Genomic DNA, 59,702 nt, shown 5'->3' with positions numbered 1-59,702 from the left:
TCCGTCCTGGCAGAAATACAACAGGGAAATGAGGAGAGACCAGCACGGAGCTTGGGCACCGGCACAGCCTACCTAAGCTCTTTATAACACTTGACGAAGTGTGACCGGGGGTGGGGGAGGGGGGGCGGGCTGCCGGTGTTTCTCTAGGCTGAAAAAAACGGACCCGTGCTCTCACGGCCGCCACAGACCCTCTGGGTTGGAATCGCGGAGGAGACTCCGCCCACTCGCTGCCCCTTTCTGCGCTCAGGTGGCCCAGCCGCGCCGCCGTTGCTAAGGCGACGGAGGCGGCTCCGGACTCCTCCCCCTCGGCGGCTGCGCAGTAGACGGGACTCGGGCTGATTGGCAGCGGCGGCGCAGGTCAGGTGCTAGTATCCAGACCGATGGCGGAAACGATGCTGAACTCAGAGTTCCCGGAGCCTCCCGGCGTGGCGCGGAGCGCCGCGCTCATGCAGAGCTTCGCCGCGCGGATGGGCGCGCAGGGCCGGCGGGTGGTGCTCATCACGTCGGGCGGCACCAAGGTGCCCCTGGAGGCGCGCCCCGTGCGCTTCCTGGACAACTTCAGCAGCGGGCGGCGCGGCGCGGTCTCGGCCGAGTGCTTCCTGCGCGCCGGCTACGGGGTGCTGTTCCTGCACCGCGCGCGCTCCTCCTTCCCCTTCGCGCACCACTTCCCGCCGCAGACCTGGCTCGCGGCGCTGCGGCCCGCCCGGGGCGAGGCCGAGGGCCCCGGAGGCCGCCTGCTCTTGGAGGCCGAGGCAGCTGCGCTGCCGGGCTTCGCCGACGCCCTGCTCACCTACCAGGAGGCCGCCCAAGCCGGCACTTTCCTGGCCGTGGAGTTCACCACCCTGAACGACTACCTGCACCTGCTTCAGGCCGCAGCCCAGGCGCTCAGCCCGCTCGGTGCGTGGGCAAGATCCAGACCCGGCCATGTGCCGCCTCCGCCCGGTGACCTTGACTTCCCGCAGCCGGCGAGCGCCCCGGGAGCTGCCCCTGCCCGCCCCTTCCCTGTCCTCCGCGCCTTCCCCGCCCCTCCCATAGCAGCGTAGCTCTGCGGCTGGAAGGGACCTGGAAGGCCCAGCCGGCATTTACATAGCACTTACTATGTATGTGTTGGGCACTGTGCTAAGCTCTCCTCTATTACTATCTCACTGGATCCTCGCAGCAGCCCTGGGAAGTAGGTGCTGCTATCGTAATCGCCCTGGTCCCGGTCATATAGTAATCGGTGTCCGAAGCAGGATCTGAACTCACTCCTTGACACCGTTCCTCCCCCCAAGTCAGGCATTCTATCCACTGTGCTTTGTCACTGTTTTTCTTTGCAGGCTCCTCTGCAATGTTTTACCTCGCTGCGGCTGTGTCGGATTTCTATGTGCCTGCCTCTGAAATGCCTGAGCATAAGATCCAGTCCTCCAGAGGCCCTTTGCAGGTGTGTAAGACTTATTTTTCCCATCGAGGCTTATGGTCCCCTACGTCTGAGCATGGACCAGCTTGCTTTTTGTTTGAATTAGGCTTTTCTATAGTCAGACTGATTTATACCCCAAAGCAGTGTGGTCCAGGATGCTCATAAATCCAGAGACTGTTAGATTAGAACTGAAGGGGACCTGAGGGTATTTGGTTAGAATTGCCTAAATATAATCCATAAATTAAAAAGCCTATTGGTAAGATGCGTAATAAACTTTGCCAATGGTTCTGCAGAAATTGTGTGTGTTTAAAGAGGATAGCTTAGATATATAATCACAATGTTGGAGCTGTGGGGCACAGTGGAGTTTATCTAATCCAAGCCCTCTGTGCAGTCTTTACCCCTTTCCTTAAAGATACCACTTATGTCTTTAGTGAACCTTGGCCTCCACCTCTTTCCTTCCTTATCAGATCAATTACTTCCTTCTCCAACCCTGACCGAAAAACACCTTTTTATAAATACTTAAAGGATGCAGTGTCATCCTTGTGAGTATCTCTTACTCATACATAGATGACAACCCCTCCAAGTCCCAACCACAGTTACAGTGACTGAAAAATGAATCGCTGTTTTGTCAACCTAGTGATAAGCCTGACTGAATGAACTTAACTAGATTGGTTCTTGGATGACAGATAGATGGTTCATTGTCAGGTATGTAATGGGAATCCATTTCAGCTTGGTGGGACCTGCCTGAGCTTGTATTCCACTAACATAGCCTTTCAGAACCCAGGTTTACCTTTATGCTGTGCAGAAGTTATTTATAAAACTAATGGGCTTAACCAATTTTTAGAAGTTCAGGTCTTTGACTCAATTTTCTCTTAGCACTGATGTCCAATAGTAAGAGAAGCAGTGTTCTAGATATCTTTATTAGAGATCTAGAGCACGAACATCAATCCTATGGGCTTTCCAGAAATCTTTTGTTAATTCTGATGGGATTCCATGGGGAACAGGACTGAAGGGACAAGGTTAAGTAGTGGACCCTTGGTTTATATACTTACTCCTTATCTCCCCTGTGGCTCCTTCTCAAATCTTCCCTTAACTCCAAAATAAACTCTTTATCTAAATCAAGGCTGTCCACTATATTGGTCCATATTAAGCATATATTTCCTTCAAATCTGACTTAAATAAAATTCAAGTACCATTTATAATTAGTGGTATTTGTAATAATATGACTGTCTTTTTTTTTTTTTTGACAGCTCATTTTAGGTGTGGTTTGTGTTCAGATTAGTGTATTAACTTCTTTTGTAAAAATATACTAAGAAAATTTTATCTATTCTTTTTGTGTAGTCATATCTTCCCAAGCTTTAAATAAATTTAAATGTTAGACTGCTTCATGAATTAGAGAAGTATTCAGTCAAATAGCATTTATTAAGCACCTACTGTGTGCCAGGCATTAAAACTGACCTTTCTATCATATGAAAGTAATTTTTGCATATTACTTTCTGGGTATCAGTTTCTTCAATTGTAGAATAAAAGGACCAGGAGGGAAAGGGAATAAGCATTTATATAGCACCTACCTTGCTGTGCTCAGTACTTTTCCACTTCCACAGCTGTCATCTGTAAGACTTCTAAAGGACCCTGGCTTTATTTTATCTGCCTGCCAAATCTCACTTTTAATGACTATTGAGAATGTTGTGGCTGTTGACAATATTTTAAAGCCTGTTCTGCCTCTTTTTCTTTTTTCCTGCCTACATGCCCTTCAAGCAATGTGCCAACTATTGTGCTGGGTATTAAGGTTACTGAGCCAAAAATAAAACGTCCCACCGTTAAGAAACTTGTGTTCTGTTGGGGGAAGACAACGTGTATGATATACATACATAATACATATATAAGTACAGACAAGGTAACATTAGCAGCAAGGGGGATCTGGAAAGGCCTCATGTGACAAGTGGCATTTAAGCAGATATTTGAAGGAAATTTGGGGTCCCGAGAAACAAGTGAGTTGCTAGTGCCTTCCCTGCTTGGGGGACAGACAGCCAATTTAGCTGGACCAAGATTGCATGGCGGGGAGGAATTACGATAAGGAAGGAAAGAAAGATTGGAGTCAGGTTGTGAAAGGCTTTAAAAATTACCAAATGAATGTGTTTGTATTTGATTCTAGAGAGCTATTGGAGTTCATTGAGCAGGAGTGACATGTGGAGACCTGTGGTTAAGGAATATTTTGACAGCCATGTGGAGGATGGATTGGAAAAGAAAGAGACTTGGAACAGGGAATCCAATTAAGAGGCTATTGTGAGAGTGTGGGTGGGAAGGCTAAGGGCCTAAACTAGAACGGTGGCTGTGTGAGTGGACAAGAAAGGGTAGGAGTGAGGAAGAGCAGGGCTTTATGGGTGACTCTCAGGTTGTGAACCTGGGTGACAGTGTTGGGGGAATTTATTAGAAAAGAGGTGTAAAGTGAGAGATACTGAGTTTGAGATACCTGTTGTTGTTCAGGTGTTTCCAACTCTTCGTGACCCCATTTGTCGTTTTCTTGGCCAGGATACTGGACTGGTTAGCTGTTTCTTTCTCCAGCTTATTTTGCAGATGAGGAAACTGAGGCAACCAGAGTTAAGTGATTTGCCCAGGGTCACACACTAGTGAGTGACTGAGGCTGGATTTGAACTCATGAACATGTCTTCCTGACTCCAGGCCTGGTGCTGTGTGCACTGCGGCACCACCTAGCTCCCTACAGGATATATATTTCAAAATGATAACACATCAAGTGATGCAGGATTGGAAACTTGGTAGAAGGACTACTGCTAGATTTGTGGGTTATCTGGGAGTCATCTACATATAAATGATAATTGTACCCATGGGATCTGGTGGTTCTTTTGGTAGTGCTGAGTAGGAGATGAACACTTAGTGAGAAATAGAATAAATACCTTAGTTACTGAAAAGATGATTATTTATAGAGAGAAACATGAGCTAAATTTTGAATGCTAGCATGAGGTCTCCCATGATCTCTGTGTTTATTCTTAAGATCTGGCAGATCTACCTGGAAAAGCTCTTGGTAATTTAGTGTGGCTCTAGAACAGACACTAGGCCTATCATCCAAGGACCAGTCTGGCTAAGCTCACAAGAGTCATCACCGGGTTAGATTCCATGTGATGAATGTTTTTTCATGTGTAACTCATGAAGAGTATGTCAGGGATATTTAAATTTGTCAGTAGTAAGAGTAGTCACACCAGTGACATCCCAAATCTTTGAAGTAATAGTCTAAAGAGCAATTAAGTTTAGGGAATCATGCTAATTAATTTAGTTTTCCCCTCATTGTTCTTTAACAAGTTTAAAATTCAGGCCAATTCTCAAATATTTTGAAAGCATCTACTATTCAAGTCACAGTGTTCAGCATTAGGGATACAAAAATAAAATGAAAAGCTGTCCCTGCCTTGGAGAGTGGGGTGTATACCACATACTAGCATAAACTTAAACATAACGGGAGAGTGAGGGAAAGTGCATTCACAATCAAGGGGATTAAGAGGAGATAGCACACAGTGGGAATCTGAAACAGTTTCTTCAAACATTTAGGGGTAGGAAATAATACTGAACTCAGGAAACTGCTGTTGGGCTAGTTTAGATAAAACTTTGCTTCCCAAACCTTAACGTACTTTTAGCAGACTTAAAGGGGACCGTGGAATTAAAGAGCATGTGTTACTGTTTTATGTAGATGTTGGTAAAGAAAAAAGATTCTCTGTTAAAAATAAAAATTTAATGCACTTTAAATTCCCCAGGAAAAGTTTAATTTTGGTCAGTTGGTCATAAAAGTTGGTCAGTAATGTCCATCTTGAGGGTTGCTATAAGTGGAAATTTTGAGGTTACCTTGGACAGTAGCCACTCTTTTAATTGAAGAAATCAAGGAGTGACTATAGTAGAAGGGAGGATTAAACATTTCTGATATTCAGTTCGTTGCCCACATACTCTTAGAAAGACCTGCCAAAGACTTTGGTGTATTGATCAGTCTTCTGTAGTTAATTATAAAGCTAGATTAGAATACAGTGGTGAAAGTCTGGATAAATATAATAATGGAAGCTTTCTAACGGACTGGTGCTAGGGGTACAGGACTAAGACCTATTGAATTTGTAACCTGACCTTGTATCAGGTTCATACAGACATAGGCTTCAAAGGACATGATTGGGCCCACAGACCATCAGCATCCTCACAATGTACAGCCTCATAAGAGTTCTACTATACTTAGGCTTTTCAACTAGACATCCAAACAGCTGCATGTTGAAAGAGTGCTGTTGTTCTGATCTCCATCTAATGCGGAGATGTTCAGCAAACCTGAATGGATGTTTAGGTGCAAATTAGCCAGTTAAGCTGACAAAAACATGGACGTTATTTCTGCCAGCTCTTAAAATTATTTCCATTTCTCTTTAAAACTTACTGTAATGCTGGGGATACTCATCAGAAAACCATTTTTTCCCCTAGAAATACACAGATGAGATTGATAGGTGAGCTACCTCATTTAAATGATTGTATTCTAGAAGGATTCACACATTGGGTAAGGGTGAAGCTAGATGCCTTTGAAAGTCCCATCCAGTTCTCAGGTTCTCTAAAATTGGCAGTGCCTTTATGAGCAGGAACATGTTGAGAAACCCCATTCCAGGTTCCCTTGGTTACTGTTGACAGGGACTTCTTATGTGAACATTTTTTTTCCTGGTGTTAAACCTTTCTTTTCCATTGCAGATAACAATGAAGATGGTGCCAAAAATGCTTTCTCCTCTTGTTAAAGATTGGGCTCCCAAGGCATTTGTAATTTCCTTTAAGTTGGAGACAGACCCCTCCCTTGTAATTGATCATGCCCGGAGAGCTCTGAAGACTTATTGTCATCAGGTGGTGGTGGCCAATATCCTTGATTCTCACAGGTCCTATGTGATTATTGTAACCAAAGACTCAGAAACACAGTTGTCTCTTTCTGACGAAGAAGTGGGAAAAGGTATGGAAATAGAAAGAAAGATTGTGAGTAACCTACAGTCTCGACACATGGCTTTTATAGATGAGAAAAACTGAGGCAGAGTTTGTCTACCAAATCCGAAGCTTGAATGAGAGGGTGGTACAGGGAAATGGAAATCATCTTTTGCCTTCCCTAAAGAAAAAGAAAATCTGTAGAAAGATGAAAAGAATGTTGGAATAGAAAGGGAATATTTAATTTCAAAACAATTTGGTTTTTGTCTTTTAATGGTATTTGATCCTCATTAAAAATGAAAACGAAGGGAGACCAGTTCTGGTCTTATATAGCTAAACTTACCACTTTCAAGTGGAAGAAGGAATAAAGGGGATATAGTTCTCATTTTCTATATAAAATAATTTAATGCAGGCTAAATAATAATCTCAGCAAAATTCAAAGGATAGAAGGAATAAAAGCCCAAATAAAACCGTGAACTCCAAACTTTTTATATTTTGATTAACACATGTCTATGTACATAAACTTTAACAAAGTAAATTTTTTTGTTTTGTGTTCTCTTTTAATGTCTTCCATCTCTGTATTTAAAAGTTTTGTTGCTTTTATAATATAATCATAATAGTGATATTTATTGTATTAAAGTGAGATGAAATACCACCCTGTACCCATCAAAAATTGGCAAAAAATGGTTTAAAATTGTAAAACTATTGGCACAACTGTGGGAAAACAAGCGTGGCATTAAATTGTTGATAGAGCTGTTTGCTCTTTCCATATTTTTTTGTATTCTCTATTTGATGCTCTCTCTAGGAAAACGATAGTCTCTTACCATGATTATTCTGCCATTTTCCGTTTGGATAAAGAGGAGGTTTTCAGTTAAAGTACAGTTATCCCTTCCACATCAAGATTTTCCCCATTGAGGTTTTGATATATTGGGGGTTGGCATAAGAAATGAAATGGGGAATTTTGGGGGAGTTTTGCAGAAGCCAACAGACGACAACAGAGCCTATGATCAAATACTTAACCCAAATTTTACAATAAGATACTATAAACACCCCATAAAAGAAAAAGAAAATATTCAGACTACTTCTCTGCTATGAAGGGAGGGCCAAAAATTTTACATGGATTTTTCAGCTCATGGGGGTGCTGTGCCCTTCTTCCCCTTTCCCTCCCCCCGATGTGGAAGGGATAACTATAGTTATGAATGCTTTAAACACAAACCATAATTTTTTTTTCCTTTTAACAATGTCCTTAGAATATAGTTCTTGAAATGAAATCACTTGATCAAGGGGTGTGATCCCTTTTGAGTCACGTTGTGTATATTTTTAATATAGTATTTTATTTTTTCCAATTACATGTAAAGACCATTTTAACACTAAATTTTCCAAAAATTTGAGTTCTAAATTTCTCCCTCTTTCCGTCACCTCCTCTCTCCCTACAGTGATAAGTAATTTGATAGAAGTTATATATGGAGTCACACTGCATATTGTTCTTGCAATATTAAAACAAGATTGTACCAGTTCACCGTTCTGCCAACATTATCATAGTGTGTCTCTTTCTCAGCAGCCCTACAAACCTTGAATCTGATAATTTTTAATGATTTTTGCTAATGTGATGGGTATATGGTGGTATCCCTTCACACCTCTATTTTCAAAAATGTTTAACTGGGAATTGGACCCTCTAAAAACACACTTTAGTGTATCCAACTTACAAACAAGGAAGCATTTGATTCATGAGTGGTCACAGTTTTGTCAGTGTGTGCACAAAAGACAACCCAGTTGTAAGTGTGGCATTTGGCAAAGCTTGTTTAATAGAGCTATGATGTGAGGATTCCCTAATTATTGGGCCCTTTTATTTATTTTTATTTATTTATTTTAAGGCAATTGGGGTTAAGTGTGGACCCTTTTATTTTAAAAGTAGCTTTTTCCCTGCCTGAATCCATCGATGAGCCCAATGTCTCCAACACTGTTGATGCTTTGCATTCCATGTGTCTTGTGCCTCTGGGCTGTCTTGCACAGAAACTGTTAGCCAGCCAGGTAGGTAAAGGTCATCTGCCTTGGGCTCCTCATCAGACAGCTGTGACATCAGTGCCCTTGGTGGAATTATACTTTAAGGATCCTTTAGCTTCAGCCACTACGTGCTGGAGTGGCCAGCGATGAGGGGAGGGCCTGTTAAAATCATGAGGCTTTGGCCTGGGCCCTAGCTGGGCCTGGGGTTTAGGTTCATCGGACTTCAGAATTAAAGGGTTTGTTATGTCATCTAGCTCACAGTAGTAGTCCAAAGTGCAAGGCTCTCGGAAACCTGAAGCAATTGCCTTGGTTTATAAATTAGGGAAACGAGGCTTCCATGAGAGAGCTATTATATGTGTATTTTTTTCTATTTTTTTCTTATTCCTTAGTTAAATTATAATTGCAAAGCAAGACAATCAATTCTTAACAGTGGTTATACATTTAGCTGATGACTTCAGTGTTCATGGGCTCTGATAATCTCTCCATCCCTTCCCACCTGACCCTCTATTAAAAAGTTGGGAATGACTGAGGACCTGGAGTTGTTCTGATTGCATCTGTGTCCCATCAAAACTGCAACATGGGCTAGAAGCAGGAAAGGATAGTTAATCCATTCAGTAGATATTAATTGGAGCTGAGAGGCATTGTGTGATGGCTAGAGAGCTGGGTTCTAGTCTTGCCTCTGACACACACGCTTTGTGGTTTGGGGCAAGTTATTTCATCTCTCAATGCCCAGGGCAAGACTATTTGCAGAGAAGGTGCAGGACATTTCATCAGGTGCTCCTTCTGCCAGTGAAATCACAGATACGGGTTTTTTTTAAATTGAGCACCTACTATGGGCAAGGCTTTGTACTAGGTGCCATGTATAATACAGGGTGGTGGGAGCCTAAAGCCTAGTAGAAAAGAGAAGTCATGATGTCAGAGTGCATTGAGACACAAAATGGGTTAGTTTCAGGAGAGAGACTGATGGCTAACTGGGGACTTCATAACTAATTGACAAGTTAGTTACAGATTGCTAGGCTGCTGTTATAGGAGAGAAGAACAATCCATTTTGGACCAGCATCCTCTTCTCCGTAGACCAACTTGGGTGACTAGTGAATGCTCTTACTCCAACCACAGACCTAGTTTAAGTCTCAGTTTGCCTGTGTTGCCTCCGTTGGCACAAGAATTAGAGGACCATTTCCAGTTACTGCTTCTTCCAAAGTAGAATTTTAACCTAGATTCTTAAAAAAGTGAAGGCAGACTCAAGTTAATTTTTACATTTTAAATTTGCTTGAGGTTGCAAAAACTTTTCATAACTAAACCATGATTGCTTGGAACCTTGGAGAGGACCTTAAAGATGATCTATTTACTAGCTCTGTGACCCTGGGCAAGTCACTTAACCCCGACTGCCTCATCAAAAAGCAAAACTCCTCCCCCCAAAAGATGATCTAGCCCAAATCCCTCATTTTACAAATTAGGAAACTGAGGCCTAGGAAGGGGAAGAAACTCGGCACTGTGTTCAATGTCAGACCTCCTAATTCCCACTTCACTGCATGGTCTCTGCTGGCTGCCTCCCCTAAGCTTTTATTGAACTCTCTGAGGGGATGAATTCTGAGACTCTTAAGACCTGCAGGTATAAAACCCTCTCCCAGCAATGTACGCCTGCACTTTCTTTGCCTTTGTTCCAGCTCAGTCCAGCTTGGATGCCTTTACCTTCAGGAAGCCTTCCCTGAACCCTCTCCTGTTATAACAAGACTTCCCTCTTGGACTTTGCATAGCACTTTGCACCTCTATTAATGCACTTTTTGTGTAATGTGTGTTGTAATTAATTACCTGTCTCATCTACCTGCTAGACTCTGGTCACAGAATCTGAGTGTGAGTCTTGGCTCTGACACTTTCATTTTGTGACACTGGGCGACTACTCAACCCCTATGTGCCTGAGTTTCCTCTTTTTTTTTTTTTTAAATGGGGATAATATTTGTATTACCTACCTCACAGGGTTGTTGTGAGGAAAAGCCCTTTGTAAATCTTAAAGCATTATGTAAATTATTATTCTGATTATGCACAGTACTATATTCTCTGTGGGGCCAGCAAAGAGCCCCTTGGAGGATCCCCTGAGCATACCCGTAGATTTTCTTCCCCTGTTGGGGACTTAGTCCACTTGCAAGTATTTATTAAGCAGCTACTCTGTGCCAGGCACTACTTCAGGTCTTGGGGATACCAATATTAAAATGAATGTTTCACTCCCTGAAGGAGCCTTCCATTCTACAGGGGAAACAACATATATACATGTAAGAAAATGTAAATTATAAACAGAATGGTTGGATGGTACACCAGTTGCTGTTGCGGATCAGGGAGAATTTTGAAGGGAGCTGGGGATTCTAAGTAGGAGATGAGAGGAGACTGCATCGCAGGTGGGAGTGAGAACCTTTGCAAAGGCCAGGTCCAGACCTCACAGAGCCAATGACCCTCACTTGGGGCTTCCATAACCAAGGGGCCTTTGGTTCGTTCCATTGCTTGCTATCCCATCCCTTTTCCACCTACTCTTAGAACCATCCCATATCAACTCCTCCAACGGACCTTCATCACACCTCCTTTTACAGGCTAACATTCCTCCCATGAGGCTGTTTGCTGGTCACAGTTCTGTCTATGAAACCAACTTCTGAGCATCTCTATTCTCTCTGCCTAGTAATTACCATACGCTCCCCACCAGCTCTGACCCAACCACCTCTTGGTAATGTCCTGCCCATTCACCAAAGCAGCAAGCAAGGCCAGGAATAGGATTGGAAGGAGGCCCAGAGTTACTACCCCAACTTGATCCAGATGGATTACAGTGCCATGCCTCTCTGCCTTCTTGTCCTATGCAATTTCTTCCCATGACCTAAATCCAGTGTGCACCCAGAGCACCGGAGGCCCTCCTCTGTTAGCTTATTCCTTCTGTGGTTGGACAAGGATATCACTTGTATACAGAACCACACAGTATCGTAGTTGGAAGGGACCCTGATGACTCATACTTGAACCTGCCCCTCTAGTGGCCAGCCAGCTTTTCTTGGAGACCTCCAATGAGAGGGAACTTGCTGCCACTGTCTGAAATAGCTCATTCCACTTGGGGATAGTTCTAACTATTAAGGAAACATTTTCTGTCGTGATGCCTAAATTTGCCTTTCAGTGTCCATTTGCTGCTCCTAGTTCAGACCTCTGGAACAAGTCAAATCCCTCTTGTAGGTAACAGTGCTTAAAAACAGCCATTATGACCCCCAAAGCCTTCTCTTCAAGATAACCAGTTCCATATTAAGTGCCTACTGTGTGCAACTCACCTTTATAATTTTCTACATCCCCTGCTGTACAAATTTCTTGAACTTGGTCTCCACACTCAAACTCAACTATCCATTTAGCCCCAAGATCATTCCTGTCTTACCTTGTCTAACTTTTTCTACTATGTTTCCATTCTGTAGCTAGGTCCATATCCAACACTCCCAGGGTAACAAGAACAAGAAGGTAAAATATCAGTAGTTTAATTTGTTTTTAAGACAGTTGAAAAAAACGAGGCCTTATCACTATTGAATAGATAATTGGTTTGTAATAATGCTTATGTTGCTGCTGTATTTGTAACATGCTAAATGTACAGCATGAACTGTGGAGAAATGGATAAAACATGTTTGAAAGGACCAATTGGATGTTGGTTTCTAGGAAGACTCAAAGAACTTACTTAGTAAACATTTATTGAATGAATACATGGATTAACTCCATAATGGCCCAGAAAAGTCAATCAGGCTGAGGTGGCAGCTGGTCTGGAAAAAGTTACTGAGTCCAAAGCAGATTGTACCTTTAGAGACAAGCAGATTGGTGTCTGTCTCTAGGTGGCTTTGTAGGAATCCTACCTGGTGAACAGCCAAGGGACCATTAGTCCAAATGTTAGTGCACCCACCTTTAAAATGCCACATAAACAATATCCTTTCAATGCCACAAGAGCTTTGCAATGCTGATGTGATAGAGCTATCTATATCTATAGCTTTCCAGTGAAATGGCAGATTTCTTGTTATGTTACCATAACCCATACTTAAGCTTTCCAATGTCATGTGGTTAATACTTATATGCTTTGTCTTATCTGAATATCTAATAAATGCCTTTGAATTTGAAAGTGTTTGCATTTTTATTTTCCATATCAAAACCTTGGTAAGAAATAACTACCCAAGACAATCAGAATTTTTGCTATTACTGCAAATGAAAGGGGGTAGGGGGATGGGTTCCCCAGTGGGTCACTCTAGGCAGTTTTGTACTTTTCTCCATTTCATTGGTCACCATGGGGCCAGCCTTCCCCTGGTATGTCCAGTTGGTCAGCTACCTCAACACTGGCAGGGCCTTCTTCTCCACCCGAAATGAACTAAACTTGAGGTCACTTTTGTGCCAGGAGGCCATGTGAAGGGGTCAGCAGTGACGCCTTCAGCAATCATTCCAGCCTGATTCTATCCAGTATGCTAGCCAACCTTCCCACCTTGTCACCAGAAGACTTGAAAATCGCGCCATCTAGGCTCTGCCCCAAGTTTTTAAAAACCCGTACAGGACAAGGCCAAAGACCCCTTATGGCATTTCTTGATGACGTGAAGAGAATTGGGAGACAGAACACCTGGGTTCCAATCCTGTCTCTGCCACTTACTACCTTGGGCAGGTCACAGCCTCCCAGGGGCATCTGTCAAAATGAGGGGTTGGATTAGAAACGGGGATTTGAACGTTCATCCCTAAATCCTATAATCTAAAACCCTTCCAAAATCTCCAAATGTCCGTGAGCCCAGATGATGTCCCCCTTCCCCAGTAACCCTCATGAGCTCCACCCACGCGGGAACAAAGACCGAGGCCCTTGGGCCAAAAATCTCTCGTCCTCCACCTGCTTTCTCTGCCTCCCCTCCCCGTGGCATGGTCTGTGCCTTCACCTCCCCACAGGAAGGTCCCGCCCTCTAAGGCCAATGGTATGCTCCGTAACCATGGCAACCGCCAGCGGAGCCCCGGGACTGGAGCGGTTGCCATGACTCCCGCAGAGCCAGTCGGCTGCTGCAGTTTGGAGTCACGGACCGCCTCCGAGGAGTCTCTGCTGGACTTCGGCGACAGGGGTGCTTTTCATCCTTTCCGCAGAACCAGGCCCGCTCGCAGCCTCGACAGCCGGGAGAGAGAGCCGCCTTCTCTTATCTCTTCCCCTTTCTTTTCCTCCCTTCCGCCCTTTTTCCGGCCCCCTGCCTCCAGCCCCACCACACCTGGTGGAGTGAAGGAGTGTGTGAGGAGAGGCCTTCCCGGCTGCAGGGGTGTGCGCGTGCGTGCGCGTGCCCCGAGCCGTGCGCGCGCGCCCCGAGCCCGCGCGTGCCCTGAAGTGTGCGCACGCGCCCCAATCCCGCGCGTGCCCCGAGCGGGGGCGCGTGCCCGGCCCCTCTCAGGACAGGGGTTTTGCCAAGGCCTGGGTGTGCTGGGAAGACTGGGGCCGCCCTTACTAACTCCCCGCGGAGATGGGCAGCCGAAGCCGAGGAAGGGGAGGCCCTCCGGAGTCCTAGGTTCTCCCGCCACTGTTGTATGGACGAGCTTTTAATACTCCACTCCCTTGTCTAGCAAGCAAGGGACCCGTGGCCTCTTTGTCCCCTTCTTGGCCCCAGAAGGCATCCAGCCTTCTGCATGTTTCCAGGCCACGACTTTGTCCCTACAAAATTGATTAATTGACGCCTTTTGTTTTCAGTCATTTTCTGAATCTCCCCTTCCCCTCCCCCTCCCCTTCCCCCCCATCTTGTCTTCTCCCTGTTCAATTCTCCTGGATCAGTTTCCTCATCTGTAAAATGAAGGAGTTGGAGTAGTTGACTTCTGAGGGCCCTTCAAGCACCAGATCTGTGATCCTGTCACCCTGTGACTTCTTTTCTGGCCTTATTATCCATATAATTGAATTTTTTTTTTCTTCACCTCTCCTGGGCCATAGTGCACTATGTTCATTCATAGAGCCCCAACCCCTGAAACTCATAGACTGTCTCACTCCGCTTTCCTGCTGTGATGCTGTGGGTAGCGGCTTATTTCCCATTTCGCATCCCCAGGATTATTTGGAACAGTCTATTACTCTGCACTATCACGGTGATGCTGTGTTGGGTAAACTAGAAACTAAAATGGAGAAGTCCACGTTGGTAAATACAAACATTAAATTACATCAAGTCAAATGTATTAGAAAAGTACAGAAAAATAACTGCATTTTCCTGTTATTTAGAACTTATATTAAGCATTAAGTTTACTCCTTTATGAATTGCTTATGCAAAATATCGTATTGGGGTATTTTCTTATTTGTGAATGCTATTTTCATCATGGAACACATTCAGGCTTTAAAGGGGATGTAGAATTATCTGAATGAGAATTGAAGCTAGGGGATAATGCCTATGTTTAGTAATAATTAAATTTTATGTTTACTTTTAGAGACTAACACTACTTTCAGTGAACCAAGAGAAAAACTAGTGAGAGGAATATCAGAAAATGTATTCTCCTGGGCAGGACTGCTTGATATAGGCCGGTCTGTTAATAAAGGTCGGTCTTGGTAGGGTTGGTAAGTAGGATTCAGTGGATTGGATTAGTTAGGAAAGCTTTAATTTTTTTTTCTACAAAAAGTGCTTTCCTGAAGTTTGTTAGAACCTTTATATATAATCTTCACAGACCAAGGACTTACTGTTTTTTGGAAGTACATTTAAAATCAATTGTTCTAGTTTATTTGGTTTTCAGAAAATTGACAACTTGGTTATTTTGGTTTTCAGAGTCAATTGTAATAGATACCTATGAAGTCATGCCAAATTTCAGCCAGGTTGACATGAAAAAATTAAAATGTTGGCTTTTGCGGTTTCCTCTTCTTAATCTTAGATTAAAGAAGGAAACTTTGCTGCTTTTTCAGTTGCCAAATAAAATGCTAATCATTTGTAGGTTGGAGAAGCTACAATATGTAAAATTATTGAAATAAATCTCAATAAATGAATGCTTTCTAAAGCTAAATGCTTCCTGTGTGCCAAGAAGCATGCTAAGGACTAAAGATACAAATAGAAAATTCGGACAGTCCTTGCTCTCAACAAGTTCATGTTCTAATAGAATTTTAATGTTTGTGAAAGTTGTAAATTATGTATGTGTGTCAGTGTCTGCCTCAAGGAGGCAGGATGATGGCGTGGAAAGAAAACTGAATTAGTTAAAAGACCAAGGTCAAATCCCACTTCTACCACTTTCGTTTTGTTCTTGAGCAAAGTCATTTAACCTATTTGGTCCTTAATTTTCTCATCTGTAAACTGGGGGGAGGGTGGACAAGATAACCTTTAAAGAGATTACCCTCAGTAAATTTATGATCCCAGGAACTGTCAAAACTCATGCCTCTTTGACCCTTGGTTTAGTCCTCAGGAACATGCTATTACAGTATTTGTTCCCTCTTTGACCACAGTATGTAGTGCTGGGCAGCATGCTCTCCTCTTGGACTTTGGTTTTCACAGGAGAAATAGTGTCTAAATGAGGTCTAATTTTGCCTACCTGGTTGCAGTTCAAAGTACACTTGGGGTTTTTTTAACCTCCATTTACCCCTTTGCTTCCAGCCAGCTTTAGCTGTTTCTGTCACTTCCTTCCTTGCACCTTAGGAGCCCTGTACATACAAAAAACTAGCTGTCAGATTCGTAATTATTTTAGGATCTTTATTTTCAGGAGAGGTTAGTTACTTTAAAAGCATTCATTTAGTATCTGCCATGTATAGAGCATGTACAAATATACTTTGCTATGTAGAAACTACTTATGGAGAATTTCACTATTAGAAAATTTATCTCAGGAAATTGATTTTATTATAAATTACTTGAAGATTCCCATTTCTGATTTCTTCAATCTTATGTTAGTTTACGTTTCAATTCAACAACTAAATATTAAGCATTTGCTGTGGGCAAGGCTTTGTGCTATTTGTGGGAATTTTAATTTATTTTGAAGAGACCTGTGATTTTATTGATGTAGGGAGTGCTGGGTGGGAAAACTTCTACCCATATAGATCAATGGATAGTCTTAGAGAGTTGCCTGGGGCACTCAGAAGTTAAGATATTTGCTCAAGGTCACATAGCAATTTATCATCTCTGGTGCAATTAGAAACCAGGTCTTCCTGACTTTGAGGCCAGCTCTCTGCACTGTACTTCTGTGCCTCTTAGGCATGGAAAAACAAACATCAAATAAGAAGCAGCCCCTGGCTTTAAAGAGATTTCATTCTAATCAAGTAGATGAGGCATATTCTTAAAATGAAATTAAAATATGAGAAGTCCAAAGGTCTTAAAAGATGGGAAGAGAGGTGATTAGGGCACACTCCATGGAGAAAATGGGCTTGGAAAGAGGATGCCAGTAGTAGATGAAGAAGGAGTTATGGGGAAAGGGAAACACTTCAGTTCAGTGTGTGTTCTTGTCACTTCAATTAAAAAAAACAAAACATTAAGTACCCACTATCTCATTTGTGTTTTGTAGTTGCTAATTGTGCCCAATACAAAAATACACTTAGAGTTCATTCTACAAAAATGCATCTTATTGACAACTTTGCTTGAATGTATCAGTTCTATAAAATTAAATATGCCTATACTGAATGCTTTGTTTGGTATAAGCTCCAGTGGACAAGAACTGTTTTCTCTAAACTGGTATCTCCCTCAACACCTATAATAGTGCTATTGACATGTATTATTACATGTTTGACATTTGTTGAATGAATGAGTGAATATGTACAAGTTGGAGGGGAGAGGAAAGAGAAAAGGTTTTACCTCTCAAAAAAGAGAAAAAATCCTCAGAAACTACAACTGTCCCTGCTCTTTCAGGAATTTATAATTCAACTGAGAAGGCAAAACTTATCCCCAAAATGATTCAGGAACAGCAGCTACTCACAGTAGAAGAAAACACTGGAGATTAGTTTAAAATAGTCCCTTGGGGGGCAGCTAGGTGGTGCAGTGGATAGAGCTCCAGCCTTGGAGTCAGGAGGACCTGAGTTCAAATCTGGCCTCAGACCAAACACTTTACACATACTAGCTGTGTGACCTTGGGCAAGTCACTTAACCTTGGTTGCCTCACAGAAAGTAAAAAATTAAAAAAAAAATAGTCCCTTGGTAGGCTTGGTGTGGGAAGTAAAGGATGGTCAATTGCCCAGTAGGTGCAACGGGCTATTTAATATTGTTGTCGTTCCACACTTTAAAAAAAAAATGGCAGACACTTCTGTACATGCTTAGGACACAGAACAGAATAATTTAAAAAGTCATCATGGGTTATATAAAGCTGGCATTCTGTTAGTAAAGAGCATCATAATTGCCCGACAGTGATTATTAGGATGGAAAAGGGTACATGGGAATGCATAAAACACTCTAGCTTCTAGATAGTTACAATGTATTACCCATTTTTGTATCCCTAGAACAATACCTTGCACAGATGCTCAAAAGTTTGGTGAATTGAATTATCTTTAGTCTTTTATTAGAGGAAGCAAAGAACTGAGGACCATAGATTTATACTCAAAAGGAACCTTGGAGATCAAGGCTAGGTAAACCCTTTGGCTACAATTAACGATATCACATGCTGTCCAGGGATACAAATACTACTGACTCCCCCCCCAACAAAAAACAAACAAACAAAAAAACCCAACCCTGTCCTTCATAAATTTACATCCTAATAAAGGAACACTTTATATATAGGGGAGTATTGCCCAGGGAGGAGTGAAGTCATAGGGATAGTGACTTAGGATCACAGGACAATGTAAATTTACCTCGTAGAAAGGATTGTTGGAATATTTTCAGATCCTTAAAGTAGTATAGTTCTGAGTTGGACATGTAGATTATGTGATAACTGAGTGGGGTATAATATGTAACATAATCTCATTATTCAATTTAGTTGGCATTATACAGTCCTTCAGCTGCTCATAACCAGCTGTTGACATTTAGAGGGGGAGCAATTCCTGTGAATTTGTAACTGGTTAAGTGAAGGGTAAGAAATGGTCTTTATGAACTTTTAACTATCCCAGAAGTTGAACAATATGGAGTATATGCATTCAAGATTTCCTGTAGCTCGAATTACTATAACTTTTTAAAAAATCTCATTCGTGCTTTTTCTTTTCTCTCATTAAGGAAAATGTTCGGTTAGAAGACATACTTCATTTTCTTGCAAGAGAAGGAATTGATTCCCTTGCTACTACAGAAGATCAGCTTTGTTACATCTGGTGTTTATTCCAACATAGTGAGGATAGGCTGAGGACTGCTTCTAGAGACTTGGAAGAGCTCAGAGTAAAACACATGGAAGAAATGAAAGAAGTAAGAGCAAATAATACAGAATTATTCCTTTATATAGTCTTATTGTTCTCTATTAGCTATTTTCCTATGTTTGTTTATAATTTTTGTTTACTCTTTGTTTACTACTTTTGTTTACTCTTTTCCATTTTTTCAAAATGATAGCTTCCAAGAAGAATGGATGAAGGATTATGTTTTCAGAATACTCCTCTGTCATCACAGACAAATCAATCTTACAGTAGTTTCAGGAAATATATTATTATTTTGATAGGGTTTATGTCTAGGCTGTTGTGAAGCATATTTGAAATGACCTATTTTTTTTAAGGCTGTCAGAATTAACCCGAAACTACCAAAAAAGAAAGTCTATAATTTTAAATTTTGTATTTTGTAAACATTATTAACCTCATATGTTGGACAGACTCCTGTATTTAGATGATCAGATTGAGGAGCATGATCTGATTCATAGGTAAAGAAGATAAGTCTCACAGCAGTGCAATGGATGAGGTGGAGGCAGAAAGACTTGTTAAGAGATAATTACAATGATCAGGCAAGTGGTCACATGAACCTGCATGAAGAGGAGGGGCTCTATCCCAGAAATAATCAGGAGGAGGAGGCATTTGGGCCCATAGTCTTTCTGCTAACACCATCTCTGATCAAGTCCCTGAGGGTTCACACTTTTACTCTGTCCTTTTCTCTGCTGTCACCGCAGGTTCACCGCTTCTGGACTAAACATACAAACTGTACCCTTTAGAAGTAACAGATTACTTGATAACTGACTAAATTTATTTTCTACAGGATATTCTATAACTCTCTCCACTGATCCTTATTATAACTGACATTTAAATGGTGCATTAAGGTTTACATAGTGATTCATATACATTATCTCATTCAGTGCTCACAAGTACAGGTGTTCTCTATATTTTATAACTGATGAAACTGAGGCTCGGAAAGGTTGAGAATCTTTTATTGTTGTTGCTCCTTGAGGTATTTCCAAGTCAGTTACTTGTCTCAGTTTGTTCCCTCCCTGTAAAGATAGTGGGACTCTAAAGGGACAATAGTCTCCCCATTTTAGGATGTAGGCATAGGTTAAGTGCTTTATCCCTGGTCATATAATTCATGCCAGAGGGTAATTTGAACAAGGTCTTCCTGCCCCTATACATTGTGCCATTCTATCAGAATGTGCTATTTCATGCAAAGTAGGACCATGTACATATCCTCTGCTTTTCTCTCCATTGACTTTCCACACTGCTAAAAAATTGACCATGTACTAGAGCATAAAAACTTCACAATCCAATGCAGAAAGGCAGAAATATTAAATACATCCTTCTCAGATCATGATGTAATAAAAATTATATGTAATAAAGGGCTGTGGAAAAATAGACTAAAAATTAATTGGAAACTAAATAATCTAATCCTAAAGAATGAGTGGGTCAAACAACAAATCATAGAAACAATCAATAACTTCATCCAAGAGAATGACAATAATGAGACAACATACCAAAACTTATGGTATGCAGTGAAAGCAGTTCTTAGGGCAAGTATTATATCTCTAAATGTTTACATGAATAAAATAGAGAAAGAGGAGATCAATGAATTGGGCATGCAACTAGAAAAACTAAAAAAAGAACAAATTAAAAATCCCCAATTAAATACCAAATTAGAAATACTGAAAACCAAAGGAAAGATTAATAAAATTGAAATTAAGAAAACTATTGAACTAATAAATAAAATTAAGAGCTGGTTTTATGAAAAAAAAATAATAACATAGACAAATCTTTGGTTAATTTAATTTAAAAAAAAAAGAAAACAAAATTACCAGTATAAAAAATGAAAAGGGTGAATCCACCACCAAGGAAGAGGAAATTAAAACAATAATTAGGAACTATTTTGCCCAACTGTATGCCAATAAATTTGACAATCTTGGTGAAATGGATGAATATTTACAAAAATATGAACTGCCCAGATTAATGGAAGAGGAAGCAAAATACTTAAATAACCCCATTTCAGAAAAAGAGATTGAACAAGACTTTCCACACTGCTGTCCTAGCCATAGACCTGGTCCATTGGGAAGTCACCTACCAGGGGTAGAACAATGTTCTGTGAAGTTTTGATTCAGTCAAAGGGCCACATGTGGCTTTGAGGCCACAGGTTCCCCATCCCTGACCTATACTGATCTATATACTACCTTTTCAGTGTTCAAGGCTATATAAAAGTGAGGGCTGACTGGTAGCACTTGGCCCAGGAAACCTTGCAAATCAAGGACAAGGTCTGATTAGCCAACCAAAGTATCTGCCCAGACAGCAAAGTGGTATGGAGGTGACCCTTTATTCTTTTTTTAAAATTAATTTATTTTTAGTTTTCAGCATTCATTTCCACAAACTTTTGAGTTTTAAATTTTCTCTCTCTCCTTCCCCACCTCCTTCCCCAAGATGGCGTACAATCTGATATAGGCTCTATATATACATTCCTATTAAACATATTTCACATTAATCATGTTGTAAAGAACAATTAGAACCAATAGGAGGAACCACAAGAAAGGAGAAACAAAACAAAACAGAAGAAAAAAAATAGCAAATTATATGCTTTGATCCGCATTCTAACTTCATAGTTTTTTCGCTGGATGTGGATAATATTTTCCATTATGAGACTTTTGGCGATGTCTTAGATCCTTGCATTGCTGAGAAGAGCTAAGTCTATCAAGGTAAGTCATTCCACAGTGTGGCTGTTGCTTTGTATAGCGTTCTTCTGGTTCTGCTTATTTCACTCAGCATCAGTCCATACAAGTCTTTCCAGGTTTTTCTGAAGTCTGCTTGTTCATCATTTCTTTCTTTTTTTTTTTTTTTAAGGCAATTGGGGTTAAGTGACTTGCCCAGGATCACACAGCTAGTAAGTGTCAAGTGTTTGGTCTGAGGCCAGATTTGAACTCAGGTCCTCCTGACTTCAGGGTCGGTGCTCTATCCATGGCGCTACCTCGCTGCTGCATTGCTCATCATCACAATAGTATTCCATTACATTCATGTACCACAACTTGTTCAGCCATGGGTATCCCCTCAATTTCCAATTCTTTGCCACCACAGAAAGAGCTGCCATAATTATTTTTGTATATGTGGGTCTTTTCCCCATTTGTATAATCTCTTTGGGATATAGCCTTAGAAGTGCTATTGCTGGGTCAAAGGGTATGCACATTTTTATAGCGCTTTGGGCATAGTTCCAAATTGCTCTCCAAAATGGTTGGATCAATTCACAATTCCACCAACAATGTGTTAATGTTCCAATTTTCCCACATCTTCTCCAATATTTGTCATTTTCCTGTTTTGTCATGTTAGCCAACCTGATAGGTGTGATATGGTACCTCAAAGTTGTTTTGATTTGCATTTTTCTAATCAATAGTGATTTAGAACATTTTTTCATATGACTCTAGATAGCTTTAATTTCTTCCTCTGAAAACTGTCTGTTTATATCCTTTGACTATTTATCAATTGGGAAATGACTTATATTCTTATAAATTTTACATAGTCCTCTATTTTTGAAATGAAGCCCTTATCAGAGACACTAGTTATTAAAATTCTTTCCCAGTTTTCTGCTTCCCTCCTAATCTTGGTTGCATTGGCTTTGTTTGTGCAAAAACTTTTCAATTTAATGTAATCAAAATTATCCATTTTGCATTTCATAATGTCCTCAATCTCTTGTTTGGTCATAAATTCTTCCATTTTCCATAAATCTGACAGCTAAACTATTCTTTGCTCTCCCAGTTTCCTTATAGTATCAACCTTTATATCTAAATTATGTATCCATTTTGACTTTATTTTGGTATAGGGTATAAGATTTTGGTCTGTGCCTAGTTTCTGCCATTCTTTTTTCCAGTTTTCCCGGCAGTTTTTGTCAAATATTGAGTTCTTATCCCAAAAGTTGGGGTCTTTGGATTTATCAAACAGTAGGTTACTATAGTCATTGACTGTTGTGTCTTATGTACCTAACCTATTCCACTGATCCACCACTCTATTTCTTAGCCAGTACCAAGTAGTTTTGATGATTGCTGTTTTATAATACAATTTAAGATCTGATATGGCGAGGCCACATTCCTTAGCATTTATTTTCATTAGTTCCATTAATATTCTGGACATTTTGTTTTTCCAGATAAATCTTGTTATTATTTTTTCTATCTCTATTAAATAAAGTTTTAGTAGTTTGATTGCTTTGGCACGGAATAAGTACATAAATTTAGATAGAATTGTCATTTTTATTATATTAGCTCAGCCTACCCATGAGCAACTGGTGTTTTTCCAGTTATTTAGATCTGACTGTGTGAAAAGTGTTTTGTAATTGTGTTCATGTAGTTCCTGGGTTTGTTTTGGCAGGTAGACTCCTAAATATTTTATAATGTCTACAGTAACTTTAAATGTGATTTCTCTTTCTATCTCTTGCTGTTGGGCTTTTGGTAATACGTAGAAATGCCGGTGATTTATGTGGGTTTATTTTATACCTTGAAACTTTGCTGAAGTTGTTTATTATTTCAAGTAGTTGTTTACTTGATTCTCTAGGATTCCATATCATATCATCTGCAAAGAGTGATAGCTTTGTTTCTTCTTTGCCTATTCTAATACCTTCAATTTCTTTTTCTTCTCTCATTGCTAAAGCTAACATTTCTAGTGCCATATTGAACAACAGTGGTGATCTATATTGAACAACAGTGGTGATGTGACCCTTGATTCTTAAAGGCTTTGCCAGTGGAGTGCAAACTCAAGATAGATCCTACCTAGCTAGCCTACTGGACAGTTGACATGTTCTTGATTGAGAAAAAAAAAAAGACAACACAATTCTTTATCCTATCATCTGACCCTACTAGTCTTCTTGTAAATAAATCCCACTTTTTTATAATTCCTACCTATGGCTGGTATACCTGGAATATACATCCACTATGTCCCTGTATTTTTCAGGTGATAATAAATTAGCATTGAAAATTCACCATTAAGGAAGCCTTCGAGTATCACTTAGACACACTGAAGCCTCCCCAAATATTTTACTGGACTAAAAAGTTTAGGGAAAGGACCATGATTCTGTGTGTAACTTGCATTCTACCATTGCAACCCTTCCTAACCAGGAGACACACTCTAGGAATAGACTTGTCATCATAACTGATTTGGAGTACAGCTGCAAAGCATTAATAAGGAAGGGAAGGGGAGAACAGTATGGCCATCCATCTTCAATATAAATAGATGCTTTCTGAATGACTAATCATTCATATTTTCAGATCAGGCAGCAGTGAATTCCTGGGTCTCTTACATCGGATTTTTGCCTCCAGTTTGAGGTAGCTAGGTGGTGCAGTGGTTAGAACAGTTGGGCTGAAATCAAGAAGACCTGAGTTCAAATCTCGTTTCAAACAATTAGTAGCTGTGCCTGGGCAAGTCACTTAACCTTTGTCAACTTCAGTTTCCTCAACTGTAAAATTGGGCTAAGAATAGCACCTACTTCCCAGGGTTCTTGTGAAGATCAAATGAGATAATCTTTGTAAAATGCTTAGCTGGCACCTGGCTCATAGTAGACGCTTAATAAATGTTTGTTTCCTTCCTGCCAATTTGGTTAATTGCATTTGACTTTCAAATTGGTCTTTAGTACTCTTTACCTTTGCTGCTATTTATTTTTCTTGGGATGGGAACTATGCCTACTTGGATTCAGACTGTACTAGGTTAATACTTCTGATTCATACCGCAAGTAAGAATTGGATCTGGATCACCTATCCTATTCAGCTGTTACACTGATCTCTGGATGCTACCCCACCCCTGAAACCTTGGCTTGGATCATTCTTGTTCCCAAGTCAAAGGGTCTGTCTTTGTACCTGGCAAGCCCAACCCACTGGTGCAAGGCAATATCATGGAAACCGTTGCACTATGCATGTCTGTCAGATGAAACTCAAATGAGATGAATGTGAATGTTATAGTGGGGATTCTTTTCATGGATGGACTGCTGAGTCCCTTCGATTTCTCAAATGCTCTGATTCTATAAAAATACTTCACAGAATGCCAGATATTGCTGCCATTGTCACCTCCACTAAAACGGAGTTGTAGAAGCTACCCAAAGCTCTTGAAAGTTTTGCCCATGGAACATAAGATTGAGAAGGCAGTATTGCCTAGTGGATAGAGCATTGGACCTGGGGTCAAGAATAATCGAGTTCAGATTTTAACATCTGATATTATTAGCTGTGTGACTTTGGGAAAATAACTGAACTTCCCTAAGCTTCATTCTCCTCATCTATAAGATGAGTTGCTTGTTCGTGTCCTCTAATGTATCTTCCAACCTTAGCTCTGAGCCTCTGAAAGCTGGCAAAGCTTGGCATGGACTTTATTAACCGAAGATCAATCTAATAACCAAGTTTGGTGAGGCTCATCAATGGAAGGCTGTTCACTAGGTGATGAATTTTTTTGGACATCTCAGTTAAGGATGCCATCCACCAAAGTGTAGAGGGTGAAGTCAAAGACTGGTAAAGTGTTTGAAGTGCCACTTGCCATAAGAAATGATAGTTATCAAAACTTCTATCTGCAGTTTATTCGACTGCTTTATTTTGGTTCAAAAATGCCCTAGAGATGTGTTCAATGGTGGTTGCTACTTCTGTTTTAGGTGGAAAATTATGTGAGTCATGTCCGTCAATTAACAGAAGAAAGAGAAGCCTTAACCCATGATTTTGAAAAAGAGAGTGAGAGACTTCAACTTGAATTTAAAGAACTGCAGCTCCAACAAGGTAACTTTTTGACCTTTCATTTAAAAGTTTTCAGTGGTTTGTTCTTTTAACCACATCAGGTAAAAGTACATGGAAGAATACAGATGAGGTTACTATAAGTGAAGTACTATAGTGATGATGATCAGATGTAATAGAACCCCTTGATTGTGTAATTTGTAGCTGTTTAGTTAGACTGCTTTGGAGCTCAGAGGTTATTGGGATCTCTTCAGATTATCAGTGTGTTTCTAAGTCTGGATACTCTAGATTCTAAAGTCTAGAATGTAAACTCTTAGAGGACAAAGATTATGGCAATGTTGTTTTTGAATCCTCAATGCCTTATGGAGTGCCTTATGTGGAGTAGGCATTAATGATTGCTTTTTGAATAAATCATTGACCACGAGCAAGTCACTTCGCCTCATCAATTCACTTTCAAGCCCCATCATTCAATTTCCTCATCTCTAAAGTGGGAATAATAATAACCAGGATACTTAGCTCATAGTGTGATTGTAAGGACAAAATGAGATAATATATACAAAATGTAAAACTTAAAGCTGATATGTAAACGTCATCTAATATTAGTAATAAGGGCATGAGCCTTGTAAGTAAAGTACTTGCATACAGTGATTAATATTTCTGTGATATTTAACAAAATAAGGAAAGAGCTAAGACCCAAACTGGACACTAAGGCTAACTTGGGCTGGTCTCTAGGGTTGGCTGAAGGATATTATGGGAAAATAGAGAACAGTCAACAAGCACTTGGTCTGAGCAATTTAAGTGGGAGGTTACCTATACTTAGGAAGCTGAATCAGTTGCTTAGTGAACCTGTAATTGCCAAAAGGTTATGTAACTCATTAAGAAAAATCTAGTAAGTAGCAGGGGCCCTGGGCACAGTTCCAGGGTCAAGAGGAGTGCTCGTGCTTGCAGCTGTAGGGGAGCAGGAACCCTTCTTGGGTAAAGACCAGAACAGAAACTAGAAGAGCAGTGACCGCACCTCTCCTTGGATCATACCACCTTCAAAGCACTGAAAATGGGCAGAACCCCAGAACTATCTCTGAAAACAGCAGCATGAAAAGACCTGAAGCTTAGGATAATGCCTTCCTATCCCCAGGTGAGCAAAGCCCAACTTACACAGAAAATTCAAAGTCAAGAAATAGACTGGAAAAATGAGCAAACAACAACCATAACAAAAAGAAAAAAGAAACTTGACCATAATAAGCTATTACAGTGGCAGGAAAGACCAAGACACAAACTCAGAAGATGATAATGCAAAAACTGCTACAACTAAAGCTTCAAAGAAAAATGGTAATGGGACACAAGTCCAACAAGACTTCCTAGAAAAGTTAAAGAAAGAGAAAAGAGTGGTAGATGAAAAATTGGAAAAAGAAATGAGAGTGATGCAAGAAAATTATGAAAAGAGAATTAACAGCTTGGTAAAAGAAGCACAAAAATATTGAAGAAAATATCACTTTAAAAAACAAAATTGGCTTAATGGAAAAGGAGGTACAAAAATTCTCCGAAGAAAAGAACTCTTCAAAAGCAGAATTGGCCAAATGAAAAAAGAGGTACAAAAACTCATTGAAGAAAATGATTCCTCGGACAAGTTGAAGCTAATGACTCCATGAGACATCAAGGAGCAATAAAATAAAGTCAAAAGTATGAAAAAAATAGAAGAAAATGTGAAATATCTCATTGGAAACACAACTGACCTGGAAAATAGCTCAAGGAGAAATAATTTAAGAATTATTGGACTACCAAAAAGCCATGATCAAAAAAAGACCTCAGATATCATAATTCAAGAAATTATAAAGGAAAACTGCTCCAAAATTTTAGATACAGAGGGTAAAATAGAAATGGAAATAATCCTCTGATCACCTCCTGAAAGAGATCCCAAAATGAAAACTGCCAGACACATTATAGCCAAATTCCAGAGCTCCCAAGTCAAGGATGAAATAGTGCAAGCAGGCAGAAAGAAACAATTCAGATATTGTGGAGTCACAGTCAGCATCACACAAGATTTAGTGGCTCCCATATTAAAGGAATGGAGGGTTTGGGATATGATATTCTGGAATCTAAAGGACATAGGATTACAACCAGGAATAACCTACCCCAGCAAACTGAATATAATCCTTCAGGGGAGAAAATGGATATTTAATGAAATAGAGGACTTTCAAGCATTCCTGATGAAAGGACCAGAGCTGAATAGAAAATTTGACATTCAAACACAAGATTCAAGGAAAGCATAAAAAGGTAAACATGAAAGAAGTTGGAAGGGACTCAATAAGGTTAAACTGTTTACATTCCTATATGGGAAGATGATTCATGTAACTCCTAAGAACTTTATCCTTATTAAGGCAGATAAAAGGAGTTTACATAGACAAAGGGCATTGGGATGATCTCTAAAAAATAAATGGAGGGGTACAAAAAAGGAATGCACTAGGAGAAGGGAGAGAGAGAATGGAGAGAGTGTTCCCACATGAGAGGCACACAGGGAAGAACTTTTGTGATGCTTGAACCTCACTCTTATCTATACTACTCCATAGGGAAATAGGAGGGGAAGGGGATAAGAAAGAGAAAAGAGGGTTGATAAAAGGGAGGGTGGATTAATGGAGGCTGTGGCTGGAAGCCAAGTAATCTTCTGAGCAAGGTCAGGATAAAAGAGAGAGAAAAAGAAACAGAAGAAAATGGGTTGAAGGAAATACATAGTAATCATAACTGTGAATGTGAGTGGGATGAGCTCATTCATAAAACAGAAGCAGAGAGCAGAATGGAGTGGAAACCAGAATCTAACAATATGTTGTTTACAAGAGACACACTTGAAACAGAAACATACACACAGTTAACCTGAAAAAAATGCCCTAAATCATGATTGATTAGAGAAATACAAATTAAAACAACTCTGAGGTACCGCCTCACAATTATCAGAAATGACAAATGTTGGAGGGGATGAGGGAAAATAGCTACACTTAAGCACTGTGCATGGATTAGTGAACTATTCTGGAGAACAATTTTGAACTATGCCCAAAGAGCTATAATATCCTTTGTGCATATCCTTTGACATAGCAATACCACTATTAGGACTTTACTCCCAAAGAGATCAAAGGAAAAAGATCTACATGTACAAAAATATTTGTAGCAGCCCTTTTTGTGGTGACAAAGAACTGGAAATTGAGGGGATGCTTATCAATTGGGGAATGGCTGACCAAGATGTGGCATATGATTGTGATGGAGTACTATTGTGCTATAAGAAATGACGAGGAGGGTGGTTTCAGAAAAACATGGTAAGACCTATATGAATTGATGCAAAGTGAAGTGAGAAGAACCAGGGGTTCGTTGTGCACAGCAATAGCAACGGTGTAATTGCTGATCAACTGTGAAAGACTTGGCTACTCTGATCAATACAATAATCCAAGACAGTTCCAAAGGACTCGTGATGAAAAAATGCTATCCGCTTCCAAAGAGAGAACTGATGAACTGTAAGCGCAAATTGAAGTGTAATTTTCTTACTGTCTTTATTTTTCATTGCTTTTTTTTCATTATGGCTAACATGGATGTATGTTTTGCATGATTTTGCATATATAATTGATATATTGCTTGCCTTCTCAGTTCGGGGGTGGGGGGAGGTGGAAGAGAGAGAGAGCATTTGGAACTCAAAATTTTGAAAGAAAAGAATGTTAAAAAATAAATAAAAGAAAAATCTAGTAAACCACCACTTTACTACAGAGAATGTTTGGGGAATGGAACTCCTCATGCTCATCTTTGCATCATTCCTGCAGATGATACTAAACACAGCGTGTCAAATTTTTAATTCTGAATTCTCCTTTTCTTAGTTTCCATTCCACCTTCTGGCATCTCCTAATTTCTTTGTCTTCACCTCAGTCTTTCACTCTTAGGTCAAATGCCTTAAGAAATGTATATTGTCTTTCCCTCCCTGATGGACACTAGGTCATGGCCAAGTCTTGTTCATCAGTTAAGGATTGAATCTTATACTGAGGATTGAGCCTATTAGCAAGAAAACATGCTGAAGATTGGAAATAGGGTATACATCATGCATTAAACTTTTAACAAAAAGGTTACAGCAATGTATTCTCAAGTACTAAATGGTCTAATCCTTAATTCATAATGATAACTATGACTAACATTTGAAAGAAAAGTTACTTTATGTGGGAATTTTTAAACAAAAACAATTTATTTTTATCCACTGGATAATTCATTACAAGAAAGGAGGACTTTGTACCCTACTTGTGTGGACTTTTCCTGGCTTTGATTTCATCAAGCCCCCCATAGTACGAGTGTAGCTGTAAAAATGTAAAGTCACTGTAAAAACTGGTGGGCAGTATTTGAAACTGCCACAAGATGTTGATATTATTCCATGGAAATCTGTTTCTTTGTATCTGTATGTGTCTGTCTCTTGATAAACATATGACTATGTCTTTATCTATGTTTCTGTTGCCGTGTGTCTCTTTGTCTCTCAGTGATATGTGTTTATACCCAGGTGTACCTTGCCTAGTGTTGCTCCAGTCAACCTAATTTTTCAAAAAACATCTTTAAGACGTTATAACTAAATTCCTTCGTGATGTCTTCAGCCCTGTTACTATTCTAAACCAGTAATCTGAGGTCATCACAAACCAGCCCCATATCCCTATGCCCTGCATGTTTAGCATGATATTGACCTGGGCAGCTTTTCCTCTTCTCTTAGAATGAATAGCTGTGACTTGTCTTGCTGTCAAAGTGACTCTAGCTCCACTGTATTCAGCCTTGTTCCTTTGAAACTAATTGCCTTCATCATCATCAGCAACCTGTTATTGCTACTAGAGGCATTAAGATTTTACCTAAAATTATTTTCATGAAACCAGTTAATGACATTTGGCAAAGCATGCTTATGGTACTGTCTGATATAATATCCCCCTCCCCCTGGTTTTTTGCTTTTTGGTGAGGCAATCAGGGTTAAGTGACTTGCCCAGGGTCACACAGCTATTAAGTGTCATGTGGCTGAGACTGGATTTGAACTCATGCCCTCCTGACTTCAAGGCCAGAGTTCTATCCACTATGCCACCTAGCTGCCCCAATTCTTTTTTTCTTTTTTTTTTTGTAGGCAGTGGGGTTAAGTGACTTGCCCAAGGTCACACAGCTAGTAAGTGTCAAGTGTCTGAAGCCATATTTGAACTCAGGTCCTCCTGACTCCAGGGTTGGTCCATCTAGCTGCCCCCCCTCCCCCCCTTTTTTTGAATAACATAACTTATTACAAAAAATAACTTCTTGCATTTTTTAGCATAAACTTGCTTAGTAAATCATTACCTTCAAATTTTGTAAAATTCAGTAGTATACTTTAAATAAGCAAAATAAATGAACCCTGATAATTTCATGCCAAATATATTAGTCACCAGTGGATGTGGATTTGGGTGTGGCTGTGGCTGTCAAAGGTACAGTTGGCTGGTGGTACTCCTTCTGTGCCTTATGCCTTGCTGTATAGGAGAGAGGGAAAGCAGAATCTTTCCCAGGTTTTTCCTGTCTCTTGTAGAGGGAGTGGTTTAGGGTGTCATCTTTTCTCTAATCATTGCCCTCTCTATGTGGTGCTTTTCTCTATTTTGTGGAATTTTTATCAGGTAAATTTACGTTAGACGATAAGTTTGTAATACAATCGCAACATCTCAGAGCTCCCAGTTCTGAAAATTTCTAACAGTAAGGCAGAGGTTTGGCTTTCTATTTTAATTTAAATTTATGCTTATCTTTAGATAATCCTTGGCTTCTATATGTTTGAGGCCAAAAATTAGGATACAAGAAATGTTTAGGCAAGGTAAGTGAGCAGAATATATTACAGTGTCTGTTAGAGACAGACATGGAGTGGGGAAACTAAGGACCTTTGTTTGATACCTCCTTCAGGCCTTGAAGGAATTGCTGTTCCAAGAAACTTGAGCCCTGAGATACCTAGAGGGGTCTAGTGGCCCTTCTCAATCTCATTCTTTTTCTACTGCAGCTCAGCCTTCCTTTACACCTGTTGCTTCTGTGCCACTAATTCTTTCCGTTGCAACTTGTTAAGTTCTAGGCGGGGGTTGGCATGCTGTTTCTCCAGTGCTTCCCCCTATGCCTGCTTGAAGTCCCCACTCCTTCTTCTGAGTCTGTGTCTCAAAGACTGTTTAGATCCCTTAAGGAGCTCCTGGACATAACTCGAGTTCACCTTTTTGGCTCCAAGATTGTGATAAGGCCAAATTGCTTTCAGGGCTGAGAGGGAATATTTGTTCTTCTGAATTACAAATGCCAGGATACCAATCAGTTGTCAAACGCCTATTAAAGTAAAATTTTAGAGCTGGAAGAGACATATGATATTATCTAATCCAACCCTCTCATTTCACAGATGAAACCCAGGGAGCTTACGTGTGTAGCCTAAGGTAGCACAGCTAATGAATAGCAGAACTAGGACTAGAAGCAGGTGTCCTAATGTCCAGATGAATTCTTCTACTAGTATACCATATGTATGACTGTTCAATTTGGGTCTGCATTTTAAAATTTCATAGTAGTCTTTTTGACTTTCTATCAACAGCAAAGACTTCAATTTATTGTTTGGATCTTTTCTATTGTTCCCATTTGTGTTCTAGAAAGTTAGAAAAAATCATGGACTAGGTGGGAGTGGGGAGGCCAGGAGGTGGGAGGGGATCTAGGCAGCTTTAAAAAGCCTCTTTTGTTAGGTATCAAAGCACAGACTCACTCATCCACTTTGAATAAGGATTAGATGTCCTGAGGTTTTGAAATATATAAATTTGCTAATTGTGTAATTCTTTTATTTTTGTAATTTGTTCCTCCCAGAGATCGAGCTAAAGGAGATTGAAGGAATGTTGTATCAGGAGGGCTTATCAGAAATAGCTCAGAGCAGTCCCAGTGAACAGATTGCGTATTTATTGGTAGAGAGAACAACATTGTTGGAGAAGCTGGAATTGGCCGATCCCAAGTTAAATTCATATAACTCAGTGTTTTATGGCCTTCAGGAAGTTCATCTTAAGGTATGCCAGAATTAACTTTGAATCCAAATAATAAATTAATGGCTAAAAATCAATGCTTTCCTCCCCTCACCTCACCAGGATAAAAATATAGGCCACTTTCTCAATTATCTGTGCCAGTAGAAGAGAACAATAAATGAAAAATACAAAAAATTTGTTTTGGTTGCCTTTGAAATATTTCATATAATGTTTTTTGTTGTAGGAGAAACTATCCTTACAATTAAATTTTGCTTAGATTAATGTTACAATTATTTTGCATTCCTTGCTCATAAACTTACTGAGAAAGGCATTTTAATTATTAAAGGTTGGATTATGACCTAGGAATCCTAGTTTGGCAAGGTTTAACTTAGGTATTCAGACAAAATTATACTTTTCTGCCTTTACGATGCATCAACAATGTCTAGAATACCACCCCCGTTGATTTCTTTATTTGAGTTCAAACAGTATTCTCCTTTCTCCCAAAAGATTATTGACATTGGTTTCACTGAATTTATCTTTTGGTATCAGGATGAATTTGACCAAATCCAGACATTAGAAGATGAACTTCAGAAACAACAGGGATCTTTGCGGTGGCCAAAAGAAACTCTGAATAAGGTAAAATGTTTTTATAGTTTTTTCTTCAATTTCAGGATCATAATTCTAAATTATCTAAAAGTAGATTAAAATACAAAATCTGACTATAAAACAAAAAGGAATGATTTTTTTACAGATGGACCATACTTCACATCTGAATGAATGTTGTCCTTTTTTTCGGTATTGTTCCTTTCACAGTAGTTTCTTTGTGAGGTTTTGCATTTATTCCAATGATTCTGCTATTACTTGAAACATTTTGCAACTACTACTTGGGAATTGACTTCAAGGCCTGTGGCATATCTTTTGAATATCCTCTATGATTGTAGGTCTCCATGCTTGTAGGGTGGATTTGAGTTTTTGAAAGAGCCAAAAAAATCCTACAGGGCAATATTTGGTGAATGAGTTTGTTGTGTCCTGTTCTCCTATGGGAGCTGAGAGAGAGCAGGTATAGTCCAGAGACTCAGGAGAAAGAGAGAAAGTAAGTTGTGGGGAAACGGAGGGTGAATGTAAGTCAACTGAGAGTGCCCAAGTGAACAAACTAAAAGCTAGTCCAGAAGTCAAAGACAGACAACCACAAAGTAACAGACCCAGGGGCTGGGCTGAAAAACTTAGTCTGGATTCAGGAACATTAGGTCTGGAGTCAAGGTGGGGGGGTGGGGGGGTGCTGAAGGGGAGCTTCACAACAAGGAGAATCAAGAACTTACCTGAGAAGAAGTACAAGGCTTCAAATAATGACAGTTTGCTTTATGCAAAGAATAGCAGTGTCCTACTATGGCCATCTTCCCACCCCAACAGGAGGCAGTGAGATGTATAGAAAATGGAGAGGGTGAGAGGGACAGAGAGACAGAGAGGGGATTCTGCCTCAGACATTGGCTAGCTGTGTGGCTTGGGGACAAGTCATTTGACCTCCATGAGGCTCAGTTTCTTCAACCATAAAATGGAGAGAATAATAGCACTTATTTTGTAGGTTTGGTATGAGGATCCAAGGAGATATTAGTAAAATGCTTTGCAAACCTTAGTGCTTTATAAATGTCAGCTATTATTATTATCTTCCCATCTCCCCAGCTCACCTGAACACAATAAAGCTGTGGGCTTGGATATTGCCTCTCCTAGAATATTTCTGTAGCACCCAAGGCCATGAGTTTATAGTGAAAGGCTTCCATCAGCTCAAATTATTACAGATTTGGTGGGCCCAGAATCCACCAAACACCCAAGTCAGCCCTATTGTCTTTATGATTCCAAAATGTCTGTATTATATTATTCTCATCTATACAAGATTATTGGGGGTGGGTGAGGTTTTGATTAGATCATGTTTTAGATTAGCCTGTTGCATCAAAGACTAATGGAAAATGGGATAGACCGGGGGTGGGGAACCTGTGGCCTTAATAAAAGGATTTGTTCTGTAAGACTTGGACCCAGTCAGAAGGCTGCGCCGAGAACCCAGAAGGGATCATCACCTACTGTACATGATCAGGAAGGGTCCTATCGACTAGTGTGCCAATTTGGTAGAGTCTGTGTACAAACATCGGGTACCTAGCCAAACTCAACCTTTGACGTGGAAAGAAGCACTGTGCTAAGTTTTAAGGATAAAAATTTCAAAAGTCCCTGCCCTCATTCTACTTGGGGCACATAGCACATATAGGAGAGTTTAGCTGCAAGGTAGATGCCAGGACCTGGAGGTCCTGAGGACACAGCTGCAGGAATGATGGCAAGGCCCCTGGGTCCATAGGATGCCTTGGCAGGTCAAATGGCCATGCATAGAAGGCATGGTAGTAGGAAGACTGAGTGACACTTAGGGCAGGGTAGCAAGACATAGGACAAGGCTTACTAGTCCTCAGTCTTAACCAGAGTTGGAATTGGTAACTCCCTCCCCTTCCAAGAGGTGTGAGTGGCCATGTCCAATAGGAAAGACAGGAACAGGAGATGGAAGGACTTGGCCCACCACCAGTAGGACATGAGTGGGCTGGAGGGTTGGACTGGATCAGGGACTCTGAGTTCCCTCCTCAAGTGGTGAGGATGAAGGGGAGAGTGATGAGAGAGCAGCATCTTGCCCGGATGGGGAAAAGGGAAGGGAATTTTGGCAGCAAGGTTGGTGGAGAATCACTTCCCAAAATACCTGCTTCTTGTTGGGTGTACCAGATGGTATCACCACTGATCTGTAGCTTTGGCTGTCTGCTTTGTTGTAAGTCAGCCTGGGCAGCCTTCAAGGTCTGAGCCTTCAATGGGCTGCTGCACTTATATTGTGTATAAAGGGTTTAAGGTGAACAGAATTCACCCTTGGTCAGTCAGTTGAAGCAGTCCTCTGTGATATGATATATTGTGCTTAAGGTACTACTTGCAAATATGATTGTTATACCATTCACTGAAGTAGAATGATGTGCTCTGGAGAGGTAAATGTTACTTATAGAGTGGTGACCAGGATAGTCCAAAAGTATATGATAGACTGGGGATCTTGACTGGAGGGGAGATGTGAGGGAAGATTATAGAGCCATAAAATGAGGTTGGAAGGTCTTTAACAGGTGAGAATATGAATCATTATAATAATGTCAGATGTCCTTAAATAGACTCACTTGCTCTGGGGAATGAGGTTATCAAACCAGCCTTATTCCATCATTCAGGAATTGATGCTGTAGAGCAGCACTTCAAAAACTGTGGGTCGTGACCCCACGTGAGGTCACATGACTGAATGTGGGGGTTGTGAAAAATTTGTCAACAGTAAAAGGTTTCTGAATGCGCAGCTAAAAACTAATTCAAAATCAAACGCGTAATGAATCTGAGGTGTTTCTGGCAGCACTTGCTCATGTTGCATGGCACAACTTCACTGCAGCCTTGGTTCTGAATACACTTTGCACTGCGCATACTTTCACGCCACGAAATGCCGACGAACGCTGCCAGAAGCACCTCGGCTCAGATTCAAGACTATTGTATGTTATGAATTGCAGTGTTTTTACTGTATGTACAAAGTTTTCTGCTCTAACAGAAACATAATAGTCTAATTCTGGAAAATAAAGACTTTTAATATTTTCCTACCATTATTCCTCAACATGTAAGTATCAAATTAGCATATCTTTGGATTGGATTGTGGTAGAATGTTTAACTTTTGGGGTAGCTAGGTGGCACAGTGGATAGAGCACTGGCCCTGAAGTCAGGGGGACCTGAGTTCAAATCTTGCCACAGACCAAACATTTGATACTTACTTGCTGTATGACTCTGGGCAAATCACTTAACCCCAATTACTTAAAAAAAATTTCTCAGGCAAAAAGGGGTCACAAGTGGAAAAAGTTTAAGAAGCCCTGCTTTAGAGAATGGTCCAGAGCAAGTGGAAGGGCTGTGGCTGCTGTTTACTGATTTGATCTCGTAGGTCTGGCTGAGGCCAAGTGCTTGTAGTTTGTAGTTTTTGGGTGCATGGACCTGAGCAAGAGTTGCTGAATTAGCGAGAGATTATAGGATTTACCCAGAGCCATATAGGGCATCATTGCCAGTTCAGTATGGAGCATTCAAGCCTCTGAAATAAAATTTTTTTAAAAAGCCTTAGCTTTCAGAAAGCAATTTAAGTTCAGACAATGCCTCAGTTCCAGTGTACTTCTTGCATTTTGGCTACCTAAATTTTGGCAGATTTTTTTTTTGGCTTTGGCTCCTCTCTTAGCCCCTTGTCTATTGATATTTCTAATTAAATTTAATTCACAAGCATTTGTTAAATGGCTGCTTTGTACAAGACATTGTGCCAAGGGAGATAAAGAGACAAAAATTTTAGACACAGTCCATATGCTCAAAGAGGTTCTGTTTTGTTTTGTAGCTACTCTGGTTACTGACTTTAGATTAGCCTTCTCTTGTCCTGTCAAGCTTCAGCTTCAGCTTTCTCCGAGACCAATATCTTTGTCTTTGCCTAGGGATTTCCCTAATTACCAGGGATGATCTTGCCTCAGGCAGGGCGCGTCAGAAGGAGAGTCTTCTGAAGGGACTGATCTGCTAGGTGTCCAAACTGGTTTCTGCAGCAGTGCATCTGCCAATTTGTTTCATTGCTTTGGCTTGTAGAAGGTTATAAGGTTAAATCTGCTAAAACAAATAATGCCAGCAAATCTGATATCAGTTGAGCAATTTAAAAGTGCTCTAGATTTGTGTGATTTGGATGATAATGGATGTTGATCTCCATTGAATTTGTGTCTCTTGAAAATGGCTTGACCACCAGGAGCCCTGTGTGCCCTTCATATGGGGCTTAATAAATACTTGATGACTGATTGATTTCTCCCACATAGCATAATTTTTCTCCACCAAAGTTATCTTATGAAAGAAGTATTCATAGCAATATTGTTGTATATATGAGAGGAAAGCTTCTTCTCTACTATGAATTGTTTGTGAGTATCTAGGGTGGACCAAGATGAAGATAAAGAAAAACATCTTATGAGCTCACTGAATACAGCACTTAACTGTCAGTGTCTAGTGGAATGCTTTGGAGGTGTGAGCAGGTTGGTTAAAAGCATTATCAGATGTGAAAACCTGGAAATGAAATTGTAAATTGTGCCCCAGGACACTTAGGAACCATTGTAGGCCTTTTGTCAATGTAGAGATGCAGAAGTTCCTAATCGTAGTGTGGTCTTTACCTTACGTGAGTATTCCTGCTTTTTGAGCCAGTATGTGCCTTAGGAATTCCACATCACCCTTCTTGAACTGGCATTTCTCTAGTCTGATGAGTAGTCTTTTCTGATGCAATCTTTGGACAATGGCTGAGATGAATTCTTTGTTCTGGGTGGAAGTCTAGAAACAGACAAGAAGGTTATTGAGAAAAACCTCCATCTCATTGTCCAGTTCTTCAAAGATGGAGATTATGAACTCCTTTAAGAATACTGGCACATTTCATAAGCTGAATTCAAATAGGAAATTTATCTGAAATGATATTTTTCCACTAATCTTCTTTCCATACATAGATCAGATTCTGTACATACCTAAGTTCAGTTCTGTGCAACTCACCAACCCAGTCTGATAGTATGGAAGATTCCTATTCCTGGCTGCTTGTAGCATTCACGTAATCCTATCAAAGCCACGACTCCCGGTGCCTCATTCCACAATCCATTAAGCACTTGCTATATACTAGTCCTGGTAGTACAAAGACAAAAATAATAACTGCTTTTCCACAAAGAACAGCCAACCACTTTTAACAGATAAGTGCCAAGACCCAGGCAAAGGAGATAGCAGACTGGATTAACCCCTTCCAATAATTCTCCTGAGATTCCTACAGAGCCATGGTTTTATGCCATTTAAATTCAGCTGATCAGAAATAGCAATCCCAAGCAATCCCAAAAACCAAGTTTTTGTCATAGTCTTAGGTCTGCTAGATTGGTAGCATGTCTGTCTTGCCCAAACTGAATTGTTTGCATGAGCCCCGCCCCACACACACACAAATGATACCTCCCTGATCCCACCAGTACATTGGCGTAACTGGAAAGAGGGTGAAGAAAGCCAGAAATCAAGATGGAGGCATTGGGGAAACATATTAATTGTAACAAAAAATTAGTCCCCAACTATTTCTACAGATAGCATCCTTATCTGTTAGGGACTTTCTGACCTATATCTTCTCTATACACTGTGAATTTAAATCATCTTGGCTTTTAGGATTATTTCTCATTTTAGCCTCATCTCTTCTTTGGGCTCATGCATGTAGGGACGTACTGCCTCTGAGTGGGAGAGGGCTGGAATGTGAACCCTTTTTTCCAGTTGGATATGAGTGTTACCTGATTCCCAAATTGCTTATAGTCAACAGTGGCAGTTGCTGTACTTCAGGCTCCCCAGTAGAGGGCTCCAGAGACTGCAGGAGAAGCTGCTGTCCCAGGCTGCTGAGGAGACTGCAGTATGTGAAGGCAGAAAACTCCTGGCTTACTCAGCACTTAAAATTTGTCCATATAGCATCTAGAACCCCCAGACCTTTGCACTGCATGGGCAAAGGATCCCCTCAGAGCTCCTGTACTCTAATACCAGGTGTTCATAGGCTTCTTCTTCTGGGATTCCCCATGCAGCGGGGCAATTTGAGTTTCATGGTGTTTCCCCCCTCCCCCAGCAAGACAGATTGTCCATTGTGTCCCCAGTACTTCACTGGAAATAACTTTCTACTGGACAATGTGGAGGGGTTTTTTTAGGAGCTCAAGGAAACTTTTGACTTCTCTTGCCTTAGGGCTAAAGACGTGAATCAGTATGTTTGCTGGCTCTAGCAGAAACAAGGGACCACAATAGGATATGTCAGATCCTCCTGGAGTCTAAGTCAGGTAAACGCCCTATCCTGAAAGAGCAATTTTTGGAGGATTTAGCTTTATTCATAGAATTAGCCAGGGAGTACATGACCACCCATGTGCCCACAGTAGTGTGATGGAGTAGATAGGGTTCTAGATTTGGAATCAGAAAGAATGAGGGGTTCAAAAGCCACCTCAGACACTTTCTAACTGTATGGCCTTGAACAAGTTATCTAACCTCTTTGTGCCTCTTTCTCCTTATGTGTGAAATGAGGGGATTAGACCTAGGTCCCTTCTGACTCTAAATCTGTGATTCCTGTGATCATGGGTCAAGGGACCATAATAGATCAGTAAGACCATGGATCCACCTAAAATGGATGCCCACTTCCACACAAAGCCTACAGCAGTTCCTCAGCTTGGAGGAGTGTTAATACTGCTGTTGTATCACATTCTACAGGAGCATGTCAAAAGTTTACCTAAATTTGAAGAACCCCCTCAATATTAACTAATAGAGGGATGGGCCCTATGGAGAAGGGATGCCCCTAGTGGATGCTATGAGATTTTCACAAAGGCCACTTTGGTCAAGGATGTGAAGAACTTCCACAGGTGAAGGTACAGAAATAGTTTTATTTACCAAAGAAACTCCTGGAGATTCTCTGCCAGATCTGCAAATTGTCTTATGAAACTCATTGTTCTGATGATGATCAAGAAAGTCAATTTCATGAGCTTCCAGAGCTTTCCATTCTTTTCCTTCATTACCTTTTACCTTGTCTAGATGATGACAGCTTTCTTTGTGATTTGGCTCATCTGTGGCTCAGCACACCTTGGTTTTTTGGTTTTTTTAGTTGTTGTTTGTTTGTTTTTGTTTTTGTTTTTAGGCAATCGGGGTTAAGTGACTTGCCCAGGGTCACACAGCTAGTAAGTGTCAAGTGTTTGCTCTGAGGCCGGATTTGACCTCAGGTCCTCCTGACTCCAGGGCTGCTGCTCTATCCACTGTGCCACCTAGCTGCCCCAAGCACACCTTATTTTTGACCTCTAGGTTCCTGTCTTTCTCCTGAGAGTATCAGTCTGTCAACAAGCATTGGATAAGTGTCTCTAGTATGTGCCAGGCATTGTGCAAGGCCCTGGGGCAATACAAAGATAAAAATGTAACGTTCTTTGCCCATGGGAGATAACATACATACATAGAGTTATGTTTTAAACAAATACAAGCTAATTGGAGAGGGGGAACACAGGATGAGAAAAACTCTCATATCAGAGGTGGTAAGTGAGCTGAGATTTAAAGGAAACTAGGTATTCTAAGAGCTATAGGGGAGGAAGGAGTACATTCTCATCAGTGGGACCTTTGCAAAGTCCAGGAGATGGGATATGGACTGTCACGGGTGAAGAGCAGCCAAAAAGCGAGCTTGGTTGGAAAAAGTCGTGAGATGAGGACGTGAATGACAACAAATGGCATGCCATTGTCAGGACAAGGATTATGTGTTTGTCCACGTGTTCGTCCTGCTTTCCTATGGGGAGGAAAGGAGGGCAGAGCCTAGGGTGTGCCCAGGATTAATAGGAGACAGCATTCTTAAGTATAATGCCTTATCCCAGATCTCAGGAATTTCTAAGATGGAAGATCCAGCATGTTAGGAAGGAAGTCAAGTCAACAAGCATTTGTGTAGTAGGCACAGTATTAAACACTGGGATACAAAAAAAGGCAAAAAATAGTCCCTGTCTCAAGGAGCTCAGAATTTAACAGGGAAAGCAGCATGCAGATTACTATGTGCGTGCATGATTCCGTACAGGATAAATTAGAGAGAGGGCACTAACTAGCATTAAGAGGAACTGCAGAAGGCTTCTTGTGGAAGGTAATATTTAACTGAGATTTGAAGGAAGCCATGGAATCCCTGAAACAGAGGAGAAAGAGTGTTCCAGGCATGGGGGACAGCCAGTGAAAATACCTGGAGTCAGGACATGGGGTGTTGTACTGGAGGAACAGTAAGGAAGCCAGTATCATTGGATCAAAGAGTACATGGAAGGAAAATGTGGTCTGAGTTGAGGACTAAGGTGTCCAAAGTCCAATGCAGTCTCTATAGAACCAAGTTTAAAGAACCACACTGAATACAGTGTTTCAGTTAATGACCAGTCACGCAAAGTAAGAACCCAAAGTAGTGCATGTTGTATCCCACAACATAGGTTATCTCATTTTGTAGTGATGCTATGCCAACCACCACGCCATCCCTTGCCAACTGAAGGTTATATAGCTAGACAATGATACTGTTTTTCTGAAGGTAATTCTAGAAGAGTTTTAAACATGTTTCAAGCAATGGCACCATCAGTGAATAAATGTACAACCTCCTTACTTGTAATATGATTTTGATAATGAATCTACAATTATGTGAGTTCAGAACTGGTTGAACCAGATCTAAAATGGGTTAAGAAATGGAAGTATTGCAGGGATGGAAAGTGGGAGGATCTTCAGCAGAATGACATAAGATGCTGGACTTGGCCCTGTTCTCTTTGATTTTTTTGCCAGTGACTTGGCTGAAGACATAGATGAAAGGCTTATAAAACTTGCAGGTGAAATAAATCTATAAGGGATTAGGCAACACTTTGGATTAAGATTCAAAAAGATCTGGACAGGCTACAACAATGTTCCAAATCTAATAATGTGAAATTAATAGGAATAAATGTAAAGACTTACTCTGGTTTAAAAAAAATAGGCATGGGAGAGGTATGGTTAGAAAATTGTTCATGTGAAAAAGTCCCTAAGAATTTTAGTGGACCCAGTGTGAATCAGCAATGTGATGTGGCAACCTTCTTCAATACTTCAAAGATTTCTAATTTTAATGGAGTGTAATCTGATTTGTTGATAAGGATCACAACTCTGTATATATGCATACACACACACACACACACACACACACACACATATATATATAAATATATAAAACTTAGCAGTAAATGACCCTCAAAAGTTACTGTGGCTGAAAAGTTCTTTACTCTCTGTTCACTAGATAAGCCTTCCCAAAATTAGCTAAGCTAATCTTCAGTCAACAGACACACAACCTGTCCAGCTTTTGTAGGCCTTTCCAAGGCTTTCCCTGGCCTAGCCTAGGTAGAATTAATGGAAGCAATGTCCAGATACTCAATTCAGTTCCACAAACATTTGTTATAGGTCTGTTGTGTGCATGGCACTGTTTTGGGTTTTGGAGGATATGAAGAATAAAAATGACACAGTACCTCTCCTCAGGGAGCTTCCAATCTAATGGAAGAGTTCACATTCTAGTAATTAAACTTCTCAATGTATTTTCCCTGGTCAGACCATATGTAGAACATTGTATTCTCTTATGGGTGCCACCTTTTAAGAAAGGCATTAACAAGCTGGTGGACTATCCAGAGGAGGGTGACCAGGATTGTGAGCCCCAATGCCATGAAGAACAGGGATCAGCTGAAGGGTCATGGGCATGTTTAGGCTGCCTAAGTGACCATGGCATCCTTCTACTAAAAACCATTGGTGGTCCCTGGTGGCTTCCAGTGCAATGAGGCCCTCAGCAGTGTGGCCCCAACTTAACTCTGCAGTTTCATCAAGTTATTCCATAAGCACAGACTATGTCAGGTCCTGAACTAATTGGGGTGAGGGAGTGTGAATAATGAAAAGTGACAAGAGCCTCTGCCCTCAAGGATATGTGGGCTATATGTGCATGCATAAATAAATACATGACACATGTAGAGGAGAGGAGGAAGGCAGCCTTTCACATCCACTCATTGTTGGTACTGTCTGCCTCAAATTCCTTGTGTTTATTTATCTGTGTACATGCTATAGTATTCAATAGAATGTAAGCTCCTTGAGGATAGAGACTTTTGGGTTTTATCTTTCTCTCCCCTGCTTGCATAACATATTTCATACTTAGTGGTCATTAAATGTTTATTGAATTGAAAAGAGAAGGGGGATACAAAGTAGTGAAAGGGCTTAAAGGGGGTTCTGCTTAGCCCCCAGAGCACAGAACCAGCAGCAGTAGGGAAGCAGATTTGAAATGGATTAAGGGTCAGTTACAGAGAGCATGGGCTGCCTTAGCAGGCTGTGGACTCCCTTTTTCGAGAGGTATTCCAGCAGAGACTGCATCTTTTTGTTCTATGGGCAGAAATAGTTTTCATTTAAACACATGTTTTTCTTCCTTTCCTTTCCATACTACTGAGCACTGATAGAAAGAATACTGTACAATGAAAATAAATTTGCTTTTTGTTCTGCTATTAATAGTATCTGTATTTCAGCCCCCTAATGAAGAATTGGAGAAAGAGAAAACAGCACAAGGGAACCTCAAGAGGAGTGTGGAGGAAGAAGCAGCCAGAAGGTTACAGGAAGCCCATGAAGAGATCTGTAGACTGACCAAAAAACTAGATACAAAGGAAAAAGAACACGATAAACTTGGTAAACTTGGGATTTGTTAAAAAAAAAACATCATCCCTGACTGTTGTAATGAAGCTTTGCCAAAATAATTTTCATTTTGCAAAATTAAAACAGAGGGAAAAGTGGCCTCTGATAAACTGAAGAGAGCCTGTGCTCATGGGAGGCCAAGCACTCATGGCCACCACACACAATCACACTCATCACTTCTTTGGGAGCTGCTGGGAGTTGGATCTATCTCTTCCGCCCACTGATTTCTGATGTTTTGAAACAGCTCATTTAATTTGATTAAGCTTTTTTTTTCTTTCCTAAGTTCTTCTTAAAGTCCTTTTCATATTTGTAAAGTGTCTCTATAAAACAAGGAGACTAATTTCAAGAAGCCATGCACAGAGATCTGTCATGTTCTTTTACAGACAGATCTTACAAATTGGTTTTCTCTAGGATTATTTTTTGGGCTAAAGAATTTTTCCAGATTTGGGGCTTTGATTTAACCTCATAAAATGGATTACAGAAGAGTCCACATTTTGTATATCTGGGGTAGACTCAGTGACCTTCACATAGGTCATGACTTTCCCTAGAGAAAAGCTGCCATGTTCATGTTCCTGTGTTCAAGAACTGTCCATGTACACTGCTCTCCAGATCAGTTTTAGCACAGAGGAGAGCTGGATTCCCTTTCAGCTTCCTTTTAAGTTAGAGGTTTCAGGGGTGTCCTCAGTGTAGAGGGTTTCAGGCTGATGCTTGATTACATATGAAAGGGCTTCTATGTCATATCCAATTTTAGACTCCAAAGATGATTACTCTTTGATGAAGTGGTGGATCAAGTGTGGGGTTAGATTGAGTGGGGTTAGGAAGATCTGAATTCAAAACCTCTCTCAGATGATCCCTGGGCAAGTCACTGAACCTCTCAGAGCCTCAGTGAACTCATCTGTAAAATGGGGATAAGAACAGCACTTATCTTAACGAGTTGTTGTGAGGATCAAATGAGATAATATAAAGTGCTTTGTAAACTTTAAAGCATATACAAATGCTACCTGTTATTAATATTAATTTTCATTATTTAATTGTAAATAATTTGTTTCTTATGATAATATTATCAATAATAAATTTAGCACCTACCTCCCAGGATTGTCATGAGAATAATATTTGTAAAGCACATTGCAAACCTTAAGGAGCTATGTAAATGCTAGCTATTATTATTGTGATTAATGCAACAGTCTTTGACCTGTATTGACTTTGTGGGTTAAGCTAATAATAAGTATACTTCATTAGCACTTCTTGTATGCACTTATGTATTATTTTGTATGATAACTGCATATATGTGTGTATGTGTATATATATATATATACATACATACATACTATATATATACATATATATATATATACACACATATATCTGTGCAGCTATACCTATAGCTATACCCTTATCCTGTACTAGACTATAAGCTCCCTCATGAAGTTACAGGGACTGTTTCTTAGCTAAATATTTTATCTTCCCCATCTGCAAATACAATCAATCAACAAGCATTTATTAAGCCCTTACTATATGCCAGCCATTGTACTAAAGGCTATGGATACAAAGACAGAAGTGATGGCTGCCAGTCATCAAAGAGTTCACTGTGTAACAATCAACAAGCATTTATTAAATGCTTACTATGGGTCAGGTACCAGGGATGTGGGAGCAAAGGGGAGGGCATAGAAAAAAAGGTCAAAAACAATCCCAGCCCTTCAGGAGCTCACATCATAATGTAGAGAGACAACTTGTACTCATGTAAACATATACAAAACGCTCATGAGGTGGCTTTGAGAGGGTTAGCAATGGCAGCTGGAGAGATCAAGAAAGGCTTCACGTAGAGGTGTCTCAAGCGGATTCTTGAAGGAAACTAGGGTTTCCTAGGGACATAGGTGAAGAGAGAGTACACTCCAGGCATGGAGGACAGCCAGTACAAAGATGCTGAGATGGGAGAGGGAGGGCATGTGTTCAGAGCAGTGAGTAGGCCAGGAGAGCTGAATCACAAGAGTGTGTGTAAAGGAGAAAGGAAGGGAGAAGACTGGAAAGGTAGAAAGGGGCCGGGTCGTAAAGAGATTTCAAACTGACTCAATACACTGTTCAATTCAATTGGTTTACCTAATGTATTTTATTTGTTTTAGGCTTCAAAAGTAATGGTTTAAAATGTTTTCAGTTTTTTCATAGTCACATTGTTTCTGCATGTTGAACCTTCTAATGGTCTATGAGACTTTTGATGAATTTAGTAGAAAATGTGCCTTCTATGTACTATAAATTGTGATCTTGCTTTGAAAGATGTGAATGAATGAAGAAACATTTATTAATTAAACTTTTACAATGTGCCAAGCACTGTACTAGGTTCTATGGTATAAATGAAAAAAGCAAACAGTCCCTGCTTGATGTTATGGAACTCATATTCTAATGGAAAAAGAAAGCATACATAGGGCATGGTGGCCAGGGAAGGGAGTTTTGGTCTGGGTAGTCATAGAGATGGCGAGTTGTGACATAGGACAGCCAACTTATGTGTGTTTTCTAGAAACAGTTAAGGATGGGGGCAGGGTGGGAGAGAAGGGGTTGTACACTTGAATGGCAAGATGACCTGAATGGGTGACTGGATGAGATGTAAAGGTGAAGGATGGTTTGGTCTGGGGTCTGGAGCCAGCTAGATATGCTCTCACTCTGTCCCCAGACAAGATATCTGAGCCCCAAGGAGGGGACTTCCAAAATAGATGGATACAAATTTGGTGTTTATTCAATTTTTTAGGGGGGGTGGATACACAGACTAATATATAAACTGATTATTTTGTTCAGTAATTTATTTAAGTAGTACTTTTTTAACATCAATATACCAATAGTAAAAATAGAATACATTTAATATAGCACTTTATGGTTACAAAGTGCTTGACAAATATCTCATTTGATACAATGTGCTCAAGCTATGAGATATGGGGAGACAGGAAGAGAATACAAAAGGACTGATTGTAGAAAAAGTGCTCTCCTTGGAGTTAGAAGACTGGGTGTGCATCCCTCCTCTGACATGTAAAAATGTTTTCTAGAACTCCTGTAACTGTGGGCAAGTCAGTTCTCTGAGCCCAAAATCCTTTATCTGTAAGAGAGGGGCTGTAATATTGTGTATTATTGACCTCACATAATTGTGTTAAAAAAAAGCTATAAATCCTAAAGGCCCACGTAAATATGTTGTTATTGTTATTTTTAAAACGATACCTGCCCTTGAGCTCAGAATTAGTAAGATAAGACGTACACATATGAAACATTTAAATATGAAAAAAATATAATACAAGGCAGTGCTTAATTAAATACTAAGGTCTGATATAACATAGTCTGAGGTCAGGGACAGTTTTATTTTGTGTCTTTGTATACCCTGTGCTTATTGTAATCCCTGGCACATAATAGGTACTTAATAGTGCTTACTAAAGTTATTTATTTTTAGTTTATTTATAGTTTTACACTTTTTGGTTTCATTGTGCAATTCTGAATATTTAGCGCAATCTAGTTAAAGACTATGGTTATTATATTTCTGAAGAAATTTTTTTTTTGGTTATTTAAAGTCTTCTCCATTGGAGCACTTTACATTTTACCTTTGAAAATGCAAAGGAATGAAATTTGGCGAGTAAACATACTAATTTGGTGCCTAAGTATTCTGTATTTCTTTTTCTTTTAGAGCTTGCCTTGGAACCAGCCCAACTAGAAATTGAGGCTTTAAAAGGAAATTTGAGTAGACTTAAAGAAAGTGGTAAGTCATTCTAATCATTGTTACAGTTTTCAGATCACATAGGTACAGTATTTCATTTTGGCGAAATACCTCGTATTTCCAGTCTGCCAAATGTCTCCTCAGCTTTAATTCTTTCACTAGGTAAAAGAAACTTATAATTACCCAGAGGTGAATTTGTGAATAGACTGCTAGGATTACATGTGTAAAAATTCTTTGTAGGTAAGTCTCACTGTGAGGACATCTGGCTGTTAATAGAATAACTATAGAAATAATTAGGGACAGCTCGGTGGCTCAATGGATAGAGGTTGGACCCTGAAGTCAGGAGGACTTGAGTTCAAATCCAGCTTCAGATACTTACTAGTAACCCTGGGCAAGTTACTTAACCCCATTTGCCTCAGTTCCTCATCTGTAAAGTGAACTGGAGAAAGCATCTCCAGTATCTTTGCCAAGAAAACCCCAAATGGGTTCATAGAGAGTTGGATATGACTGAAACAATTCAACAACAATAGAAATAATTGGAAATATGCATACATATAACTTTAATTACAAATTTATGTTCCCTGCTTTAAGAAAATCCAGTAATTGAAAATAAAAAAATTATAAACCAAATAATTGGGGATTATTATTCACATACAAGTTTGTTTCAGGCATTATGTAACATCTTTGTTTTTAGTCTTTGCTGCCTCTAATCCCTGCTCCTAGAGACACTGAGGTCCTGGGGACTAGGCTGATTAGTTGTCCACACTGAGTTGGTTTTGATGTAATGAACCCTTAGGAGTAGGAGGCTGCCAGATTGCCTAAGGCAGGGCAAGCTGGCCCTGGTCAAAAACAGAGCAAGTCAAACTTCCATGCTTATCAGCAGTTGCCCCTGCCCTTTCAGCCTGAGTGAGATAGGGAGACCCCATTTTTTAAAAAAAGAAAAAATGTTGTTTGTTGTTCCAGTACTTAGCACAGTACCTGACACTTAATGTTTATTGACTTAATTAATTAATGCTTAATATTTATTGTCTAATTACTTTAGAAAATGGAAAATTATGAATAGTTATTTACATAAGAAGACATCTGAGCTATTAATTGTCATGTGAAAAATGCTGTAAATCAGTGATGCTAAATTCACATAGAAATGATACCTGGGGTCAGCATATTGACTTAGAAAAGCACAAATTAACATTATCTATGTAGTGTTATATATTTAATTATTTTGTTAAACATTTCCCAACTATATTTTAATTTGGTTGGTCCTGGAGAGTTTGACACCTCTACTTTAAACCACTACTAATCAGAGAAATGCAACTGAAGTACCACCTTATACCCATTAGCTCAGCAGAGCTGACAAAAAAAAAATGACAAATATTGAAGGGCTGTGGGAAAACAAGCATATCAATGTACTGTTGGTGGAATTGTGAACTGGTTCAGGCATTCTGGAGAGCAATTTGGAACTATGCCCCAAAAGCTATTAAATTATACATACCCTTTGACCCAGCAATACTGCTACTAGGTTTGTGCCCCAAAGAGATCAAAGGAAAAAAGACCCATATGTGCAAAAATATTTACTGCAGCTCTTTTCATGGTGGCAAAAATTTGGAAACTGAGGGGTTGCTCTTCAATTGGGGAATAGCATAATAAGTTATGTTATGTATATGTACATGTATGATCTATATTTCACATATTTTCATATATGAAAAGGTGAAGGGGATGGTTTCAGAGAAACCTGAAAAGATTTATATGAACTGATACATAGTGAAATGGGCAGAATCAGGAGAATAATTTATATAGTGATAGCAACATTGTAAAGATAATCAACTTTGAAAGACTCAGGAACTGGTCAGCACAATGGCCAACCACAGTTCCAAAGGACTAATGATGAAACATACTGTCCACTGTGATGTATTCAGAGGAGAGACTGAGATAAATCTTTTTTTTTTTTTTGGCACATAGCCAGAGTGACAATTTGTTTTGCTTGACTATACTTATTTTTAGTAATGAACTCAGAGTGCCGATTGAGAAATATTTCCTTTTCTTTACATTGCAATATGGGAATTTGTTTTGTTTGACTGGACATGTTTGTAATGAGTTTGTTTTGTTTTGTTTGTTTTCTTAACAAGGAAAGAGGGAAGGTGGAGGTGGTTAGGAGAGAATGTGAGCCTGAAAATAAAATACAATTCAATTTTTTTTAAAAGTTGCAGAGAGGCCAAGATAGTTGAGGATAAAAAAAAACCTTCAGATTTAATAATTAAGAGATTACTTGGTAACCTTGGAGAGAGAGAGTTTTGGTTGAATGGCAGTTATAAATCAGATTGCAGAGGAGGGGTAGGGATTGAGGAGTTTTCCTATAAGAGTGAGGAAATACAGAATCAAAATATGAGAAATAGCCAGTAGATCATGAGATAACATATATAAAGCACTTTGCAAACCTTAAAACTCTATGTAAATGATAGCTATTATCATTATTAGAAGAGATTGCAGATTGAAGAGAGGCATTGATTGAAGGAGCAACTTCTAGAGAAGGAGAGAGAGAATAAAATGGAGGCCATGAATAAGGGTTGACTTTAGCAAGGAGAAAGACCACCTCTTTGTCAAAGATTGGAGTAAAGAAGGAGAGAATGGGTGATGATGGAAGAGTGTTGAGGTGTGGAGTAGAGGAAAAGAAGAACCTTGTAATGGCCTCAACTTTTTGAGTAGAGTAAGAGGTAAACTCTCCTGCTGAGAGAGGAGGGTGCAGTAGTTTAGGAGGATTTGAGGAGAAAAAGAAATGCCAGAGCACCTGTGTTCCATTTGGATTAGCTTTGGGGGGAGTAGAGTAGAAAATCAGTTGTGAGAGCACAGTTGAGATTAGGCACTTTAAATTTATTGAACATTTACCTCTAGTCAGTACAGTAAGGTGACTTCTTTCCACTGTGTTCAGCAGTAGGATTGAAAAAAGCAAATGGTGTAGTAACTGAAGTTTGGAAGTTTCCAAGATATGAATAGACACAGGAAAAGAGTTTCCAAAATAGAGGATCCAGTATAGATGAACCAATTCCGGGGATGGGGAACCTGCAGCCTCGAAGCCACATGTGGCCTTAAGTGTGGCCCTTTGACTGAATCCAAACTTCACAGAACAAACAAGAGGATTTAAACTTAGCATATACTTAAAACCTCAAACTATACCTAACAAGTTCATAATTTCACATATGATCCTCTCTTTTATTCTTTGTATATTGAAATTTATAAACATTTGTTTGCTGATGTTTCTTGAGTCATAATAAATATTTTTAATAAAAAAAATCAGTTTAAGAAGATTGTGGCAGAGAAGGAACTTTGGCAAGATGGGGGAAGATGTAATGCAAGAGGGGGATATTATGGTTCCAGATCCTAGAAGTGGGATATTGATGGGTAATGATGCCCTCAAGGCTGGGCAGCTGGGGTGAAGTAAAGGCATGAGTCCTGAGGGTTGAAGAAGCTGATTAAGAAGGCCCAAATGTTGGGCCAGAGACTTTGGGTCAGGGAGGCTTCCACATCCAGTCTTGGGTCCTGGGTGGTTACTGGGGTTGAGCTGTTGGTACACAATGATTACAAGCACAGGATATGGGAAGTTTTGCATCTGCTTGTTTTGCTTTGCAGCCTACTGCCACTTAGGCATTTCCCAAGTACCTAGGCACTCAGCAGTAACAAATCTCTGAGGTGTTAGGGTGGTGACACTGGACAAATTAGGCACAGTCAGCAAGAGATTTTGGAGTGAGGTGCCTTCCAGATCTTGTCTCTGAAAGGGACTCAAACTAAGCCTTCACCTTCCTGGAACCAAGGAAGGAGAAGGAAGAAGTTAGTGATAGGGCAGGGACTGGGGTGTTCCTGGAGGCGCAACTGGCCTGTGAGCTCCGTAGTATTAAAAGGTTTGTATTAGTATATCATAGGGTGGTAGCTGAAATGAACAGGTGATAACTAGGAGGAGGGAAGCTGTAAAAGAAGGGAAAGGGAAAGCATTCATTGAAAGAAGAGAACCAAAGGGAATGATATTCAGGAACACTCTTCTCTTTTGAACCCACATTTGAAATTCAGGAGGAATGGTATGAAAAGGAGTCTATTAGCAATAGCTCTCATTTTTACAAAGTGTTTTGGTCACAACAACCCTGTGAGGTAGGTGATACAAATATGATTGTCTCCGTTTTACAGATAAGGGAGTAGAGACTCAGAGGGGTGAAAGGACTTGCCTAGGTCACACAACTAGTAACTGTTGGAGCTGAAATTTAAACCCAAGCCTTTCTTTACTCCAAGTACTTTCCAATATACCACATTCCCTCTATAATACTGCTCTAAAAAAGAGAGAAATCGGATTCTTAAACCAGCTGTTTAGAATTTAAGTCTGTACTTGATAGACACACTACTGAATTATCAAAAGGTTGTAGGTCTTCCCTTGTTCTCTGAGATTGAACTGGTAGAAGCGAGGGCCTCCACTGAGATTTCTCTTGTGTTGCAGACTTGATTGGAGCAACGGAGATCCGCAACTTTGATGAAAATGCAGATAGCAAGAGGTAACCTATTGGTTAGTCAAACTAAAATATAACATTCAAATTAGGTTGAGAGAGAAATTATTATTTAACTTTGTGAAAGTATAGCAACATGCTTAGTTTGGATCTCACCCATTTGTAATTTGTGATTTTTGTTGTTGTTGTTATTCAGTCATTTGTGTTTAACTCTTCATGGGTTTTTTTTGTGTTTTTGTTTTGTTTTGTTTTGGCAAAGATAATGGAGTGCTTTGCCATTGCCTTCTCCAGCTCATTTTACAGATTGAGGAAACTGAAGTAAACAGGGTTGAGTGAATTGCCTAGGGTCACACAGCTAATAAGTGTCTGAGGTCAAATTTGAACTCAGGTCTTCCTGACTCTACATCCAATGATCTATCTACTGAACTACCTAGCTGCCCAATTTGTAATTATTTAGGCGTAAACTAAGTTAACTAAAATTTGCTTTTGTGCTATCTGTGAAATAAGAATTTGCTAAACAAAATAAAAATGTAAAGATTTTAAGAGGGACATCTAACCTAAAAAATCATATAATTTCAGCACAGAAATGGATTGTAGAGATAAGCTTGTCTGATTCCCTCAATTGGTATTTAAATCTTTTACAAAATGTATCAGTCTCTCTAGGTTTATTACACATGACTTTCCTTCATATTTTCTGTATCCCAGGCAAGCTGGTCTAATTGTTCTCACCCAAGATATGCATTCTGTGTATCTCCACCTCTTTGTGTTTGAATAGTCTGGTCTCCATAATACAATACCCTCCTTTCTCACTTCTGCTTAGTAGATCCCTAACTTTCTTCAAGGTCCAACCCAAGTGCTACCTCCAAATAAGGCCTATCCCAGTGTCCCTGCAATGCAAATTTCCTCTTCCCTTCTCCCAGTAATGACTTTGTATTTCTTCTTTGAAAAAATTTTTTGTGTTTACTCATAACTATTTATTTACATGTTGTTTTCCTCTGATAGAATGTAAATTCTTTGAGGAGTAAGGACTTTCATTTTAATCTTTTTATTCTCAGGCACCTAGCCCAGTGACTGGCACATAACTAGTTTAATAAATGCTTGTGATACCAAAATAAAGTCAAAATGGGTAGACAATTTAGATATAAAGGCTGATACTATAAGCAAATTGGGAGAACAAAAAACAGCGTACCTTTCAGATTTATAGAGAAGGGAAGAATTTATGATCAAACAAGAGACAGAGAATATGAAATGCAAAATGGATAATTTTGATTACATTAAATTGAAGTTTTTGTACAAACAAAGCTAATGCAACCAAGATTAGAAGGGAAGCAGAAACTAGTGTCTCTGATAAGGGCCTCATTTCTAAAATATATAGAGAACTAAGTAAAGTTTATAAGGATACCAGCCATTCCCCAACTGATAAATGGTCAAAGGATATGATTAGGCAGTTTTCAGTGGAAGAAATTAAAGCTATCTAGAGCCATATGAAAAAATGCTCTAAATCATTATTGATTAGAGAAATGCAAATCAAAATGACTCTGAGGTACCACATCACACCTATCAGATTGGCTAACATGACAAAATAGGAAAATGATAAGTGTTAGAGAAGTTGTGGGGAAATTGGAACACTAATATATTATTGGTGGAGTTGTGAACTGATCCAATCATTCTGGAGAGCAATTTATAACTATGCCCAATGGACTATAAAAATATGCATACCCTTTGACCCAGCAATACCACTTCTAGGGCTATATCTCAAAGAGATCATAAAAATGGGAGAAGGACCCACACGTACAAAAATATTTATAGCCGCTCTTTCTGTGGTGGCAAAGAATTGGAAATTGAGGGGATGCCCATCAACTGGGGAGTGGCTGAACACGTTGTGGTATATGAATATAATGAAATACTATTGTGCTATAAGAAATGATGAGCAAGCAGACTTCAGAAAAACCTGGAAAGACTTGTATGGACTGATGCTGAGTGAAGTGAGCAGAACCAGGAGAACATTGTACACAATAACAGCCACATTGTACAATGACTAACTTTGATAGACTTAGCTCTTCTTAGCAACGTAAGGATCTAAGACATCTCCAAAAGTCTCATGATGGAAAATGCCATCCACATCCAGAGAAAGAACTATGGAGTCTGAATGCAGATTGAAGCGTACTATTTGTTCTTTTTTTTTTCCTTCTGTTTTGTTTTGTTTCTTCTTTCTCATGGTTCCTCCCATTGGTTCTAATTCTTCTTTAAAACACAGCTAATGTGAAAATATGTTTAATAGGAATATATGTAGAGCCTTTATCAGATTGCGTGCTGTCTTGAGGAGGGAGGGGGAAAAAATTTAAAATTCAAAACTTTATGGAAGGGATAGCTAGGTGGCACAGTGGATAGAGTACCAGCCCTGGAGTCAGGAGGACATGAGTTCAAATCTGGCCTCAGACACATAATACTTCCTAACTGTGTGACTCTGGGCAAGTCACTTAACCCCAATTGTCTCACCAAAAAAAAAAAAGGCTTATGGAAGTGAATGTTGAAAACTAAAATGAATAAATTAATTAAAATATATATATATATATTTAAAAAAATGCTTGTTGAATGAAAGAATGAATTTTACAAATGAGAAAACTAAGGCCCAGGGAGGTTAAAATGACCTGCCTGAAGTCACCTAACTAATTAGTGGTAGAGCTAGGACCAGAACTAGGCCTTTCTGACTCATGGCCCAGGACTCTTTCAACTCTATGAGGACTTTTTAGGGCACTTTTGAACTGTCCATTTTAATTTTTTTTAATTTTTTTTTTATTTTTAGGCATTTGGGGGTAAGTGACTTGCCCAGGGTCACACAGCTAGTAAGTGTTTGGTCTGAGTCCGGATTTGAACGTAGGTCCTCCTGACTTCAGGGCTGGTGCTCTATCCACTGTGCCACCTAGCTGCCCCTAGAGCATTTTTTCATATGACTATAGATAGCTTTAACTTTTTCCTCTGAAAACTGCCTGTTCATATCCTTTGACCATTTATCAATTGGGGAATGACTTGTATTCTTATAGGTTCAACTCAGTTCTGTATATATTTTGGAAATGAGGCCTTTATCAGAGACATTGGCTGTAAAAATTGTTTCCCAGCTTTCTACTTCCCTTCTAGTCTTGGTTGCATTGGCTTTGTTTGTGCAGAAACTTTTAAATTTAATGTAATCAAAATTACCTATTTTGCATTTCATAATGTTCTCTATCTCTTGTCTGGTCATAAATTCTTCCCTTCTCCATAGATCTGATAGGTAAACTATTCCTTGCTCTCCTAGTTTGCTTACAGTATCAGTCTTTATATCTAAATCAAGTACCCATTTTGACTTTATCTTGGTATAAGGTGTAAGATGTTGGTCTATGCCTAATTTCTGCCGTACTGTTTTCAAGTTTTCTCAGCAGTTTTTGTCAAATAGTGAGTTTTTATCCCAGAAGCTGGGGTCTTTGGATTTATCAAACAGTAGATTACTATAGTCATTGACTGTTGTGTCTTGTGTATCTAACCTGTTCCACTGATCCACCACTCTATTTCTTAGCCAGTACCAAGTAGTTTTGGTAATTGCTGCTTTATAATACCATTTAAGATCTGGTACAGCTAGGCCACTTTCCCTTGCATTTCTTTTCATTAATTCCCTTGATATTCTGGAGCTTTTGTTCTTCCAGATGAATCTTGTTATTGTGTTTTCTAGCTCTTTAAAATAATTTTTGGTAGTTTGATTGGTATGGCACTGAATAAGTAATTTAATTTAAGTAGAATTGTCATTTTTACTATATTTGCTTGGCCTACCCATGAGCAACTGATGTTTTTACAGTTGTTTAGACCTGACTTTATTTGTGTGAAAAGCGTTTTGTAATTGTGTTCATATAGTTCCTGGGTTTGTTTTGTCAGGTAGATTCCCAAATATTTTATAATGTCTACAGTAACTTTAAATGGAGTTTTTCTTTCTATCTCTTGCTTTTGGGCTTTGTTAGTTATGTATAGAAATGCCAATGATTTTATGTGGGTTTATTTTATATTCTGCAACTTTGCTAAAGTCGTTTATTATTTCAAGTAGTTTTTTACTTAATTCTCTAGGATTCTCTAAGTATATCATATATCATCTGCAAAGAGTGATAGCTTTGTTTTCTTCATTGCCTATTCTAATTCCTTCAATTTCTTTTTCTTCTCTTATTGCCTACGCTAATATTTCTAGTATAATATTGAATAACAGTGGTGGTAATGGATATCCTTGTTTTACCCCTGATCTTAATGTAAATGCTTCTAGCTTGTTCTGATTACATACAATGCTTTCTGATGGTTTTAGATAGATACTACCTATCATTTTAAGGAAGACTCCATTTATTCCTATGCTTTCTAGTGCTTTTGGGTGTTGTATTTTGTCAAATGCTGTTTTTGTATCTATTGAGATAATCATACGATTTCTTTTAGTTTTGTTGTTGATATGGTCAATTATGCTGATAGTTTTCCAAATATTGAACCAGCCTTGCATTCCTGGTATAAATCCTACCTCATCATAGTGTATTATCTTCAAGATTAATTGATGTAATCTCTTTGCTAATATTTTATTTAAAATTTTTGCATCTATATTCATTGGGGAAATTGGTCTGTAATTTTCTTTATCTGTTTTGGCTCTTCCTGGTTTAGGTATCAGCACCATATTTGTATCATAAAAAGAATTTGGTAGGACTCCTTTTTCACCTACTTTCTCAACTAGTTTATAGAGTATTGGAATGAATTGTCCTTTAAATGTTTGGTAGAATTCACTTGTAATCCGTCTGGCCCTGGAGATTTTTTCTTAGGGTGTTCATTAATGGCTTGTTCAATTTCTTTTTTCTGAAATGGGGTTATTTAAGTATTTTATTTCCTCTTCTGTTAATGTGGGCAGTATATGTTTTTGTAAATATTCATCCACTTCACTAAGATAATTAAATTTATTGGCATACAGTTGGGCAAAAAAAAATTATATAATTATATAATTAAGACATCTAAGTATAATATAGGACCTGTCAGATTTCCACACAACCCTAAGATCTCTCACTACTACCCAGATCCAGAGTACTGTTTGGGTCTATTCCAGTCTGCACTTTGAAGTTTTCCTTTAAATTACTCCTTGCACCAGATCAGACCAAACTATTTGAAGCCACAGAATAAAAAAAAGTGAATAACAAGGAAGAATCCCATACATATTAAAGGCTGTGGGGAAGGGCTCCCCCTGGACAATTCACAACTCCTAAAATTATGTCTCCCCTGTAATACTCCAGCTCTTGGCCCTACTGGCTCAGTCTCCTAGCAGTTTTGGGGTGCTTCCCTTCTGTCTCAAAGGCTACGGCTTCTCTGTGGAGGTGCTATAGTCATCTACCACAGATCTGCTCACCTCTGCTGCTACTGCTGCTGCTGCCATTTGCTAGAGCTGTCTGAGGCTACTGAAACTTCTTCCATACAAGGAATTGTTATCCCTCTTTTGTGAGATTGCCCTAGCCAAAACATGCTTTGGACTAATAATCTCACTTTCAGGTCTTTTGTGTATCTAGCCTAAAGTCACATTTGGTCTGTACTTCTAAAAGCCTGTCCCTCTATCAATAACAACAACAATTTATATTTATATAATGCTTTGAGGTTTGAAAAGCTTCCTTAGAACAACTTAAAGCAGGTAGTGCAAGTATTACTATCTCCATTTTGCAAATGAAGAAATGGAGGCTCAGAAAACTAGTGATTTGTCCATGGTCACAAAACTAGTCTGTCTGAAGCAGGATCATTACTGAGGTCTTCTGACTCTGAAGTTCAACATCACTCTTTCCACTCCACCCTCATTGCCTTAGAAGCCCCACTTAGTGGCCTGGTATTAGGAAGATTGGCTTACTCCAAGGAAGTAGTTCACATGGCACTAGCCACTATGATTCATTTTTTGTATGTGGAAAAATACGATTTTTTGAGATTACAGGGATAGAAAAATAATGGACATGGCTTAGATGTCAATGGTGGCATCACCAAGATTATCTTTAGATTCAGTTTAGTCAATGTGTTTTGTTACTTCCCTCGTTTTAGAATCAACTGACCTGCCGGAAACAAAGCAACACAATCATAGACTGGACACAGAGACTCTGGCAGTAAGAAATCATGTCCAGAAAGACTCAGAAAGAAAAATGTGTGTGGAATTGGTAAGACTTTAAAGAACTGTTTTGTAATTAATAACTTCAATAGTATTATTATATTGCATGACCTTTGTAGATGTACAGTTGGTACAAATTATGTCCCAATTAGTGCAAATAATGAATCCCATTAAAGTGCTACATTATTTCAATTCATACTTTTTGAAGTTATAATTATGTGTAAAGTATGGCTATTAGTTCCAGCCCAATGGAAATATTCCATGAAAAAAATTAAAATAAAATAATATGTTTCTTTACATAATAACAAAGGATAAGAAAAATGTATTACTGATTCAAGTGAAGTAAAAGAGTAGTTAAAGAAAGTGAAATAAAAAAGACTCAATATTTTATCTAAAAATAAGTTTACACTGATGATATGATGAAACATTGTCATTTAAAACATTTTAGCAGCACAGACTGAACTGTGTTCTTCCTTTAAATCTTCATACATACACTGTTAGGCACAGAGAACTTTAATCACAGCTTGGGGAATGCACACTCCCATTCTCATACAATGAACCAAATGTAGTTGAATGACCTGGAATATTATCTAAAATCAATAATGCTTTAAATATGATATTGTTGTCCTCTAAATATTTTTCAACACCTGGGCCAAAATAGCTTGAAAACAACTTTTGTCACCCATGCTTCTTATTTTCCTGCCAAAAAATGGGAAGCAATCAATGTGCTTTAAGTATCTCAGAGCTTTTGAGACCAATTAACAAGAATTGGTTTTAATTTAAAATCTCTTTTGGCAATACCTCCCAAGAAAAGTGTGAGGCAATCTGTAGACACTTTAAATCCAGGTTGAGTGTTTTTCTTTCTTAGAACTGCAAGTTCTGGAAGGAATCTTTTTCTAGAACAAGCCTGTTTCCACAACATTAAAAATGTGTTGATCAATGTATCTGCCTTCTTTGATTTTTTTTCTTCAAGACATTGACATATTTAGCTTCATCATCCTCGTCTGCACTTGCCACCTCTCTGGTAATTTTAATGTGAAATTGAACAGGATTTTAAAATCAGTTGAAACCACCAACACTTGCGGTGAAAGTTTCTTTACTATCTCCTTTATTTCCATTTTCCTTTACTGCCTCAAGTAAGTTTGAAGCTTTTGTCTCAATGGCTGCTCTGCTAAGTAGAATGCATTTTTTATTTATTCTTATGGCATAATAATATTGCATTATGTTCATTGGCATGGCACTAATTTAAAACCAGATGGTAGCAGCTGAAAATATGGCAGGGTAAAGGTAACAGTCTCTCTGGTCAGCCTAGTTTGTTAATAGCTTTGATCTTAAGATCTCTTCTGAATCACTCAGCTTGCCTGAGAAAGATTTTCCTTAAGCTTAGCAGAATCTAAGCTGCTGTGTGCAGGAGAGGTAGTGTTTCTAGGAATATGTAACCTTAAGGAGACCTGGACTTAGATTTCCTGAAGTCCCTTTTTATGCAGGTAAAGAATTGGGGGACTCAGTCTGGAAACTATCCATAGGGAAAAGTTTATCTCCTCATATTCCACTGTAGATATACACATGTACCATGAACATACTAACACATGCACTGACAGATTATTCGTACACAAATCAATTATAAAATATATATATATATCAATTACAAATATAGACATAAGATAAAAATAAATTGATGAGACACAGAGATAAGCACAGGTACACTAACATCCAAGATACAACCAGGTGGTGTAGTGGAGAAAGTGCTGGACCCAGACTCAGGAAGACCTGAATTCAAGTCCATCCTTAAACACTTACTAGCTGTGTAATCCTGGGTAAATCACTTGATCTACCTTAGTTTCTTCATCTGTAAAATAATAGTAGCAATCCACCTCCCAGGCTTGTGAAGACAAGG

At 39.4% G+C, this 59,702-nt stretch overlaps 1 protein-coding gene across 1 annotated transcript; it reads left to right on the top strand.

The window, feature by feature from the left end:
* Positions 1-380: 380 nt before the first annotated feature.
* On the top strand, positions 381-8,868 carry PPCS (phosphopantothenoylcysteine synthetase). The gene is made up of 3 exons (XM_027864601.1): positions 381-897; positions 1,317-1,420; positions 6,116-8,868. Exons 1-3 carry the CDS (start codon positions 381-383, stop codon positions 6,437-6,439), a joined length of 945 nt encoding a protein of 314 aa, XP_027720402.1. The 3' UTR covers positions 6,440-8,868.
* The last annotated feature ends 50,834 nt before the right edge of the window (positions 8,869-59,702 follow it).

Source organism: Vombatus ursinus, unplaced genomic scaffold (genome assembly GCF_900497805.2).
Source record: "Vombatus ursinus unplaced genomic scaffold, bare-nosed wombat genome assembly UNPS02014775.1, whole genome shotgun sequence".
NCBI lineage: Eukaryota > Metazoa > Chordata > Mammalia > Diprotodontia > Vombatidae > Vombatus > Vombatus ursinus.
This window is presented reverse-complemented; position numbering and strand designations above follow the sequence as displayed.

Bases quoted from the DNA above. Each gene is read 5' to 3' on its own strand.
- PPCS (XM_027864601.1), top strand. From the start codon at position 381: ATGGCGGAAACGATGCTGAACTCAGAGTTCCCGGAGCCTCCCGGCGTG. The intron at 898-1,316 runs GTGCGTGGGCAA...TTTTCTTTGCAG, and splicing joins CCAGGCGCTCAGCCCGCTCG to GCTCCTCTGCAATGTTTTAC. The intron at 1,421-6,115 runs GTGTGTAAGACT...TTTCCATTGCAG, and splicing joins CCTCCAGAGGCCCTTTGCAG to ATAACAATGAAGATGGTGCC.